Source organism: Vigna angularis, chromosome 4, assembly GCF_016808095.1.
Source record: "Vigna angularis cultivar LongXiaoDou No.4 chromosome 4, ASM1680809v1, whole genome shotgun sequence".
Taxonomy (NCBI): domain Eukaryota; kingdom Viridiplantae; phylum Streptophyta; class Magnoliopsida; order Fabales; family Fabaceae; genus Vigna; species Vigna angularis.
This window is the reverse complement of record NC_068973.1, coordinates 37070601-37142689: the sequence shown is the minus strand read 5'-3', so window position 1 is coordinate 37142689 and position 72089 is coordinate 37070601. Positions and strand designations below refer to the sequence as shown.

The following is a 72089-nucleotide window of genomic DNA, read 5'->3' as shown; positions in this document are numbered from 1 at the left end:
ATGTCCCCCACCATTCCAAAATTTACGGGTCTTACAAAAATCCTACTGCACTTTTTAATATATTTATTGAACATAAGAATAACAATGAAGTATGTATATAATAAAATATTGTGTGTTTGTATTTATAAGAATGGAAAAATGTGAATATTGATATGGAGAGATGAGACATTTGCTTAATCAAGGGGACTTCTCGTTTGTCTTCACATCAGTTGCTTAATTAACGGGAGATTAAGACGCCACTTGTAGTATTCAAAATAAGTGAAATGAAAAGAAAGAAATTGATAAAAGGAAGCAAATGAGGTTATTAAGTGACCCGAAAATGATGCATTATAATTAGTTAGTTATCGCTTTAAATTAGCGTAACCCATTCATTAAGACGTTTCACCGTATTACTACATTTAATCTCTTTCTCTTATCATTACACCATACAAAACACTCAATGCATGTATTAACAAACCATAACAATTATTATGCATCTATAACCGTCAACATAACAACCTGCCACTTCTCAACCTTTTTTATACAAAAAAATTATCTGTTTTCTGAGGATTAGATCTATATAAATTTAAAAGCATTTTTAAAATTGAATCATATTATTATATTAATATATGCATAATATAAATTTTTAGATTTTTTAATCAATAATAATAATAGGTACTCAGACACACCTCAATGATATTCTCACACACCCTCGAGGAGTGTTTTTACTCTCACCTCACGCTTCAATTATGACCATTTTATTAATGACTAATCAAAATGCTTAACACTCACCCAATATAATAGTTTTGCTACCTAATAATTGTATTTGTTATCTAATAATTCTATTATAAATGCTTAAACACTCGTTAAATATAATACATAGCATTGAAATGTTTTACAAATTATTGAAGAAACCAGCTGAAAGAGGACTGATGATAATAGGAAAAGTTGATACTCAACTTTATTTTAGGATTCTTATATCTTACATGATGATTAGTTTATAATTGTAGATGAAAGGAGTTACATAATTAAAAAGGCAATTAATTACTTCCTGCACTCCATTAGTTTCTTCCTGTACCCCATTATTTATGGAATTTATTTTCCAGAACACAATAATCAATTTTGAATTTTTTTCTGAAAGTCAAACATCTCCCTTTTTTTTAAAGTATTTTTCAGAAGCAGCTTTTGATGAAGTTGGAGAAGAAATTTGATATGGTGGAGGAAGCAATTGCCACTGCTTCTCACAAAATACCAAATTTGATTTTTTTTGTAGTTGGGTCACAGATTAAGGCTTGCTTTGAGAAAAAAAATAAAATAAAAATTATAGCATTTGGGCCTTGGCCCATATTGTTAGCATGTTATATTTTTATTTCACTCTTTAAATATAAATTAATTTATTTTTTAAATTAAAACAATTATTTTATTATTTTAGCTTTCTTAATCATTATCTATTTTTGTTTAATTATATTAATTATCTACAATAAGAATGACATATTAGAATAATAATAACTTGAGATTTCAACCAACTTATTTTTTCATTCGCATCTTAAAAGTATAATAACGTTTATAAACATTATTTTGAATAAAGTAAAAGTTAATTCAATTATACGAAGACTGTTGAATGATATATTATTTAAAATATTTTATTTAATATTTTCATCCTTATATATAGTTTATATATTTTCTAGCTCTTTTTGTAAAATGATTTATTAGGGTGTTTTGTATCTTATCTTCTACTTGTTAAATTTGTAAAATGATTTATTAGGGTGTTTTGTATCTTATCTTCTACTTGTTAAAGAGAGAGAAATCGCTAATCATTAATTATTTTAGTGTACGTGTATTTTTAGTTAATCATAGAAAGGTAAATCAGTGATATAAAATTATAAATACTCGGTACTGGCCTTTTTGTCCTACGTTTTTAATAAACTTTCATTGAGATTTTTTTTATTGATGCTATGATGATTAAGTATGGTAGACTGTATTTAATTAAACTAACTTATCCTGGGGTTGTTTGTGAAGTTTCTTCCCTGATAAGAGATACGATAGAATTATTCTATGCTCGTTTTTTTTTTCTTCTTTCAATAAAGCAGTGTTTATCTATTTAAGTTACAACTTCAATGTTTCAAATAACTTTTTTTAGCTATTATTTGAATAGAAAGTTTATTGAAAATTCAATTCAATTTGATCCATTTAATTAAAATTCAATCCAATTCATCTATTAACAAATTTTATTAATGTATACTTAGTATATTTATAAAAATATATTTCTATAAAAAAACTATTTCTGTATATAAAAGTTAGATTTCCTATATTTTTATCAACTTAATTTTGCCAGGCCAATGACGTTGAGAACAAATCTAAATAAATTTGTCCAATAAAATCAAATACGTTTAGTGATTCTTTGGATTTTAATAGAATAATTTTATTTGTATTTCTCTAATCATTCAAACAAACATTTTGGGAGTCATTTTTATAAGATTTGTTTAATGTTGCTTAAAGCTATCTAATTCTCTCATGGTGTATTTACTTTGAAGAAAGGATTGGGAAAAGAGTGAGTGGATCAATTTGAGAAGATTTGAGGATGAATTAATTGTTGTTTATTTGAGTGGATTTGAATGTAAATGAAAGTAGATTTGGAAGTAAAATTTGAAAGAATTAGTCTAAGATTTGATTAATGTAATAGATAAAAAAAATTGTTTAATTAGTAAAGATTGAAGATTACAAAAATGTCTCTAGTCATTAAAGTAATATAAAATTGTAATTATTAATGTTATATTTAATAGTAAAAATGTTGATAAAGAGTAAAAAATTAACATTAATTATTTAAATTAATTTTAAAAATATACAAAAATTGTAATTTAGTAAAATGAATTTATTTTTAAATGTAATATAATATTTTTAAAATGTAAAATATAGTATTTAAGTAAAGTAAAATAATCATTTTTAAGATATAATATTTTTTGAAATAAAAGAATTTTCTACATAAAATATTTTTAACTGATAGGCAACACCTTAATTTCTTGGTGTGATCTATAATATAGGCCAACAACTGGAGCTTCTTTGACGTTGATTTTTCACTACAAACTATAGTTCTGGATGGTGTACCCACATTTATTTTGTTTCGGATTGAGTTATTATCCATGTTAACGAAATTGTATCTCAACTTATATACTGCATAAACACCATTTCACATAGGTAAAGTTTAATTTTGGAAGCTCACAAAAAGATTGTTAAGATGTGCCAAATATTCTATTAAGGGATATTAGACAATCAAATATTGTGTTAGTTATAATTTAGAATTATTATAATTTGTCCAGATTTGTACACCTATCATTCCTTTGATAAATGAAGAATCATAGGATCCTTGTATGTATGTACTCTTTGAAATAATACATCAGAATTATTCTTTAAACCTTTTATTATGGTATCAAGAGCCAAACACTAATATCCTCTACAATATAGCAATCAATGCTTCTTTTTTTCATTGAATATTTCTGATGGTTTCTTCCGATAAAATTTAATCGGAGAAACATGATTTTGAAACTTCCGCGGCTTCCAAGAGTTATATTTTTACTGCTGCCGAATTTGTGACCAAGTCAAGTATATCTAACTCTACCCTTAATCTTTCTGTTGTTACTAAGGGTAGTAATTGGATAATTGATTCAGGTGTGATAACCCATTGAACTTTGGTAAGACATTTAACAGGTGAGGTCTCAACTCCCACTCCTCATTAGGGTATTCAATGTTACTTCGAATAACTGTATTCGTTGTAGTATAGTGGTAAGTATTTCTGCCTGTCACGCGGACGACCCGGGTTCAATCTCCGGCAACGGCACCAAATTTGATATGTTGTCGTTGAAGCTATCAAATTAATACTACTTTTCAAGGCAATTTCAGTATTGTCAAGTAGTATTCAAGAAAGTAGATAGAGCTAAAGTAACCCTGAGTCGTCTCCCAACGAACACAAAATTGCTCTTATGAATGCAATGCAACGTTCAAAAATAAAAATGATATTTGGAGAAGGTTTAAAGAACAAATAAGAAACTTAAAAACGATTATAATGAAATAGGCTAAATAATAATTGTTCAATTGATTATTATTTAAGTTTCAAATTAATTAAAGTACATTCTTAATTAATTTGAGGGCGATCATGCACTTAACCAAAGTAAATTCTCAATCAAATGCAAAACATTTCTAGATTATTCACAATGAATTCCACCAAAGTACATTCTCAATCAAATCCTATTGTGTTTAATCATGTCTATTCTTAAATCGCCTAACCAAATTAAAAACTAATCAATCAAAGTAAATTCTCAATTGATTATAATTGAAACTATTACTACCAATCAAAGTACATTCTCAATTGATAGTAAAAACCATTTAATCATATGAAAGTTCCTAAATTAAATCAAAGTAGATTCTCAATTAAACCTAGAAACCCTAGAACTCATATAATCAATATGCATGTAGATTCAAACACATTATGATGCAAAAATCTTTGCTTTTAATTTGATAGAGAGATTAAAGACACAGAGAGAGAATAACTTAAATCAATAATCAAAATAAACAATTGCATTAACTCAATCTAACCTCAGAATCAATAATGAAATTACAACAAAATAGCCCTAGATGCTTAGCTCTCCATGAATGGAGTTGAATACCAGATGAAAGAAAAGTGAGAGAAGTGGTGAATGAATGAAGTGAAGTCCCTTTTCTGCCTCCCCTGGATCTTTTTATATAGGGCTTGATTGGGCTTGGACTCTGAATATTTAGTTAACAAAATCTTTTATCTTATATCTTCCAAATAACTAAAAGATTTAGATAATTATAACATTATTTGGAAGATATTTTCTGTTGATATTCCCAAATTAAATTAATTCAACAACTGAATTTTATCTTTTAGCTTTTCTGACTTTCTAAAATTACACAAATGCCCTAAAATTTTCTCTATCTGTACTTTAGCCCCAACTGAATTTCCCAAAATTGCAACTGAACCCTTGTTTGACCAACCTTGACCAGATTCAAATTTGTTGACCATTTTTGACCAGAGAGGGTGTGGCCAATGAGAGCTTGCCACGTGGCAACCCTCTTCCTCACCAAATTAGGGTTTCAGAAGGGGGAATGGCTCTACACTGCTTCGCGAAGTAGGTTGCGCCGCTTCCCCTACTCCTGCGCCGCAAGGTTTTTTGGGTTCCTTGCTGTTCGACACTGGAGAAGATGAAGGTGTGATTGGTTGCGCGACGGTGAAGGGACTCACCCAGTAGTGGTTCTGTTGTGGATGGATGGTGGCGATCGTGGCTGGGAGATGTCGCTTTTAGGGTTTCGCCCTCACGATGAAGACGCGAGGAAGAAGAATGATGCGCAGACTGGGGTTCCTGAAATTGGATGTGCAGACCTGGGTTTGGGTTTTGCGTTTGTTGTTTTTTCCTTGCAGGTTGTGAATGGAGAAGACGGCCATGCGAGGAGGAAGAATGATGGCACGATTCTGTGGTGGCTGATTGGCGGTGTTGTTGTGCGATGGCGACTGTGCGTGAGGGACTTGCGATGGTGGCAGTGGTCTTGCAGTTGCGGCACGGCAAGGTTGATAGTCGGTGACTAGCGGGAACTTGCGAGAAAGAAGAAGAAGTTGGCCGGCGGTGAGGATGGTACGACGGTGGCTAACGGTAGAGCGCTAGGGTTTATGTGGAGAAGATAATGCTCATGTGTTAAGGCTAAGGTGGCATGTTCTGATTGGTTTACTAGTGAGTGAAAGGATCAGTGATGTGACATCATCTGGGTGGTTCAATTTGTTAATGGTGGAATGCTACGTGGCATGATCTGGTGAAGTCTGACTAGTTAGTGGTAGGAGAGGTATGGGTAAGAAAATTTAGGGGTGTAGGAGAAAAGGTTTAAGTGTTTGAGCTTGGTTGTTGGCCTGTTTCAGAAATAGGAGTGTATGTAGAGATTTTAGGAGGTGCAAGGATAAAGGCTATCTGTTTGGCCCATCTGTACATTATTTATCAAATAAAATCTGATTTTGGGTCTTAATTTGTAATTTGGACCAATAAACTTGTAATTTCAGCTACACAAATAAATATTAGAACATCTAAGAATAATTTATGCGCTAAAACTTACCTTTTATGTCTCTTTAATTCACAAACCCACTAATTTCAATTGTCACAAATTCACTCTAAATCAATCATTTATGCACAATTATCTAATAAAAAATTTGAATTTTAAAGCATAAATGTGAGCATAAATATGCACTCATCAAGGTGTTACTGATCATATGACTTGTGATCCTCATATATTTACTAATTTTTCCTCTAATTGTTCTAAAAATGTTATTAATGTCAATAAAGTCTCATCTCCTATTGAAGTTGTAGGTAGTGTATCCCTTTCACCCTCCTTATCAATTTCTAATGTTTTATTTGTTCCTACATTAAATTGTAATCTTATCTTCATCAGCAAGTTAACCAAATCACATTCTTGTGTTGCCTTGTTTTACCTAACCCATTGTCTTTTTCAGAACATTCATTCTAAGGAGAAGATTGCCAATGGTAGAGAGAGTGAATGACTGTATTATTTTGAAAATGTCTCACCACAAACCCATAAATGAGGGTTGGCTTGTCTTGCGAATGATCACATACAAGATAAAAACAAAAAGGAAACTTGGTTATAGCATAAATGGTTGGGACATCTCTCTTTTGGTTATTTAAAAAAATTATTTCCATCACTATTTTATAAATGCAATATTTTTGATTTTTTTTTGTGAAACATGTGTTATGACAAAAAATCACCGTGTTGTATTTCTTTTAAGCAATAACAAAATTGATTTTCCTTTTTCATTAATTCACGCAGATGTTTGTTGAGGATTGTACTCGGGTAACTTGGGTATATTTGTTTAAACATAAAAGTGATGTGTGTGATGTGGTTCGTTCCTTCTATCATCTGATTGTTACACAATTTAACACATCTATTAAGGTTATTCGATCAGACAATGGAGAGGAATATTTTAAGACTGAATTAATAGAGTTCATGAACTCTAAAGGCATCTTGCATCAAACTACATGTCCTTATTCACCACAACAAAATGGAGTGGTTTAGAGGAAAAATAGACATATATTAGAGGTGACAAGATCACTTTTGATAGATGGTAATGTTCCATCTCATTTATCGGGTGAGGTTGTGAGCTCTGCCGTTTATTTAATTAATCAAACCCCTTCTAGTGTGCTTAACTTTCGAAGGCCTTTTGATGTGTTGTCTGATCATTGTATCCTTCCTCCCATAGTTTATTTACCACCTCATATTTTTGGATGTGTTATATATGTTCACTTACACCCACATCAACGTACAAAGTTTGAAGAATGAGCGATCAAATGTGTTTTTGTTGGGTATGGATCAACTCAAAAAGGTTATCGTGCTTTCCATCCACCATCAAAGAAATTTTATATTTCTATGGATGTGACGTTTAATGAACATGAATTTTTTATGTTGATTCTCCACTTTAGGGAGACAATGAAAGTGAAGTGCATAATCATGATGTTAGTATGTTTGATATCTCAGATATCAAATTATCGTGTGAGGATCATTCTACAGGAAGTGAGCCAATCCTAAATATGGACACTTCTCCTTTAGACAATACAATATCTTCTGATCATAACCAATTGGCTCAATCTTCTTCACAGGTTCAACTTGACTCTTCAAAGGTACCTTCTGATCCTATCTCTGATAACACTAATTTAGATTAAATTGATCATGGAATTAATTCTTGTCTGCGTGAGACCACCAGCACACCAAACACTGAGTCTACTATTGTTCAATATATTCTTCCACCTCATTCTAACCGTGGTCAAACTCCAGCCAAATATGAATCATACCTCCAAGCCAAAGTTAAATATCCCATTAGTAAATATGTGTCATCTCACAGGTTATCTCAGTCATATCTATCATTTGCATCTCAATTATCTTCAAATTCTATTCCTAGTAATATACAGGAAGCTTTAGCATATCCTAGATGGACCAAAGCAATGGTTGAAGAGATGACAACTTTAGAAAAAAACAACACTTGGGATCTTGTGTCCTTACCAAGTGGGAAGAAAACTGTGGGTTGCAAATGGGTCTTTACAATTAAGCATAAAGTTGACGAAACTATTGAGAGGTATAAAGCAAGATTTGTGCACCTGTCATTCTTTTTATAGATGAAGAATTATAAGATCCTTGTATGTATGTATATATATATATATATATATATATATATATATATATATATATGGTACTCTACTCTTTGAAATAATACATCAAAATTATTCTTTAAACATTTTATTAAAGATAAAGTACATATCAAATCAACTTAAGATATGGTATGGTGGTTCTCTCGAAGCTTGGTGCAGGACGCACTGCAAACATGACCAAATCGAAACAAGGGAACCGAATACATCAAATAAAATCAAACAAAATATTGTTTTTTATTAAATGGTCTGTGTTAGAACGGTAGAGAGAGAAAAAAGGTTTAAACCTAGTGCACCGAATCGAACGGTTTGAGAACGCCTACACTAGATGCTAGTGAATGTCTGCACCAGCCACCTGAGAACGTATAGCAGAGCACTGTCGCACCGAACGGTCAAGTACCGTTGCACCAAACGGTCAATGAAGTGACAAGAGAAAAAAAGAACAAAACTCAAAATGCGCTGAAAAAGCTGTATATTATTCACTAACTCACATACTTTTTTTCCCCAAAAATAGGTACAGGTGTTCAGTTTTTATAATAGAAAAATACAACTGCCAAAGATAGTTAAACAACAGTTGTCTAGGCTTACAAACTAACAAACTTGGCTTACACGCTAACACGACCCTCTAAGCCAAGCACCTAGGGAGGTAGCACCCATCCTCTTATTCGAGAAATGCCAGCCTACCTCGCGCAGCGTTGGGACCAAACGGTGTGTGACCGAACGGTGTGTTCGGTGACACGTAGAACTGCACTTGCAAGTCCGCTAAGCAATTGTCCCTGTCAATCACGTGGCGGAGGCAGATGCCAATTTGAGCGGGCTGTTCGACCGAGACCGAACGATGCGATAAAGCAACCACTTAACGTGACCGAACGGCGTAAGTGCATGAACTAAGTGCGTGGATGCTAGTTTGGCGCTCTTGTGCAACGTCCTATGTGGTTAAATGAATGTTGTGGTTGGGAGCTGTGGTGTTCACCGCCATGTCTAAGTTCCCCTGTGACTCCCCATGCCTCTTTGGCAGCACTCCCTTCAACGCTTTTCTTCCCAACTGGAAGATCAATTAACTTCCAAGTTCCATTCTTCCCAATGGAATCAACTTCTTCTTTCATTGCATCCCTCCACATAGATTTCTTCAAGGCTTTTGCTCCACCGATCGGTTCTGCACCTGCAAACATAACTATGTGCACCAAATCTTCCTAATCACCAGTTTGTGTATCAGTATACATCTCACATTCACAAAATCTTTGTGGCAACTTATGTCTCCTTTGTGGTCTAGTAGCTTCAGAGTGATGCTCACTGTTTTGCACACCTCTACTGCTTCCAGATTGCACACCCTTACTGCTTCATGAGTTTAATTTTGATTCTGTTGTATTGCCAGATTCTCCACACATTGTAGACTTCACTAAGCTGATTTGAAATGTTCTACTCTTCGAGATCTTGCTTCTCAAGATCAGGTTTTTGTTTTTATCAAACAACTCAACCTTATTGAAGCCTCCCATTAATACTGTAAAACTCTTTTGAATCAGTTGGCCAGTACTCAGAAGATTGCATCTCATTGTAGGCACAAACAACACATTAATTATAATGGCACACGAGTCATTCTTCCTTCTGATAACAACATCACCAATTCCCTCTACCTTCGAAGTGTTGTCACCAGGAAATTTCACCCTACTCTTCTTGGTTTCATCAAAATTCACCAACCATTCTTTGTGGCAAGTCATATGATTCGAACATCCCGAATCCAAATACCACATTTGATCTTGAGAGTGTGAGCTTATTGTAGAGGTAGTTGCCATCAATGTGAGGGGTTCTGAATCAGACTCTTCTTAAGCTATGTAGGCCTCCTTTCCTTGAGCCTTCTTCTGCTCTTCCTGTTCAGCATGACACTCATAAGAGTAGTGCCCGTACTTATGACAATTGAAACATTCAACATTCCTCTTATCTTTCTTGTGAAAGTTCTTATCTGGTTTGCCTTCCTCCTCTGTTGAAGACTCATCTTGATCATCTTTGGTCCTGTCATTTCTCCACTTCCCTTTACCATGTTTCCCTTTCCATTTCTTGAATGTTTTCTTCTCTTCATTCTTGGAATGATGCACCTTTAATGCATGCTCATCAATCCTAATTGGATTTCTTTCAAACAATCTCATCTCATGTGCTTCCAAGGAGCTTTGCAATTCTTCTATCTTCATCTTATTCAGCTCTTTTGACTCTTCTATAGCCATAACTATGTAATCGAATTTCTGAGACAAAGACCTCATGATCTTTTCAATGACCATTAAGTTCGTGATGACTTCTCTGCATCCCTTCATTTGATTGGTGATGGCAATCACTTTGTCAAAGTACTCTCTAACTCTGTCACCTTGCATCATCTTCATCAACTCATATTGCCTCCTTAGCGTCTGCAACTTGACCTTCTTTATCTTTTCACCTTCAGTATGACACCTAATCAAGATACTCCAAGCTTCCCTCGTAGTCTCCACATGCTGGATTTTCTCAAAGTGAGCATCGTCTACACATTGGTGAATAATGAACAACGCTTTATTGTCTTTCTTTCTCTCCTCGGCCTTCTGATCATCAGCTACACCCGCAGGAAATTCTTGATGATCGTCTTCAACCACTTCAAGCACATCTTGGTATTTGAATAGGACCCACATTTGTGTACTCCATCTACTCCAATTTTTCTCCATGAGAATTAGTAGATTAGCGGACGACATATCACTTCTAGTCATTCTTTGCACCTTCGATCTTTCACCAAGAAACCAATGTAAGTAATAAATAAAATTCATGAATTAGAGAGTTGAGAATAGAAAAATAACTTATATTTAGTATTGAAGAAGTAAATTTGTTGAAGCAGAATAGAGAAAGAAAAGAGGAAATGGGTGAGACAGTATTAATTAATAGCAAAAGAGTGGAAACTTAATTGTTATCCATTAACATCCGTACTCAAGGAGGAAGAAAGGAGGTTACAACTTGCAAACCCATGTGCATACAGACCACTTTGCTTGCCTCATATGTTTATTACTTTTTTTCTTTCCATATCTCTTCCTGTCAAAACTTTTGTATTCTAATTTAATCTCATTTTTAAACCATCATAATAAAATCTTAATATAAAAACATTACTACTTTAATAATAAGATAGATTTATAATATATATATATATATATAAATATGCAAGTATTATCTTATAAAAAGGTTTGAGATTGGTTGTTTGTTAGATTTATTATGTGATTAGTATCGAACTATCGTTAATATTTAGTCATATGTTCTTAATATATATGTTTAGAAGTGTGTTAAGTCTAATTTAATGGATAGAAAATTTCAACGAACAATGAACTACCAAAAATGGATAGAAAATGAATTATCATCTAGTATTTTAATTAGATTTAAAATGATTTATAATTTGGTTTTCTTATTTTCGAAAGTAATAGATTAAATTTTATCTAATCTGATATACAAGTTTTGTTGTGACATATACATTATTTACACGTACCTAGTTAATTTTAAACAAATGTGGCAATGGAATTGGTTGTGTCCCAAGGAAAACTACATTATCATGCATTAGTTGAGACATTAACACAGTCAACCTAGGCCCACCATAACAAGCATACTTCGTATCAGGACCATCATATAGACTGACAGGAATTCCCCTTTAGGTTTGCTTATGATTTTCATTCCTACTTTTGTTTTCTGTTTTCACCTTTTCATTCATAACAAAATCAAGTCATGATTCAATGAATGCAAAAAAGCTTGCTTACTTCAGTATGACAATGTACGCATCAATGTGAAATATCCATCAATAAAATTTGGCAGATTCGTCTCTAAGGATATTTAAACTCAGTACAGCAATAAAAAAACAGCTTAATTTGGTAGCCATATTCATATAAGGCAGAATGTTTGTGGAGTTTAAAAATACCAAAAAGTGGGAAACGTAATGTAATGCGGTGATATGCATGTATTCACTGACTAAAATGTGGAACGCTCGAACATACAAATTGAAACCAAATAAACCGTACAAACATTAGCTTCCACCACATCATTTATGCTGTACGTGTTGTCTCAACAAAACAAAACAACACCACAACCACAACCACAGCTCAGCACCGAGCAATGCAAAGAACGTTAATTAGATAGGTGGTAAGCAGTCAACCGTCAGTATCAGGTAGTGTGCCAAAGCATTCTTTTAAATGAAGGTTGCTAGGTAAATATTTTCAAGTGTTGACTTAAAAATAACATCCTCTAGTCTAGAAATAAATGTAAAAGTGATTAAGGATACTAGCTCATACTACAACTAAACTAGCCTAGCTAATTAACATGAGAAAATAATACTTACCAACAACGAGATTGATTACCACAAAATGAACAGCTAACCTGATACAGTTAAGGAATAAACAGTGAGAATAAATTCCCACTTCTATGTTCTTTGATGCTTCTTTCCCCTCTTCAACTAACTTCCTTGTGCCTTTGACGATCTTTAAGTCATGCCCTTGAAACTTTCAACTTTGATCAAGCATCTGAGTTTTCATCCTCCGCATATTTTCTCTTCATTAAACCAGATTTCACTTTACCAGTACCATTAATTAACATCACTCTTTCCACCACCTTTACGAGGTTTTCCTTTAGAAATGGCAGACTTCAAGGTTTCTTGCTTGGATTTCCCACCTTTTGGAGTTTCTTGCTTAGACTTGGCAGCAGATTTTGGCTTGCTAGTGTCATCATCCTTTGATTCGTTAGCCTTAGAAGTATCAGAGCTTTTGGATTTATTACTCATTTTCTTAACAGCAGCTGCAACAATTTTACTGCTACCACTTTTAGGAGTATCGTCCTTAGATTTTCTACTAACTCGGTCTTCAGATTTGCTAATAGTCTTGGAATCTTTGGATTTGTTTCCATCTTTGGACTTTTGGCTAGACTTCACGGATGCACCCTTTGATCTACTGGATGCTGCAGCTCCACTGCTACAAATTTAAGTAAAAAATTTAGTTGTAAAAAAGGTGGAAATGGAATATATTATTTGATATTCACAAACCTTTTGGAAGAACCATCCACCTTTCCTTGCTTGGTTGATTCACCAGCACTGGTTTTCCCTTGCTTGGTTGATTCACCAGCACTGGTTGATTCATACAATTGATCACTTTAGTGAAATAAAAGGATACAAACACTATTTTTTAAAATATCTCTTTTAGCACTCAACACAACTTAAAGGCCAGATAAAATTGGAACATCAAATATACAACACACAAAAATGACCATCCTGAATCGACAAGGAGTAGGGGGGACAAGTTCCGAATTATGCTATGGGGGTCAAATCATATCAAAAGATCGCTAATCATCATTCACAAAAATACATATTTGCAAAAAGTGTACACTCAGTTTTTCACGTTACATATACCATGGTAGCTTTCTTTGAAACAATATATCCATCAAATCAATAATAAGCACACAGCACCAACTAAACCAAGAGCATACATGCACAGAATTTCTGAAGAAGGGCAACATCACAATATATGCACACCCCATAAAAACATGCATAAGAAATATAGGATAATACAAATAAAATATGTATCTACAAAAAATGACATTAACCATAGAACATACATATCGGTGGAAGCATCAAGACTTTTCCGTTCACTTTGTCCTTCCTGTCAAGAGAAATAATTGTCATTAATTTATGTGCAGAAAAAATTTGGTGTATAAAGAAATGCCGTAGACCAACTTCATCTGCACTTCAATTAACTTCCACTTTTCTTTCCCGAGATTTAATGTTTCTTCATCACCATCATCGTACAAGACCTAAAATAAAGAACATATGTTAGAAGATAAAACAGTAGGGACAAGTTCCGAATTCCATCATGGAACGGGGGAGGATAGAGAGATGACTTGATAAACTGTCAAATCACCTTGCGCTTCTTTTTGCCAGAATAAGAAAAATGAATAACACCTTTGTAAAACCTGTAACAAATGACGTATCTGTGAAAATTTGTAGCAAATATTTCTATTATATAAAAATGAACAGGCAATCTAATCATAAACCTAATGTGCATGATATGGCCTGGTTTTATAAAAACACATTCCCTCCTTATTTCACATCAAACGTAAACCCTGGTTTAATTATTACAAAAAAGTTTCACATACAAACAGATAAAGAAAATCTAGAACACAAACCATCAAGACCACAATAACTTCAACAGAATGGTTTACAAAACGATGCATGTAATAAATGTGACTGTGATACAAGTAATGCAAACATCATGAACTCAAAGCAACATTACTCCAGATTAAGATGTGTAAAAACAAATGTTCCCCAGCTAAGACAACCATAAAAGAACTAGAGATTATAATTTGAAAGTAAATGCCAAATAACAAGAAGCACTTCCTGACCCCTTATTAACTGAAATTTCCAGCAACAGCAAGTCAAAATGGAAGTCTTGCTAAGTACTTACTCACAATCCTCAAGGTTTTCACCATAGTCCTTCACATCAGACTCCTGGTACAGGAAAAAGATAATTATCAACCAAAGCAAGAACACAATGAAACTTTTTAAATTAGCAAGACCAACATAAAGGATTTTCCCAAAACAAAGGTTCCCTTACAAATATATCAAGGAAGTTCCAGTATCATAATTTAAAAATTCAGAGGGAAAAGGATATACATTTTCTTTTCCTGAACTGTGTTTCCTTTTCAAATTTGTCTTGGGAGTCTCCTCTGAACTTTCATCTTTAGTTGATTTTGTACCAGGCCTTGGAGAAGAAACCACTTCCTAAATAATTAAAATTGATTTGTTTAATGCTTTACTTGAAAAAAAAAACAAAGCAGAATAAAACATGCAGCAATAATGATAATATACAGAAGCGAACACCTATAAAGTGTGAAAAATACCCTGTCCACATCCGTAGCAGTTGATTTTGCCAGATCTGTTTCAGGGTTAGCTTTCGTCTTCCCTCCCTTTTTCTTGTCCCCAATCTGCTTTGAAGAGGACCCGCCACTACCCTTTTTGTTTTCATCTAATTTCTTCGCTGAATGCTTCTTAGCATCTGCATCAGTTGCTTCCCCACTTCCTTTTTTAACTGAAACTACAACACTAGTGTTTCTCACAGAGTTCTGACCAAGTGCCTTTTTCATTGACCGCCTCGTAGGTTTGGCTTCTCAATCACTAGCTCCTCCCCCAGAAACCTTAGAAACATCTTCTCCAGCCACATCTTTTACAGGCCCATCTTTCGTTTTTGTTCGTCCAAGTTTCTTCGATCGATTTTCACCATGGAGGTTCTTACTTAGTGGAGAAGCAACTTCAGATTCATTGTTGTATACCGTTGGTGATAAAGTCTTAGCATCAACCTCTTTGTCATTCTCTGAAGGTCCTGCTGCTTCAACTAAATGGTCCTCGTGAGGGGAACTGGACACTTTCTTGCTGTTGTTTTTGAGCTTTTTCTCAGTTTCCTTATCATTACTGTTGTCAACTTTTTCAGAGTCTAAATCATTACGCACCTCATGACCAGATATATTTAAACCTTCAGAGTGATTAGAGCATTCAGCATCCTCTTGCTTTTTAATGGACTTGGAATTAGTTAAAGCGCATGCAACACCATTGTTCATGACCGACTTTGGAGATATATTCACATCCGGATTTTCTTGTTGAGAGGGACTACTAACTTCCCTTGGATCCTTTTCGACTACCTGATAGAAGCACAATCAACATGTTCCGGTGTTCAATTCCGGATGACAACTTCAGAGCCACAAGATATATAAAAGACAAAAAACATTAAAGTGGGGCCATACATGTGCTGACTTCTCACGTGGTCGTTTTGCCAACTCATTCTTAAAATTAAAATTGATTTGTTTAATGCTTTACTTGAAAAAAAACAAAGCAGAATAAAACATGCAGCAATAATGATAATATACAGAAGCAAACACGTATAAAGTGTGAAAAATACCCTGTCCAAATCGGTAGCAGTTGATTTTGCTAGATCTGTTTCAGGGTTAGCTTTCGTCCTTCCTCCCTTTTTCTTGTCCCCAATCTGTTCTGAAGAGGACCCGCCACTACCGTTTTCTTGTTTCAAGGTTAACTCTTGGATTGGATTAACATTTTCTTGTGGTTCAACCATCACATCAATCGCTCTGTTATTTATATAAAAAAAATAAACCAAAGCTAAGGAGAAATTGTGGATTAAGCATATCAAATGTATTCCTGGACACGGTTTGTCTATTATATCTCTGAAACCCTCTTCTGTATTTTGTTCAAGTGCACCGAAAAATGATGTTGTGAAAAAGTTCTTAGGATTTAAATATATATATATATATATATACATATATATCAATTGAGACGCTGCAAATAAAAGTGAACAACTGGTATAAGATCTAGCAGAGTTGGAAGATTCTACATTCAGAAAATTCTAATGTTAACATGTGCATTCGTAGATAAGTACCAAATAACATATGCCCTGTTAACAAGTTCAAGAAACTATCCCATCAATCCATCTCTCACAATTTTGGGAAGAAACTTGACAAAAAGCCTTCAAGACAATGTGCGATTTACAAATGAATAAAAGAGCTGTTTTCAGAGTGTTAAAAACTTACTGAATAATTCACAATGTAGTGTATCCGCCTTCGAAACCGTTTTATCCAGCGCAGAATAACAAAAGCTTAAAAGATTGAATCACAAAACCAAGCCAAAGGCAAAATAAAAAATTAAAAGAACAGAAGAAACACATCACTGTCATACTAATAATAACTCACTGTCAACAAAACAAGAAATTGAGTGCTCACTTGTCATGCCAAAAAATTAGGATCTAACTTTAGAAAAGGTCAGCGCCGACCCAGGGGCTTAGATTAGAATGACAGGTCTATCTGGAATTAAAAAATACACTGGTACAACACCTAACTCTCAAGGGAGCACTCTTCCTCTGCGGGAACAACTTCCTATCTACACACAAAGAATATCCAAAAGATATCCTGCCACCAGAACCCCTACCTTCTTATAAAGGCAACCCAATCAACTAACCAACTTTTAACTAATTCCTAAATTGTTTCCTTCTATCTTGCACCCATTATATTACATCCTATCAGTTACTACATTTTACATGTATTGTTGTATTTTTGCTTTGTATAGTTTGTTTGTGTTCCAATTGTTGAGTTTTTCTAAGGTAACTATGTTGGTATGTGAGTGAATATATGATTTTGCATATGAGTATTATTTGTTAACATTCTTTTATGTTTATGTTTAATTAGTGACAGATCATGGGATGCGTTTTTAGCTTTCTACATGGCCCTTATTACTCTTTTGAGTTTGGATTTATGGGTACACCACCACGTTCCCTTTCTATCACTGACACAGTGGTGAATGATTTCTTTGTCATTAGCATTGTTCTCCGGTTTTTCGTTACTTACATGGATAAAAAGACTCGTATACTCCGGTATCGCGCATGTTTTCTTATTGATATGATTTGCACTCTCTCCTGTAATTATCTTGTATGTGTGGCCGAAGATATATAAGTATGCCAATCTGTTACGTCTTTGACATATTCGAAGACGTAACAAATTAACATAATTATATATCTTCAACCACACATACAGGATAATTACAAGAGAAAGTGCAAATCATATCAATAAAAAAACATGCGCGATTCCGGAGTATACGAGTCTCTTTATTCATGTAAACAACGAAAAACGGGACAACAATGTCAATGACAAAAAAACCATTCACCACTGTGTCGGCAAAAAAAAGGGAACGCGGTGGTGTACCCATAAACCCAAACTCAAAAAGAATAATAAGGGCAATGTAGAAAGCTAAAAATGTATCCCATAATCTATCACTTATTAAACATAAAAGAATGTTAAAAATAATACTCATGCAAAATCATATATTCACTCACGTACCAACCAAGTTACCTTAGAAAAACTCAACAATTGGAACACTCTCCCTCTACGGGAATACCTTCCTATCTACACACAAAGAATATCCAAAAGATCTTCTACCACCAGAACCCCTACCTTCTTATAAAGGCAACCCAATCAGCTAACCAACTTTTAACTAATTCCTAAATTGTTTCCTTTTATCTTGCACCCATTATATATCAGTTACTACATTTTACATGTATTGTTGTATTTTTTCTTTGTATAGTTTGTTTGTGTTCCAATTGTTGGGTTTTTCTAAGGTAACTATGTTAGTATGTGAGTGAATATATGATTTTGCATATGAGTATTATTTGTTAACATTCTTTTATGTTTATGTTTAATTAGTGACAGATCATGGGATGCGTTTTTAGCTTTCTACATGGCCCTTATTACTCTTTTGAGTTTGGATTTATGGGTACACCACCACGTTCCCTTTCTATCACTGACACAGTGGTGAATGATTTCTTTGTCATTAGCATTGTTCTCCGGTTTTTCGTTACTTACATGGATAAAAAGACTCGTATACTCCGGTATCGCGCATGTTTTCTTATTGATATGATTTGCACTCTCTCCTGTAATTATCTTGTATGTGTGGCCGAAGATATATAAGTATGTCAATCTGTTACGTCTTTGACATATTCGAAGACGTAACAAATTAACATAATTATATATCTTCAACCACACATACAGGATAATTACAAGAGAAAGTGCAAATCATATCAATAAAATAACATGCGCGATTCCGAAATATACAAGTCTCTTTATTCATGTAAATAACGAAAAACGGGACAACAATGGCAATGACAAAAAAACCATTGACCACTGTGTCTGTAAAAGAAAGGGAACGCGATGGTGTACCCATAAACCCAAACTAAAAAAGAGTAATAAGGGCAATGTAGAAAGCTAAAAACGTATCACATAATCTATCACTGATTAAACATAAAAGAATGTTAACAAATAATACTCATATGCAAATTCACTCACGTACCAACCAAGTTACCTTAGAAAAACTCAACAATTAGAACACTCTCCCTCAACGGGAATACCTTCCTATACACACAAAGAATATCCAAAAGATCTTCTACCACAAGAACCCCTACCTTCTTATAAAGGCAACCCAATCAGCTAACCAACTTTTAACTAATTCCTAAACTGTTTCCTTCTATCTTGCACCCATTATATTATATCCTATCAGTTACTACATTTTACATGTATTGTTGTATTTTTGCTTTGTATAGTTTGTTTGTGTTCCAATTGTTCTGCAGTTGGCCAGGTACTTTTCTTTTTCTCGTGTCTGGACCTTCTTAGTTGGTTCCACCTACCTATAATTTCTCTAATATTACATGTTTATCAATCTTTGAGATAACTACAGAGTTTGTGGAGGTCGTAGCATTCAAGTAAGTTATAAGATAATAATATATAGTATGTTAGTAACATTAGGTATATTAGATATTTTATTTAAACTAACTAAATTAATAATTTATATTAGTAGCATTACAGAGTTTCAGACACTTTCTCTGATTTATATAGTTTTAGACCAATAGATAGCGCTTTTTTAAATAAGCGCTATCTATTGCTCTCAGACAGTAGATAGCAATTGGGTCGTTGCTATTACGGGTTGGATGTCTAATTGTCCAGGCGGTAATGATAGTATCTTGTACCTGAACCGGTGGCTAACTTTTTCTAAGTAATGGGAAAGAGGACTGCAACATGCCATTGAAAGACTCTACTGAGACAAAGACGGGCTGTCAAGAACGTAGAGGAGGTAGGATGGGCAGTTGGTCAGATCTAGTATGGATCGTACATGGACGGTAGTTGGAGTCGGTGGCTCTCCTAGGGTTTCCTCATTTGGGATCATCCTGGGGAAGAGGATCAGGCTGGCCCTTGCGAACAACTTGATGCACTATCTCCCTTCAACCCTTTGAGCGAAATGTGCCAAAAGAAAAAAGAATCCATGGACCGACCCCATCATCTCCACCCCGTAGGAACTACGAGATCACCCCAAGGATGCCTTCGGCATCCAGGGGTCGCGGACCGATCATAGAACCCTGTTCAAAAAGCGGAACGCATTAGCTATCCGCTCTCAGGTTGGACAGTAAGGGGCGAAGAAGGACAATCACTCATTCTTAAAAACCAGTATTCTTAAGAGCAAAGAGTCAGGCGAAAAAAAAGAGGGCGTGGGAAGCTCTCCGTTCCCGGTTCTCCTGTAGTTGGATCCTCCGGAACCACAACAATCCTTAGTTAGAATGGGATTCCAACTCAGCACCTTTTGATATTTTGAGAAGAGTTGCTCTTTGGAGAGCACAGTACGATGAAAGTTGTGAGCTGTGTTCGGGGGAGAGTTATTGTCTATCGTTGGCCTCTATGGTAGAATCAGTCGGGGCCTGAGACGCAGTGGTTTACCCTGTGGCGGATGTCAACGGTTCGAGTCCGCTTATCTCCAAGCGCTATCTATTGTTAGACACTAATAGATAGCGCTTTTTATAGAAGCGCTATCGATTAGATAGCGCTTTTTATAGAAGCGCTATCGATTAGATAGCGCTTTTTATAGAAGCGCTATCTATTAGATAGCGCTTAAAAAGCGTTATCTATGCACCTTATTGTAGAAGTGAAAATAGAGGATTCTGATTTTGTCCCTGCTGAAAAAGTAGCTGTCTGGAGGATCTGCAGCAACCTGAAGAATGTTGGTGGCTCGAGAGGCGTGGACATTTCTGCAAGGTTTAGTTTGTTGCCCAACAGAAAATAACAAAATTTACAAAAAGCGGACACATAGTACACCAGTACAACATTACATACGCGAACAAATGGAAAACCTTCTATACGGACGCACAGAGGCGAAAATGAAGACAAAACAATCAACGACTGTGAAACCAACAAAAAGAGACACCCATAGTTATGAAATCAGTACAGCTGTTTTTTTGTTCTTTCTCGACTATAGGTGTCTCTCTTTCTTGTTTCACAGTCGTTGATTGTTTTGTCTTCATTTTCGCCTCTGTGCGTCTGTATAGAAGGTTTTCCATTTGTTCGCGTACATAATGTTGTTGTACTGGTGTACTATGTGTCTGCTTTTTGTAAATTTTGTTATTCTCTGTTGGACAACAAACCGAACCTTGCAGAAATGTCCACGCCTCTCGAGCCACCAACGTTTTTCAGGTTGCTGCAGATCCTCTAGACAACTCCTTTTTCAACAACCCTCGGGACAAAATCAGAATCCCTCTATTTTCACTACTAAATTAATAATTTATATTAGTAGCATTAGAGTTTCAAACACTTTCTCTGATTTATATAGTTTTAGACCAATAGATAGCGCTTTTTATAGAAGGGCTATCTATTAATAGATAGCATTGTCATAGATAACGCTTTAAGCGTTATCTATGCACCTTTTTGTAGTATGCAAACATTAAAAAAATTTATAAGAAATAAAGAGCAGGGTGCATGAAGCAAACGAAACTGGGGTATAAAAAATAAAAAAGATGGGTGCACGAAGTAAGCTAAATAGAAGCAGAAACTGAAGGAGAATGGAGGTGTATAGAAAAAACCGTGGTGGGGAAGAAGCTTGCTTGGCCAGGCCCAAAAACCCGAAACTGGGGTATAAAAAATAAAAAACATGGGTGCACGAAGTAAGCTAAATAGAAGCAGAAACTGAAGGAGAATGGAGGTGTATAGAAAAAACCGTGGTGGCGAAGAAGCTTGCTTGGCCAGGCCCAAAAACCCTTTTTCAGCTAGCACTTAGGGTTTTCTTCTTCTTTCGCTTAGAACCAAAGGAGGCTTAAGGGCTTCTTTATCGTCCACGACAGCTCCATGCCTCCAGACCAGCGGCCAAGTGTCACCGTCGGTATTGTCGCCTACGTCAGAAACGTCGCCGTCGTTCATGGCGGTCCAACCTTCATTTTCTGTAAAACCTGTTGACCTTTACTAGATTTGATGGTTTATAGCCGAAATTATAAATGTTTAATATCGATAGCAAAAGCCTTTGCCCATAAGGCGAGATCCATAATCCATTCATGGCTCAAATTAAAAGAAAGTTCCAAAAGATATATAAAATGTGACTAGTAGAGCATACAAAACACATTAAAAGTGAACCTGATGGGGCAGTTCATTTTTTCGTCTTTTACTTCGTAGCTCAGCCACAAACTGGAATGAGGGCACACTCCAACCCAATCACCGTTTAGGAAGACTTTGTCTTTGTTTCCCACAATCCAACAATGTAGGCAGTATAGATTCAGATGCATTAGATACATCAGTGCTTACTAGTCCCGTGACAGCCATATTTTTTACTAGTCCACAATTTTCACCATCTGGGGTAGAGAGAAAACAAACCTTGCCCCAGTGAGAAGGATGCCTGCAACCACAAACTTGTGCTATAATAAATTAAAACAAGAAAAAAGAGAGGAAAAGAATAAGCCATAACTTTGTGCAACAAACAGAATAAATGAAGAAAGGAAATAATAATAACAGCTTGAAGTTACTTACGGATATCTAGCATCCCCAACTTTTCCCATGTACTGAACTTGCTGGCTTGCTCTTCTTAGCTCAGCCATGGTTTGTAAGGGATTAGTGCCCAACAGTTGCAACCACACCAGAGATCCTTTCCATCCTCTTGTACGGATGTGACCATGCTCCGGTTGAAAATGCCCTTTGCAAACCATTTGTAATTATTGACGCATCAACATAATACTCAATGGGGCGTACATCTCTATCTCCATAGAGATCCCTTTGCAGTGCCTTGGACATTCTCTTTCGAACATGTGCTATATGCACTTTCAACTCACGCTCAAGAAGTTCATTGGCCAATTCAAGCCTCTTATTACGGAAATCATCCCTGTTGTCGCATTTTCTGCGGCCAGCCAGCAAGAGACCCTTCACCATATATGCAAGGAAACGTGCCTTTCTGTTTAAGCCGCTGATTCCAGGAAAGACATAAATTTCAAGGCACTCCTCAATAGACTCAGGAGGTGGAAATTGGACACCCTTCATACACTTCTCTAAATATTGAACTGCATTCCTACCACTCCGAAATGCGCCACATTTCTTATCAGCATCACAATCAGACGCAAGGAGAATATTCTGAATTCTAACATCATCATTGTCACAGCCAATGAGATCTACAACATCTTTATCAGATCCGACACCAAGTGCGAAAAATAGTACCCACACAGGAACCTCAACAGATAAAAAATACACAGTAAGAAACATGTCTCCATTCTCCCCTCCTTCATTCCTAGAATTGCCTACCAGTTTAATAACCATCCTATTTCTCTTCATCTGTGACTTGTAGGCAATCATCCAACCTGGACTGTTTATAACCCAAAACCTCTTTAAATACAGTTGCTCCTGTGCAATAAAAGTCTGCGACGATTTTTCACAGGAAACAAATTCATATCACTAAACATACCCTAAACATTAAAGAAATGCATCGAAAACACGCAATGACGATCAAGAGAAAAATTTCCATTCAGTCAGAAAATTTGCTAAATATGATTTTAAAAGTAGTTATTGTAAAACTCAACAAAAATAAAGGCCAACAAAATCAAAACAAGAAATTAAAGTCAACCTAAAAATCGTTAAAAATTAAGTACAAACCAACCTTCTCGGCACCCTTTATGAGAAAATAACCTCCATGGTCAAATTCACAATCATCCTTTTCACCTTTCATCCAACATAAATCCGACTTGACCATGACAGGCAATTTGCCAATGATGATCTCGCTCTCGTCTTCCGTCAGAATCTCCTTATCAAGGAACTCTTCCTTCCCAGTCTTGAACTTATCACTCCGAATCTTCTTCGGAACATACACCTACAATTCCACACAAACACACATCATAAATTGCTATAACAAAGGTAACAAATCTACATTACCCACACACGATAAAACAACACCAGCACTCTATTTTCCCTACCTGAACTTTAACTAAGATTTTCATTTTCGACGCGTAGGTCATCCTCTGAAGCCGCGCGTGTCGCGGAAGCATCTTCAACTCCTGGTTGTTTAACTCACCGCCCCAGACCATGGGCTTGTCGAGCTTGACCTTGCCGAACTTGATGGAGGCGTAGCGGTAGTGCTCGTTATCTCCCTTCTTGGAAGGGTCGAAGCCGGGCGTTACGACCAAGTCACCGAAGCCGTCGAAAGTTCTCTGGAGGCCGACGTTGACGTAGTGGTTGTAGGAGTTTATTTGGTGGCTGATCAGACCGTACTCCTCAAAGAACAGCATCGAGAACTTCTTGCAGTGGTACCGGAATGCGTCCTCTCCGCCGAATTCTTCAAGGATTTCGGCGTTGGTCGGGTCGAGGTCATCGTCGCCGCTGTCACCGTCGATATCCATCATCGCGGTGGCCATCCCTGCCTTTGTGCCATCCTTGCTGGAACCGATGTGACCCATTCCAATCAATGCGTTTCCTGGAACGAGAATAAAGCTAGGGTTTCTGGGTTTTCTACACTCACTCTACTCTATAGTGTGAGTGGGAGTGTGAACTCTGAACAACAGGTACAATTTGCAGGAATTGAAATGAAATGCTTGCTACGTGATGGAGAGGGTATAAATAGAAAATCACTATTTAAGATGGTGTTCGATAACAATGGACATTATTATAGAAAACAGAGACGATGGTGATTAAATACGCGACCGGGATGAAATATGGTTATGCATCGATGGAGAATGGAGAAAATAATATATATTTCTTTTGGAATATTCATACAATAATATAATACAACAGAGCAGAAATGTGTTCCAATAGCAAGTGAAAAAATGAGGTATAAAATGCAGTAAGCTAACTCACACACATGACACAGGTGTGCAAGGCGTTGCTTACCTCACTATTGTGCGCCCCGTGCCTCAGATGGTTTCCCCTTTCTTGTGGCTGACTTTTAGTTGAACAATATCCCGTAACAGAATGATGGTTGGTGTTGGAAGTGAGGGAGTCAAGAGTTTTTTGGTCAGGCTGTGGTAAAGAAAAAAAATGAGATCCATTACCGTCAAAACTTGATTGTGATGAAGCAAACTAAAGCTTAAAAAAACGCTCTCCACTGGAAGATCAGGGCATATATTCTGACTTAGGATTTCCTCCTGTCTTTTTCCTTTTTCATGTTTGCTCCCTGGGTAGACATGCTGCATGCATTGTCATTGTTGTGGCGTGTAAGCATTGTTGTGGCGTGGAAGCGTGACATAAACCGAATCATGTTTATCTAGACTGAATCGACGGAAGGCAAAGTTTATCATACCCAAAAGGCTTAGTTGTCAGACCTGCATTTTTCTTTTTCCCTTTTTTATTTTCTTTTTTTTTTCTCTTTTTTCAAAAATATTCGACTATCTTATAAATATCTATTTCAGAACATTTCTTTCTCTTTTTTAGCGCAAAAAAAATTAAGAAAAAAGGGCATAAAATAAAATGGAATTCAAAAAAATAGAAATAACAAAAATAAATAACAATATAAATAAAAAATAAACATAAAAATGTAAAATAAAAGAAAAGAAAATTAAGACAAAAAGACTTTTTTCTTATTTAGGTACCCTGGACAAAATTTAGTATGCACAATGCTAACAAAAAAAATCATTGAACAAATATTTTTGCCGTTGGCCACCGAAACTCCGGTCATATGAGCTCAGTCACGGGAGTCCGTGCTCACAAATCTGGTGTAGTAATGGAAAATAATTTTAATTCACTTCAATTTCTATTCTACTATTGGTAATTCTCAAACCTATTTAAAACGATTCTCCAAACCATTATTATTAACTGTAGAGTGCTAAACCAAAATTTTGAAGACAAAAGAGAGACGTATATACATATAACAGTGGGTGATTAAATTGTACTATTCAACAATATTATGGTTGCTTAAGTGACTGCACACTGATACAAATGATACGTCATAACTTGCTCCCATAGGTTTCATTGTTGTTTCACCAAAACTTGAACTACGGCTGCTTTTTGAACTACAGTCCTTAACAGTAACCTGCAAATTCCTCTTTTCAGCCATTCTCTAATATATAATATAACCAATGACTCATAACTGCAAGTATTTACAACCAGCAAAAAAGGACAAGCACACAAAAATTTGCAGCTCATAACTCCAAAACTATTATAAATTTCATTTGTTTCTTCGACCAAGAGAAGCCTCCTTATCTAGAAGCGGTATTTGGTAGTAAAAGGGCTTTTCAGAGAAGTTTCATCTTGATGTTGCCATTCAACTGATTAAGGAGATTATTCTCAAATTGATATTTGAAAGCTTCGTGTGTCTAACAGGTTGTACTGACCATGTAATAGTTTCCTTTCAATGTGTTGGTTGACACATACCTCAAAGAAACAATAGAAGTAATGACTTTGGGATCTCACTGCAGGAAATTTACTCCCTTCTTGATTAATTATAAATCAATCAAACAAAGTTGTTCAATGTCAACATCAGGAAAGGTAATTAGAAGGAAGCAAACTATGAAACAATCTACCTTGACTCCCTCGCGCTCTGGATCTTCGAATTCAGCTTGTCCATCCAAATACAGCTGTAACTCAATTTCAAATTCTGCCTGTAGATCATTTATTTCTTCTGCACATTCACCTTTTTCACTTATGTTATATTCTAGAAAATTATTGGGAACCATATTTCGTTTTGACTCTTGTCGAATATACTGTGTTTGTGAATTAATAGAAATGTGACTATCAAAACATCAACAGCGTCGTATAGTTAATGATGTAGGTTCACACTTTCCTCTTCCGAGTTGATGATCATAAGAACAATTTTATGTTTATTTTTATGTCTATTTATTGATTGCAATGCATTATTTGAAGTTAGAATTATGGCCACGGCCAGATTCCATTCAAACCATTTTTTCAGAATCATTGATGACATGTGAAACAAACTGTATCAACTTAATAATTGACATCATATTCAACTCGTTCTTGAAATCATCATAACTAAAGGTATCGCACATTCCTAGTAATAATAAGGTTTAATTGCTTCCTTTGTCCCCAGTTTGGTTGAATTGTGTCAAATTCATCCTCATTTTTAAAAAAGTTTCATTGTCGTCCTCACGTGGTGTAAAAGTTTCATTGTCGTCCTCACGTGGTGTAAAAGTGTCAATTGAATCCAAACATAGAAAAAATTTGTGTCAAAGTAGTCATTTTTCCTATATCTCTGTGTCTTCCTTTCATACAATCAAGTACAGATATTCATTTTACCTTATCCAATTTAAGGCTTTTCATAGCTCCAGAGAAGTGACATATGAAAGGAAGACACAGAGATATAGGAAAAATGACTACTTTGACACAAATTTTTTCTATGTTTGGATTCAATTGACACTTTTATACCACGTGAGGACGACAATGAAATTTTTTTAAAAATGAGGATGAATTTGACACAATTCAACCAAACTGGGGACAAAGGAAGCAATTAAACCTAATAATAATGATTGTTTTACTTTTCTTAATTAACATTCTTATTATTCCTCCTTCTTATTTATTTCATTCACTATTAATATAACAACCTAAATGCTTGCATAAAAAACGTGATTACTCTAAAACAACTCTAGGCTTTAGATGGAAGTAACACACCATTTGTTGAAAGATTTGGCGACGAAAATAGAAAGTATAATGAAAAGCACACAGAGAAAAATGAAGTCCTTCAATGCGACCAAATGAAAACTATTTCGAGACTAGGAGATAAATTTGACCAACTTATCCGCGTCTCCGGTGATCAAGCTTCCTATGATTTCACATGTTTGTTTTCACTAGTCACACATTATTTTCGTTCATAGGTAACGGTTCCTAAACAGAGGCATATACAGACAAGACAAAAATGAATAGGATTTTGTCTCAGTAAGTAGTAGGATTTTTCCTTTTTTACTTTTTTTTCGAATAACTTTTCACCTCAGTTCCTTCTGAACCGAGACAGTAGAGTGTTTTTTATTTTTATTTTTTGCTTTCTAACGATCATAGTCGTAGGTGTGGCGACGCAGTCAGGAAACCCAACCTCCATCATCAATCTCGCACAACCATGGCAGCCATTGATGCCACCGCTAGCACCCCTCTCAACAACAAGGTTGTCAGCTAGTATTCTACGCTTCTCGCGTCTCTTGTCGTCGACGTCGTTCTCTCCGTCGTTGATTTCACCAGGCCAGACATGGCATATTTCTTATTCACAAAGGATGTTCTCATGAGCAAAGAGACCCCCAAATTCAGAAAATCCTAAATTGATATTCTAGAAGAAGAGGAGGATTATGCATGAATTGAAACCTGTAGAACAGAGAAACCCAAAACCCCCCAAACCTACTACCTTACCTATGTCGCTGACGAGTATTGCCATCAGCGTCACAACTCCTGACTGAAACTGTCGCCAAGGATGTTGCTAAAGGTGGCCACGTCAATGAAGCATATCGCCTGCGCGGGCGCTGATAACACCGGAGTTCCCCGCTGGCGACCTTAGAGATAGTGTATGGCAGTGGGAAACTCGTCGCCCAATCTCACCGGAGAGAATCACAGCTCCTCGATCTCCTATATTCAGAGCCACTGCCCCGTGTTTCATAGTCGCTTCCTCCTTCACGCCCTGCCAGTAAGTCGATGTCTTTGACAACGACGGCTGGTGGGTGGGCGAGATCTCCATGGCCACCGTCGGGGTCAATAGGAGCGCCATCATCGAAAACACCGAAACCCCAAGGCACTACCTTCACCACGCCCAATGTCGTCAGACAACATGTCACCACCACGTAACTGCTAAAGTCAGAAACTTTTATTTAAATAAACCAATATGCAGTGAAGAGGGGGAACCTTGACTTTTTTTGTGTTTGTGGAAGGGTCCCAAGCTCTTCAGTTCCACCCACACCCATCTCCTCCAATGCTTATAACACGCTTTGGGTCCCCAGGAGGCAGGAGGCTGAAAGTGAGGGTTGAAAAGGAATTTTTTTAGGATGTTAGACATCAGTTAAAATTTTAACCTAGGTCATATGGTTTGTATGTCTCGGGTTCCCAGTCAACCGAGGCAATAGATTCGGCTGTCAGGCCAAAAGTCAAATCTACAGAAAATTTTCAAGGTGTTCGACATTGGTTGAAATTTGAACTAAGGTCATATGATGTATATGTCTCAGTTCCTTTTGAACCTAGGTAGAAAAGTTTGACTAAACTACGAAAACGTCACTGCGTTTTGATAGGCTTCTATTGTTCCTAAACCGAAGCGTATTGCGCGAGTTTAAATAGTGTTTTCTCAATTACAATAATATATTATTGACATATTTAATTTAAGGTTAACTATGTTTATATTTTTTTTATAAACTTATACGTGAAAAATTATAACTTTTTTCTTTTTTTTAATATATTTCTATTTTTAAACTTTAAAAATAAATAAATAAAATTAATTATTTGACTTATTAAATCATATTTCATGTTGATATTTAAACTAAAATATATCAAAATGATACAAACAATTTAAATATTATTTTAAAATGTATTTAACACGTTAAATATTTAATACGATTAGATTTAAAAAATTATATTTATTAACTTTTAAAATGTAAAATCCAAATTATATTAAAATTTTAAAAATGACAGAATTTTAATTTTTCCTCCATAAGTAATAAAATTTTTCATAAATAAAAATAAACTGATGGAGAACTAGAGTTTTATTTTACAAAATAAAAATCATCTGTGAAATAAAATGTTTGAAAAAGTGATTATCAAGATTAAATTTAATTTATTAAAAGATGATGTAGAGGAAAGAGGAGTGGAGGTGACAGAGGATGTAATGTGTATTGATATTATGTAGAAAGTAAATGGTGCGCGGTAGCGTTGGGTCCCCTCTGTACATTTTGAGGTTTCTGTAGTGATTGAATACTATACTTAGAAATTTGTCGCTCCTTTTATAGGTGTTCGTGTTTAACGAACGATGTTTCGTCTTCTTGTTCTATGTGCTGGTCGACACCAAAATTGTTTCTCTTTTGCATCACATTAAACATAATACATATATATTTCAGGAAAAAGCAGTGTTGGGTGAATCGGATTTGGGTTTGATTTGACTAATTCATTTTATTGAAATTTAACATTTATAAAAATAAAACGTCATGTTAATAATTATTTGTTATAACGGATTATGATTTTATGCTATATATTATTAATTTTTAACAAAAGATCATTTATGCCGAACATAAAATTGATATTTTAAACATATTTTTAATTAAATTTAGAAAAACTTTCAAGACATTTTTATCGTGTTGGGTATTGATGAATGTAAAAGTTAAATCCAAATCTGCTCATTTTTATTTATTTACTTTTAAATCCAAGTTTGCTAACCCAAAACCCAATTAACCATTATTTTTTCCGTAGAAACTTAGCAAGACAAATACTCGAGTATAATTAGATGTACATGCGTGTAATAATATGATATGAGTCCTAAAAGAATATGGAATATTTACCACATAAAATTCGTCCATAAATTAAAATGACCGATAATTTATTGATGGTTGAAAGTTTCTGAGCAAAATATTTATTAATAAATTTTATTGTCGAATAATTGAATTAATTGATAATTTTAGTCAAAATTAGCCGTTTAATACTGATTTTTTTTTCTTTTTTTACTTTTTCAATATCCTATTCCTTGACTATTATAATTATTGCATTTGTCATCATTACCACTTCTACCATCACCTTGTCCTTAACTCTTTCTATTCCTCTTCTTTTTCTTCTTTTATTAATTTTCTTCTTCCTCCTCTAACTGTATTACTTCTGCCTTCATTGTTGTAATCATTGTTTCTATTATTATTGTTTCTTAATACATTTATTTATTTATCTATATATTTTCGGATTTGAAATTTATTTAGATAGACAAATAACATGTATTGGCTATCTACCACCAAAGGACCAATAAGAAATTGAAAGGCTGTTTATGACTTTATTCTCATGTGAAATTTAAAGGAGACGAGTTTATAATATTTAAAATTATCATAATTATAATTTATACATATAGGTAAACTCACAATAAATTTGTCACCTTCTTTAAATTTTCAATTTATTAATGTATTTAAAAATGTTAATTTTGTTTAAAAGTTCATTTGACATTTATATTTTATTTTTTCCACGAAATTGTTTCAACTTTATGGTTATTATTTACATTTGACCAAATATTAGCACATATTTAGCAATAAAAAACCATTATCAAACTATAAAAGCTAAAATTTTAGTTGTGTATTTTAACTAATTATGATTAGTTGAAATAGTTTCAAATTATTTTCTACCAAGTTCATAATTTGTGATTATTAAACGTTAAATTAATCATGAAATAAACATAAATTTAAGATATCTTATTATACATATTTCAAATTATATATATATATATATATATATATATATATATATATATATATATATATATATATTGTAAAATTCAAAACTATAATTAAAACACACAAAAAAATACACTATCCTTTTTTATTAATTACAATTAAAAGTGTAATTTGAATTTATGGAATAGAGGAAGAAAACATGGGATTCGTGCTACAATGGGTTAATGCCAATTTTGTCTTTGACATATTTGTAATCGAAAGTATATGACTGCTAAATTCTTCAGAAAAAAAACTTTACAGAAGGACTTTGAGTGATTCTTCCTACACCTCACTTAGTTCATCCTGCACCTCTAAATTTATCTCTTTGCCCTTCATTTAATAAAAAGTCAAAACGTAATTAATGAATTTAATTTTTTTAACCCCCAACCATTTTCCTAACTCCCAACCACAAAAATATTTGTTGGTTATAAACCCTGAGGTGCCCTGTTCTTCGTTTTGCACTATAGCAAGTTATTTTTTTTCACTTCACTTGTTTACTGTATATTGAATTAGATTGAGTTGTGGTTAAAATTCTCGGGGTGGTGGTAGTGCTGTTGGAAGATTTGGAGATATACTGTGTGACGGCAACGGCAAGAGGAAGAATACACTGTGAGGTCCGGCGAAAGAAGAAGACAGGTACGCAACCGCACTTCGAGGTGCGGAAAGACGCAGCCGCACTTCGAAGTGCGTTTTTTATTTTGAGGCCGCACTTTGAAGTGCGGATAGTATTATTTTTTTTTATTTGCAGCTTATTTTGTTTGATTTTTTTGTTTATTTGATGCATTTTTTTTTATTTAATGATTTTTTTGTGTTTAATTTTTTTTTCTTTATTTTATTTCATGCATGTTTTTTTATTTAATGATTTTGTAGTTAAATTTAAATTCCTGTCATGCTTTTTTTTACATGTTTTTTTATCTTTTTTTTATCTTTTTTTATTATGTTATTATTTTTTATTTAAATTTATTGTTTTATGTTATGATTATTTATTTTAAATTTTTTGTTCATGGATTATGCTTAGTCATTAGGGAGTGTATTATTACTCAAAGAATGAATTGGAAATACCTATTTAATAATATTTAGGTTATATGAATTTTTTATTAGGGAGCGTTTTTGAATTTTAATATTTATTGTAGGTCATATTTTAATATTTTAATATTTGTAATTTAATAAATCTTTAAATTTTAATATTTATTGTAGGTCATATTTAATTATATGAGATGGATAACTATCCATATTTGGATTCTGAAATAAATTCTGATTTTATATCGGAGTTTTCTTATTCTTTAAAAGAAGTGGGTGAGGGTGATTATACAGATCAATTTTCCACTGATAAAATATTCCCAACACGCGCCGATTTAATTCAATGGGTTCGAAAGATTGCATTTGATCTTGGATTTGTTGTCGTCACTATAAGATCTGACACAGCAACTGGTGAAGCTGGTAGAAAGACATTTATTTTGTTAGGCTGTGAAAGAAGCGGGAAGTATAGGAAGTATAAGCCAGATGTTCAACCTAGTTTCTCTGGCACAAGAAAATGTGAGTGTCCGTTTAGGTTGAGGGGTAAACCTAAAGGAGATGGTTGGGTGTTGAAGGTTATGTGCGGCTATCACAACCATGAATTAGCAGAGACTTTGGTCGGTCATCCTTTCGCGGGTTGGTTAAATGCTGCTGAACAATCAATTCTTGTGGACATGACTAATAGTCAAGTAAAGCCGTCAAATAATCTTTTGACTCTGAAAGAACATAATGAAGATAACGTGACAACGATAAAGCAAATATATAATGCGAGGTACACGTACAAACGATCTTTGAGAGGGTCTAGAACAGAAATGCAGTAGTTGATGATATTGTTTGATAGAGACAAATACATCCAGAGAAGTAGATGTTTGGACGATTCTGACGTGGTAAGTGACTTGTTTTGGACACATCCCGATTCAGTGCACTTAGTCAATTCTTTTAATATTGTTTTCTTAATGGATACGACGTACAAGACGAACAAATATCGACTTCCGTTGCTCGAGATTGTGGGAGTCACATCAACTGGTTTGACATTCACAGCCGCCTTTGCATTACTTTCAAGTGAACGCCAAAGTAATTTCACTTGGGCATTGGAAAGGTTCAAAGGATTATTATTGACATCAGAGGGCGGTCCACGCGTTATTATCACTCACAGAGACCTTGCTTTGATAAATGCAATTAATAATGTCTTTCCGGAGACTTATCAGATGTTATGTACATTCCACATTGCGAAAAATGTTAGAGCCAAATGCAAGATGTTAGTGGATAAGGTTGAGTCAGTGGATGTGTTGATGGAAGTGTGGCAGACTCATACTCCTCAACAGACCTACGAGCTACCTGTAGTGTCTCAGTAGTACGTTGATAAGCTACAGTGCCCTCTGTGACATCTCGACAGGTTAACATGCCCTGCAACATCCTGATCACGCGCCTCATACCCCCCTGAAATGAAGATAACCAAAATATATTATTTAAGTAAACAAGAACCAAAATTGATGAAAAAAAATCAAAATCAGTTAGTTTCAAGACATACCAACAATCCTAGCTCAGTCGACCGTCTACGACGAACTGGAGGCACCAACCTCTCATCTGGAATGTATCGCCTCATGCGCGGTGCAAGACTAGGTCGTTCATCGTCGTTGCCTGGAGTGATGTACGGGTGCGACACCCGCCTAAACCACGTTATGTATCCATCAACACACGCATGTGGCTCATCAGCTTCAATGACACTAGTAATGGCATACTCTACATACCGCAACCAATTTAGATCAATAGTAGGAATGTCTGGCATCGGAAGACTATCAGGTGACCGTGGTATGTTCTGGTGAAAACCAAATTGACGCAACAGGCGTTCAGGTAGATGTCGATGAATCATGTCGCCTAATCGGATCCATCCCGAGTACATAATTATGGCAATCAATGGGCATGTACGTATGAGCGAAAGGTATGGATTCCAGATAACTACATCATAAGTGAGGGCATCCAGAAATGTTCGGCCCTCTGTCAAACTCCAACCCACCCTCAGGGATATGTATCGTGAAGCACGTGGATCAAGTTCTGTGTACCTCTCAGACACTTGCCTCCTTCCCATTGTAGGAAAGTGCTCATATATCCAACTCTACAAAAAACATTACTTCAATCGTGGGTTTCATTGTCAAACAATATTAAAATAAACTTAGAAGATGGTAATGTACCTGTAGAAGAGTGGAATATCCAGCTATCTGTCTGACCTCATAGAAGCTAACATCTCCTAGCTGCTCATATGTATGTGCAAGTGTTGCTGCTCCCCAAGCATATCTCGAACAAGCATTCAAGTCTCGCAAGAGAAGGAGATACGATACCCGAATTAGAGTCGCACTCTTATTCGTAAAAATTGTGCATCCAAGCAGATGCAACAAGTAAGCCCGAGCAGCATACTCCCAACGCTCCTGCTGGATGCTCTCCTGGTAGACCTCGCGTAGCCAGCTGAGCCTAACTTTTGGACCACGTGACTGTTTCATCTCAGCTGAAGCTTTAGCGTGGTCCACACCAAGCAGCTCCATGATATGAGATCGAGCCTCATCATACTTTAACTTCTCAACCTCACAAAATTGTCCCATGATGGGTAGGTGGAGCAAATTCATAACGTCATCTAATGTGACAGTCATCTCACCTATCGGTAGGTGGAAAGTATTAGTCTCTATGTGCCACCTCTCCGAAAGGGCAACGATCAATCCATGACCAGCATACTCGTATGAGAGGTTCACTAAACAACCCAACCCCGACATGGAGATATAAGGCTCAATGGCCTCATGATACATTCCAAAATGCTTCAATCTTTTGCCATGGGTGACAACCTTTATCCCCCTTCGATCCTAAATACAAACATAATTATATAAAAAAAATGTAACATTTATTAAACAATTAAAATTTAGGTTGATGACTAACCTGGCCTTGCCATATGGCAAATGCAACATGCTGGGTATAGTGAGTAAGTAAGGAGGTGTCATGTGGACCTCCTGGGAATCCACCATCTTCAGCTTCATCTTCATCTTCACCTTCACCTTCATGTTCTTCTTGACTATAGTCATGCTGCTGCTGAATATCCTCCTCTTCAACGTAATCATCCTGACTATGTCTATGCTGTAATAACTCTTCTTGTTCCTCATCATCATGCTCATCAATAACGTCCACGCGATATTCTTCTACTCGTCTTCTACGAGCAGATGCCGTAGGTCGTCTTCTTTCATCTGATGGCTCACTACGAGAGGATGAAGCCTCACCATGATATCCACCTCTAGTTTTAACCATATCTATTAACCAATTATATTATTAACATATTATATACAAAAGAATAATTAATAATGTAATAAAAAATATTCAAACAAATAAAAAATAATATAAAAATCTAAAAAAATTACATATATAATAATTAAATTATTACAAATAAATCCAAAATAATAATTATTATTTATTTCAATAAACAATTTAATTATTATTTCAATTTAAAAAAAAATTAAAAAAGTTAAATAAAATTAAATACATAATAAATAATATAGTACGAAAATAACAGAGTCATCACATAAATACTTTATACATTTTACATTAGTATCTACTAGTATAGAAAAAAACTAGTTTACATTAGTATCTACTGGGTATAGTGTCAATAAAAAAACACTTCAATAAGAAAACATTTGAAAAGAGATAAACAATTGAAAAAAAAAATCATAAGCAATATATATGCCAACGCAGATCAAAAGATTTCAACCACACATTCAATTCAAATGAAGAAACTAGTGTCAAAGCCTATTATTCTCTATACTGGAGATCACATATATTATTAATAGAGAGATATTTAATTAAAAAAACTAAGTTTCAAAACGCATTTGAAGAAAACGCAGTTTCCTTGCCGCTGCAGATCGAAATGTGGTTCTGTGTATGTGTGCCGCAGATCGAACTGCGGTTTGTGCTTACCGCAGTTCGAACTGCGTTTATCCTTGCCGCATATCGAAATGTGGTTCTGATCCGTTTCCGCACTTCCAACTGCGGACGTGCACCTCCAGCGAGCTCCGAACACGACCCACGAACCGCACCCCCAACGATCTCCGAACACGACCCACGAACCGAACCAAGCACATATTACAACAAACAAATATAATGCAAGCTACTAACCTGGACGCCAGCTCAGATCTGTGAGGAAAACAAAGGTGGAACGCGAGCAGCGTGGGATGGCAGAGACAAGATACACGGAGAGAAAAAGAGGGAGGAAGGAGGGGGTGTAGGTGTAGGGTTTCACTGTGAGATGCGGCAGGGAAAAAGGGATTTTTACTAAACTTTTTAAATATCCACAATATTTTTCTCTCTCCTCGTTGACTGTGACAAGGGTACACTTTGGAATTAAAATTTTTGTTGGAGGTGCAGGACGAGGGTGATGAGGTGCAGGGAGAATGACTCAAGGACTTTTAACCATGACAGCTTTTCAATCGTAACTTTACATAGATATTATAAAAAGTACCTCGTATCAGTAATTAATGTTATGATTAACTAAATATGATTAAAAAATAAAAAGTCGCATTTATAAAAAATAAATAAAACGTACTTTATTAGTGAGAATTAAAAAATACATTTTTTTGTCACCAAACTAAAATAATTAATAGAAACTACAAGAAAAAATAACATTATAAAAATTAAAAAGTCAATATATTCACAACATAGTAAAATAAAAGGTAGTATTTTTACAAAAAATATATTTAAGTGTACTAAAATGAATTGATACGACTTGGACATTTTAAATATGTTTGTAACTTACTCTAATAGTTCATTTGAAAATGATTAAATAATGTATTTTATAAACAAGCTCATATTAAACATAATTGTCATTATGAAATTTTTATTAAATAATGTAATTTCATCATTAACATAATTTATTAGTGTTTTTTTATCTCAACTACGGAAAATTAACTGAATATAACTTTTCTTTTATTTAAATAAATATTTGCAATCATCTCTCTTTATTTGTTTAATGTCTATTTTTAGTTGTATGAGTCCATAAGTAAATTGATGAATTTACTCCCAAAACTCATTAAATATGTTAAATTAAATACAAAAAATTTACTACTAAATTTAAGTGTTCAATTTTATATAGTCATGGACATCCTTATAATATATATGTGAGAAATCACTAATATTCCTTTTAAAATCAACACAATTTACATACTATTTTATTTTAATTTTGTTTTAAAATGTGACGATCTTTCTCATTTGTATATACTCCACACTTATATTTTACCTAAAAAAATATTTTTTTAATAATTTTTTTATAACGTACATGTAAGGCCTGAAAAATATAAAGTAGCCGTTGGGCCTTAAGTGAGGCAGCCAAGCCCATCAGACCAAGGACAACTTGACCTTAGAAAAGACTTCTAAGAAGTCTGATACATTTGTTAGAGTTCTTTCCTCTCTAAATAGAAACATTTTTTCCTAAATAATTGCTTTGTCTTCTCTCTAAAAGTTCAAAACACTGAACCGTTTAAATTTTAATTTGAAGGTGCCTAAACGATCGCGATGGCAAGAGCTTCATTTTGAACCGAACAATTTCCTGTTCCGACCGGTAAGTTCCCTTTTCCCTTTCTCTTTCACTGTTCTAGAACCTAAGGCATGCAACTTTGCTGGGTTCACGTGCCTTGTACGTTTTTCCTTCCATTCTCTGTCTATTCGAGCTCTAAGAGCTGTGTTCTATCACCAATTTGGTGATCTGTAGGTTCTGTCAAGTTCCGCTCTGTGTGGAGGGTACTGTTAGAGCATCTACTGTGAATTGTATTGAGCAACCCAAAAGAAGAAGGTAAGGGGAGCTAGTTATTTTTGTTTGAAATTAATTTATGAGATATATGCATGTTGAATCCTTAATTAGTGTGTTGATTTAAACTGTTATGTACCTATTGAGTATAAATTGGCTTGTGTTATGATGCTGAAAATTGTGCATGGTTGTAAGTTGTTATGATGGAATTGATTGCTGAAATATAAATGGGTTCAGTGAAGATAAGAGGAATGGAGTTTTCTGCATATTTCTTATATAAGTATGGGTACTGTAAGAACTTTTTGTTCGAGAAAAATAAAAAGGAAGAAAAGGGTTTCGTGAGTATGAAAGTAGTGTGTAGCATTGTGACAGAGAAGGAGATTTTGGCTTCTTTTAGTTGGGTATTGCCTTGGTTATAAGACTTGGTAATTTGGCCTTTTTAAGTTCTGAAGCACCTTGTGAGTGGCGCGGGATTGTTAAGTCCAGAAGGTGGGAATTTCCTTACTTCTTTGATTTACTTTTATTTTGCTTAAAATAGGAAATTGGGGAGATTGAGAGTTGTTGGTGTTTGTTTTAAAAAGACCTTGTAGGTCCCACCTTGGACTTGGTGTTAAAAGTATTTCTTTTATTTGGATGTGGTGGAAAGTTAAGGCTGTGTTCGCATGCACCGATTTTCCTATTCATGCGGATTGTAGGGCGACGAATTGAAGAAACCCTCGTGTTTGTATGAGACGATTGGCGAGGAAAAGCGCAGACGGATTTGCGGGATTCATCGAATTTTCATCACCCGCGGATGTGCGAAGATTTGCACTGATTTAGATTGAAATGTCGAGTTTGCCCTGCACCTTTTATTAAATTCCTCATACGTATACGTAAATGGATTCCATTGAGCATGCACCAAATAACCGATTACATCAAAGGGTAACCGATTACAGGGTGAATGGTATATATTAAACAAATCGAAAACACTCCACCACTGTTTGCTTTACACTGTGCATACACGAGAAAGCTTAGGTTGGCGTGGATGCGTGGGCACTGAACAGGAAAGATTCCTGAGCTGAGCTACAGAGAGCTGTTGCTACGGTGCTTCATACACGCATGCATTCAACAGGAAAGATTCCTGCAGCCACACAGTGAAAGTGCATAGTGCCATTGACCCGAGAATTGATATGTGGTTGGTTGTGGGTGGTTCATGTTATTTATTGAGGGGTACGAAGCTTACTACACTGCTTGATACTGCTGTTTAGTTGTGTGCGAAGAGATACTGGAACGCTGTGTTAGCTCAGGCGAGGAAGAGAAGAACGATTTGCAGAGACGAAGAAGAGACAGTGGTTAGGTTAGTAACATACCAAAATCCATTATGACATGCGTAGGGTTTATGGTTTTGATTTGCAGGGCTGTAAGGAGAAGGAAGAAGGACGTTGTGCGTGGATGGGCGTGTCTGAGAAGATGATGAACAGTAGCCGTAACCGGTTACGGGGTTGGGCTTTGCGGTTACGGTGCACTGAAGGAATGTGTACATCTCTGTAATCGGTTACGTGAAGTGGTAACCGATTACAGAGCTTGGTCTCCACGCGTTTTTTGGAAGCTCTGGATATGCGTTTTTTGGAAGCTCTGGACATTGAATGTTGAAGACCTGTCTAGAGAGGCGTCGTTGTGGATGGGTTATCAGTTCCCAAGCTATGGGGATGTTGTGAGGTGGATGTTGTGAGGTGGTCTTAGATCTGGGGTTCAGGGGCATTTCATAGAGGGTTAGGCAGTTTCTAGCCAGCAAATACGTAGATATTGAGGACTTCATCCCTGTGTGGATGCACTGACAGATGATAAAGTAGTGTATGGAAGTGATTAATGGGCACCGGACCTGCTGCAATGCATGGAAGAGTGTTGAATGAACGTATTCGGTTGTTGCGCGAAGAAGAAGATAGACGTAAGTGCATGGTGGGTGAAAGACTATGAAATCTAACGATGTGTTTTTGATGCAGGTGTTGACTGTGGTTGGACGTTGTGATCGTGGTGGAGGCGTGAAGTTTGTGGATATTGGGTAAGCTAAATATATGAAATGTTAGTTGACTTCAGTTATGTGCAATCAAATTTCAAATGGGGCCGTTAACTAAACCCTTAACTAATATAGGAATTATATTTGTAGGTTTGAATTGGAAGGTAGTGAAATTGGTTGTCTGATTTCAGCTTGTGGCACTCCTTTCTCTGGAAATCTCTAGCTCAAACCATAGGTCAAACCATATTCAAGTGTGCAGCTCCTTTCTCTGGAAATCTCAAGCTCAAACCATTTTGAAGTGTGCACCTCCTTTCTCTGGAAATCTGTAGCTCAAAACCATATTGAAGTGTGCACCTTTCTCTGGAAATCTGTACCTCAAACCATATTGAAGCGTGCATTGACGTGTTGGTGGTCTTCAAGAGGTTAGTGTTTTACATGATTTTGGTTGTAATATATATATGTGAATGATTGAATCAGTGGTGCTTGTGCTTATGTGTACATTTACTTGAATGTATTAATGAAATATATTATGCACATTTATATTTGAATGTTATTTAGTATATGAATGTGTTAATTTTTGAAACCTGGATATCATTTGATATATGTATATGTATTTATTAAAAATATTGTATGATAAGTTGATGTTGTGTGATGGTATTTTTTGTTGTTTATTTATAATGATTAGTTGAATGTATTAATGTATATATCAAATATGTTTAATCATCTATTGTAATGCATGATTTTGATTGTAGTATGTGTAATTGTGTAAGTAAAAATAGATGGAAGAACATATAGATTTATCATATCTGGACTGCGAAGATGTAGATGATGATGTGGTTGGTGTAGACTTCAAGATTATAGGAATGATACGTCAACACTTACAAATAACCACATCACTAGCGGCAATCACAATGTTATGCATTGTTGGACACGCATTGAGTATCTTGAATATGTACTCCACTGATTCCAGTAGTGTAAGCAATTACCTACCCGATAGAGACCGTCGTAGGGAGCAGTTAATGTCATATCTTGTGCATACTCATCGGTGCCGCGACATTATTAGGATGGGTCCAGAGGCATTTATTAATCTTTGTGAGAGAGTAAGATCAACTGGGTTAGTCAAGGACGCAATTCGGTCGACCGTGGAGGAACAAGTTGCTGAATTTCTTCATATAATTGGTCATAATGTTAAGAATCGTAGTGTGGCCTTTTTCTTTCATCGATCAGGTTCGACGGTTAGCAAACACTTTCACAATGTGTTGGACGCTATCATAAGTTTAGAATCAGAATTTCTAATACAACCATCAGGAAATGAGGTTCATCCACATGTGTTGAACAACAATCGATATTATTCGTACTTTAAGGTAGTGATTTCATTACATTTGTTAATGTTATTTGAACAAGGATGATAACAAATTATGAGACATATGATGAGTTAATATTTTTATGTTTAGGATTGTTTGGGGGCCATAGACGGTACTCATGTTAGGGTAAGGGTTCAATGTTCTGAAGCTCCGAGATTTCGAGGAAGAAAAGATTGGCCAACACAAAATGTCTTTGCGGCGTGTGATTTTGACATGAAATTCACCTACGTTCTTGCTGGATGGGAAGGCACTGCATCCGATTCAAGAATATTAAAAAATGCTCTTGATCGAGATGATCCGTTGGTTATCCCCCAAGGTTAGTGTGTAAACAATCGATGTCCATGAAGTTATTTAGTAATGACTAATTACCTTTGTATGTGGAAAATTGTAGGAAAATACTACCTGGGTGATGCAGGTTTCATGTTGAAAAGCACAATTTTGACTCCATATAGAGGCGTAAGATATCACTTAAAAGAATATACACGCAGAGGACCACAAAATGCACGGGAGTTGTTTAATCATCGGCACTCGTCGTTGAGAAACGTAATTGAAAGAACTTTTGGTGTGTTGAAAAAAAGATTCCCTATCATTGGAAGTGGCACTGAACCACACTATGGATTAGAGACGATGACTAATATCATACTAGCTTGTTGTATATTACACAACTTCCTTCGGGGCGTGGATAACGATGACCGCTTACTCGATGAAGTTGATAACGAGTTGAATGAAAGGGAAGAACATGATGGGACTTCATCTCAAGTTAGAGAAGAGGACCATAGAATTGGTAGTAGTATTAGGGATTGTATAGCTGATCAAATGTGGCGTGATTACCAAGCATCGTAGTTATTCTATTTGATTGTATTGTATTTTAATTTATTTTTATCTGTATGAGAAGAACATATTATTAACGATGTTTTATGTTAACTTCAAAAAATTTCTTGACTCTTTAGGTATAAAATGAATAGGGGTAAGGCAGCCGCCATTCCGTCCTCTGGTCCTACTAAAGAGTTCATGAAGTGGACAGAGGACATGGACGCACGTCTACTACACTGCATGATCGAGGAATCAAGAATGGGTAATAGGGTTGACGGAAGCTGGACAACCCAAGCATATACTAACATAGTTGATAATCTTCATAGCGCTGGGTATGTCGCAGTTACCAAAAATAATGTCAAAAATCGTCAGAAAGTGTTAAAGGATAAATGGCGTGAGGTGCATGACTTGTTTTCTGGATTGAGTGGATTTGCGTGGAATCCAGTAAGTATGACATTTCATGCTGAGGACGAATTCTGGCTTGACCTGATTCAGGTATTTATAAAAATACATATTTTTTAAGTGGGTCCTTAATATACATAATATGAAGCAGTGTGTTTATTGTCTTTGTTATTGCAGTCGCGGCCAGCTGCGGCGAAGTGGAGAGTTAACAGTATAAAACACTACGATCTAATGGTCGAGTTATGGGCAACTGATCGAGCTACTGGGAGTGGTGTTCGGACTGCTCGTCAAGCTCGAAGACAACGAGTTGGTCCTCATGTCAGTGTTGATTTGAATCAAAACATTGAGTACATTCCAGAACAGTCTCAGTGGACAGGGTACAGAGACCCAACTCCACCATCGCCTCCTCCATCTGTCGATGAATATAGTCCGGGACAGACTCAATCTGTGCCTTCTGTCCCATCTGGTGGAACTTCTTCCTCACGAGGCTCGAAAAGGAAGGCACCTATGGTGGATTCTATTGATACCCAATTTGATAAGTTGACGACTAGTTTGGATGGGTTTGCGAATGTCTTAAATTCATCAAATGTACATTTTGGTGTAATTTCTGATGCCGCCGTGCGTCAAGTATCAGTGATGGAGGACAGAAATGAAATACTACGTTCCCAAACCGAGATTCTTCGTCGCACCCCCAATTACACATATACTGAGGCGGACATTTATGAAATGTTGACTGCTATGAACATCAGTGATGAAAATTTGCTAGAGCAGTGCTATGATTTCTTATGTCGAAACCCCACATGTACGAAGAGGTTGATGGGACTGCCACCACATAAGCGGTGGAACAAATTATGGAAAATGATATCGGGCGGTGATTGTTAAAAATTTCCATTTATGACTCACTAGTATTAGTATAAGGTTGCAATTCTGAATTAGTGACTTAATTATGACTTATTATATTTCTATGGTGGATGTAATATTTGACTTCTATTATGTTAACGATGTAATGATTTGGTGTTATATGTATCCTTTGTTGATTGTATCGTTATATATAAGTAATGTGTTATGATATCCTTTGTTGTTGTTTTAATAAATAGCTTGTTCTGAAACAAATTCTCAGATGGCATCATCATCAACAAGAAGGTCAAAAAGAACCTGTAAGGGAAAAGAAACTGTCAATGAGGCAGAAGATGCACCCCATGTTAGACCATCTGTAGAGGAACAATTAGATCAGCGGCGTTTTTTCACTCACAGTCATCAAATGGAGAACTATGCAGCTGATTTCTATACAAGAAGTGTAATTCCTCCAAAGATATTGAATTTTGATTCATTCACCGGTTCAGGGTTATTTTTCCAACAACAACTTCTTTTTCAAGGGTTGAGCCAATTTCTGACATTAGAGGGACCCTACTATCCGGATTTAATCAAAGTATTTTATTCAAATCTTAAGATATCTGGAAATGGATATTTGCTCACTGAGGTCAACAGGAGAAAAATTAGATTCAAACCTGCTGATTGGTTGACTGTAGCTAACTTGAAGTACGACGGTAAGAAATTATGTTACTCAAATATCCCAGACGATTTTCCATATGACCGCGACATGACATTGGCTACTATGGTTATACCAGATTTGGAGGGTGGTCAAGGTGTTTTAACCGTTGGTTGTTTGAATATCAATGATCGGCTTCTCCATTATATTATTGTGCATATGTTGACTCCACGACCAGGGAATTTTGCCAGGTTATTGCACGAAGATATTTTTATGATATGGGTGCTGAAAAATAATATACCTATCAATTGGCCTCATCACATAATGCAGCATATGCTTAAATGCAAGGTCAGTGACACAGCCCTCCCATACGGTGTCCTTATCACACACATCATGCAATATTGTGGAGTTGACGTCTCAACTGATCCCAGCACTCAAATAGGGTCCCGACATCACTTTTCTATCAATTCTTTGAAGAGGATGAAAATTGTTTATGTCAACGGTGCTTGGCAACACGATCTGGATGATGATGAAGAAGAAGACCAACCACACCCTCATCAAAACCCTGTGCAGCCTCCTCCAGCTCTATCAAATGCTAACATGATAACTCAAATGTGGGAAGGAGTACAAGACTTGAGACATAGGATGCAGGGTATGGAACAAATGCAGGTGCGGGTACAACGTATTGAAGATAATTTGGCAAACCTTTCCCTAGACATGAACTGCCAATTTGCTAACCTGAATCAAAATGTCAACTCCATTCTTCACCATTTAGATGATTAAGTGCAAACACTTTCCGATAATATATTTCATGACTTCAATGTCTTTATTTTGGTTTGTATGTGACTTTGAGATCTTAAATTATGTTCAAATTTCCCTAAACATTTTAAAATATATTTATTTTACTACATTATAACTTTTATAATTTTTAAACAATATTTTTAACAATTATTAATAATTTTTTTTCTCTTTATAAACTTTTTTACAATTAAATATAACATTACAAAATAACATTTTATAATTCTTTTATAAGAAGGGCAATTTGGTAATCTATATTTTCTACCAATTAAACTAATTTTTAAAATCAATCACATCAATCAAATCCTACACTAATTTTCACAAACTTTCCTTCTAAATCCACTCTCAATTAACCTCAAATCCACTCAAAAAAACAACAAAAAAATTACCCTCAAATCCACTCAAATCATCTCCCCCAAATCATCTCCCTTAAATCCCTTAAAAAGAAGACAACCTAAGGGCCGAGGGGAGTAGTTCATGATAAATCATTGTAAAGTAGAAAGAGAAAAGGGCTTAGAGGATTTGTTGGTGCGTTTTTGTATTAAAGAATGGTGGGTCCCGCAAGATTTTATGAAGGAAAATTAATATTAAATAAAGATAAGGTGGCCTTTATTAAGAAGTTCATGTGCAGGCTAGAAATAGAAAAGAAAGGTTTTTTTTTCTTTTTATGGTTTCGGTGGCAGGGATTTATGTACCTATATTATTATATTATATTAATAAAGTATGAATTTACTTATAGGTTTAATAAAATGGAACGTACTGTGACATTGTCTTTAATAATTTTTATTATATTTTAGTTGTAATTTAAATGTTTTTTTTAAAAGAGAAAATACTAAATGAAGTATGTGTGTTGTGTTATAAAATAAAAGTTACAGTCTGATTACTCGGGTATGTCGGTAAGTATTAGTGAGTTACTTGGTTTGAGAAGTATGATTGGAGTGTATGTTTCTATGAAGAGATAGGTTAATTGTGGCTGTATAAGTATGTGATTATTGAGTAACGGAAACATGTTTCAAAGTACTAAATTTCTCGGTGAGATTTTTAGTGATTTAGAATGAAAGTAGGAGCTCAGTCTTTGGGGTCTTCTTGGCGCTCCAATGGTCTTTCTTCTCACGTAGAGAGGATTGAACCATGTGGTGAGGAGTAGCAGGAGGTCTTAGTCTCAGAGGCTTCCAGTATGCTCCAAGGCGTGGAACGGACTAACCTCGTGAGTGTGGCAGGGTGGGGAACCCAAGTTTCATAAGCCACCACGAGTGCATGACCTGTCATAGCTCGACTCTCATTCTAAAGTCCGGACGAGTCAAGTCTAGTGTTCAACATGTTAGGATACCTGTCTTAATCTGTTTTGATTTGAGAATAACTCTTGTAGATTCTATGCTTGACATGATGCATGCTTTTTATATAATTAGCTCACCCTTGCTTGCTTGTGTTTGTGCATGTTGTATGTGTTTTCTTTTGCGATGATCATCCACTTGAGTGGGAGCAGATGACGAGGAGGATACTTCGGAAACACCTCTTGATGGGGACGGCAGTGCTACAGCTTAGATTTGCTAGCTTTTATTTCCATGAACTCATATCATTTTGAAGAACTTTAGTGCATTTAAAGTTTTAAATTCTCTGTAATTTTCAGGGAGAAACTCTAATACTCTAGTTTCAATTCCACATTATTCTAAGGATGATTGTAATCATAATTACTCTTGACTGTTTTCCTATATTATGCATGATGACGTCTTTATTATATGTATTATATCTTTTTTATATATTTTGGGACGTCAGAGTACATGTGATATTTTATGATTGATTTGTTTCAAATATTTTTTTAAAAATAAATTCAAACAAACTATTAAAATAATTACATATAACTGTTGTAAAAAAGAAATTGTTATGAAAAAGTTAACATATCAAAATCCACTGTCTTTTTACATAATAGGTTTTTCTTTATGATCATAATGTCTTTTATCGTTCATTCTCTAACCAAAGGTTTTTACTAAAAATAAGTAAATGAATCATTATCATAGATAATAATCACAAAATTCAACACAGAATTTTGATATCAATGTAAGAGAAATAGTGGTAAATATTTTTACTAACAACAGAAAATAACAAAAAATTTCTGCAAAGAACACTTGAATCTTAGAAAATCTATAGGATATGGGTAATATTCTTCTTCTTTTTTTCTTTCTATTTTCTTTTGTTTATTTTTCTTTTCATGTTTTTTTTACTTTTTTCTTGATGTAAGAACAAAAAGTACTAATAAAACAAAAATTAAGCAAAAAATTAAATAGGTATTAAAACCAAAACATCCTACATATTATGGAAATTAAAACCTTAATAAAGTCTTTGAAAAAAAAACTATACAAACCCATTAGTTTCTTCTTTTTTTCAATCTATTTACTACCTTCAGTAAATCAAACTTAAAATTATCCATCTAACGATTCCAATACAGTCTATTTAGTTTATTACTTAAATATTTCTTTCTGCCAAAATGCTTTTATCATAATTTTTGCAGTAAAAAAAATGTAAATCGTTACTATTCTTTTTACATGATTTGAGTTTTGCACGTACACTTGTGCAAACTTTGTTTCAAGTCAGTATATATTTAGTATAATAATTTAACACTCGTGCTGACATATTTCCTTTTTTATTTAAAAAAATATCAGATCAATATTACAGAAGCAACTAAGAAATAACTTGTACGTTCTTACACACTTTTGACGTAAAAATGGTACACACACGTTAAAGACTTGAAACCAGATGCACGAGCACAAGTAAAATTTAACTGGAATTTCATGCACTTTTTTTTATTAGTAATAACAAATTTAATTAAAAAAAAAACAATTGGGTTACTAAGCACCATTCTCATAATACTTCCATTTTACATTCGTGTTACTGAAAAAAAAAAGACAAAATATGGAGATGTCTTCTTCTATTAACTACTTGATTAATATTGTTCATTGGTCCAATAATTTTTCAATTCAACTACAAATTCAAACACATTGATTTGTTCTGTTTTTTCATTTAAATGTGACATATACGTATCATGCTAATTGTATTATATTGTGTTTTTAACCACATATGTATGTCATTGACAGAAATTTCATGCGCATTGTGATAGAATTTTAAATTTAAAACAATCTTACAAAATTAATTTATAATCAAGATTTATATATGTTTTTGTATTATTATTTAAATGAAATTTTTAATAATTTTACAATAATAAGATATTATCCATTCTATACCAAATTTTTATAAATTTATTTTTAGTAACATTATAAAAGGTTTCTTATAATAATATATAAACTCAAATTCATCTCTAATATTATTTAATATACGACTTTTGGTTTGGACCTAACACAGCATAAATCCTATAACTATAAACAGGTAGGAAATGAAGATATCCCTTCCTAGAATTAAACAAATTGAGAAGAAAACATATGCACTTAGTAGCGTCCGTCAAATTTAGCTGCCAATTCATGCATGGTCCCAGGATGTCACTTCTAAGCTGCATGCAACTGTTCCATTTCATCGATATTGCATTTCACACGCTTTTTACTTGGTCTCACACCACTCCTTTTGTAAAATAGTGCAAGACCAAAACACATGCAAAAGAAAAGTTGCATTGCCTTATGCCAGTTTATATGCTTAGTGCTTTCTTCTAAACTAACTAAAAGTTTTAACACGTTCTTTATAGAAAAAACAAAAAGTAGATTCCAAAACCATAAAAAACAACTCACTTTTTCCTAAGTGGTGCTGTTAGAAAAAGCTTCATTTTTCAATCTCATCTCAAACCGTTGAATAAACTGATAAAGTATCTTTCAGTGTTATATTCTTTGAAATGAGTTATTCTTAACGTTAGTGGCTAAATCAACTTACGATTGTTAAATTCTTACGGTATTGCCAAATTCAAACAATTTAGATTTTTACAACGCGCTTATGTAGTTTCTCAATAAATTTAAAGTATTGGTCATCATGATTGTATAGTTAATTAAGGCAAAGTTTTGTTTATATGGAAAAAAATCATTAAATATATAAGTAATGATTATTGATTGAACATTTATATTATATATATGTATAATTTTGTTGAACTTACTTTTCATATCATACTATTATATATTATTCTCATATTTCTCTCTCTCTAACTATTGTCTGATATTGGCTTTTAGTGGTTGACCGACCAAGACCTGCTTTGGTTGTGATTGCCTTTGATGATTAATATTTTCTTTGGATGAATAGACAGAGAAGAAATGAGAACTGAAATAAAGCGTAAACACGTTAAAAAAATATTATTTGAAGAATTTAAAGATAAGAAATCAATTTGAGAAAAGAAAATCACCACAGATGACAAAATGGAGAGAATATCATCAAATAGTTTAAACACTAAATAATTATTAATAATTTAAAAATTATAATTTTTTTAGTCAAATCTATTTGATATTTTTTTTATCAATGTTTACCAGATGTTTTTTGACATACAATGATGAAGAATTGAAAAACCAAATTGATTGATGATTGAAATTGTTTTTAATTGATTTCTACCGCAATTATCAACATTAACATTAATTGAAGTCGATTTTTCTATATCATAGGGTCGTTATTTTTCTCTTCTAGTTCTCAATTAATGTAAATTGGATTTCTCCACGTAACATTTATAAAACAAATCCTAGCTTGTCCAAAACATTTTCCAATCAATATTAAAAAAAATCATAATGAAATATTTGTTAAAAATAATATTAATGTAATTGATAAAAAAATAACCATAAACATTAAAAAAAAAAAAACCGCATTAGATTAAGATCATAACACTTAAACTTCGACTAAATCAATAATTTCTCAGATTCAATCAAACTAACGATCGATATCTTACCATCTCAACAAAAATAGAACAGAAAGATGCATTAAAAGAAGAAAAAAAACAAGTTAAAAATATAAAAAAATTAAATTCCTACTTTTTTTACATGAAATTTAAAACTATTTAATTTTACGCAATCTAGTTATTTTAATAAAATTCTAAAATTTTAATTTCTTTTAAAATTTCTTACATAAACAGCATAATAAAACATTTTTCAATTCTGTGTATAATGAATCTTTATCTTCAAATTCTCAATGTATTGAATAAAAGTCATACGTATTAGATACGTTTAAAATAATTTAGCAAAGCATGATCTTAATTATAATTTTTCTATAAGTTATTAATTGGACTCCTCATCGACCCTTGTGTTTTAAATTTCTCTAGTTTGGATGGAATATATGTGAAGGTGAGTGGGAATGTAATTTGTCAAGGGAATGTCAGATTTATTATATTATGTTGAAAATTCTCAAACGACTTCGAAATCAAGAATAGTAGCAATTCATAATATGTTCTTCCTTTTAAATACGAAACAATTTTTAAAGATAGGACTACAATGAAAATATAAAGTTTTAAAATAAAAAATACCTTGAACTCGGTAATTTACTTTACCATGTTATTTTGTCAGTCTTCTGAAGTTAAAATTATGAAAAATATTTTTTGACACACCTAATTTTTTATCTTCGTTTGATATTATTTTTTTTTACTTTTTATTTTTTTCTTCTTAAAAAATATATTTTTATAATATTTTATCTTTATACTAAGTGTGAAATAAACGTAAAAGTGTATCGTAATATCGTTATTTTAAAATTATAATAAAAAAAAAAAAGCAAAGTTAATCACGTGATCCGTATTTGGAATATTATTATAAACTTAATATAAATCTAACTAGATAGATTATGATAATATCATGTTAAGATTAAATTTTAAATTTAATTAATCTTAAAGAAATTGATTTATAAAATAAAATTTACACACTAATATATTTTAGATTTAAATTTATTCTTATATACGGTAAGACTTCCAACATTTTCCATTTACTTTCAATAACAAATAAAAGAAATAGCATACCTTTAAATAAAGAAGTATCTTCCTGCAACAAAGAAAATCTGCATAGCAGAACCTTCCTGTAATAGGAAAGAAGCTGCGTATCAGTAAAGGACAAAAAATAAAGTTTTAAATAGAGAAGGAAACAGAGGGCAAAACCTCCCACATGCATCTAGCAGACCCATCTCAGTCATAAATCAAATTTTGCAGTCATAACTTTGCTGAACCAGAAAAGAAAAAAAAAAAAACATAAAAAGACGTGTGAGATGGTCCTCATATTCACATGCAACTCTGATCAGGTTTTCAAATTTTCTTGGATATTTTTCTGGTTTACCTGCCGAACAACTTTAGCCAGCATTTACACGAAGCAAAGTGGTGTAATACAGTTGTGTTCTGATATAGTGCAATTTGTGCTCCAACTTGTCAATCTGGTATGGTCATGATCTTTCGGTTTGGTGGCTGTGCCCTGTCATATTTATGCAGCCGAGTTACTCTCCGGACTTATGCTAAACTTTAGCATGTCTTGAGTTTAAACTCTCTCTTTTTTTATTGGTTTAGAAAATTTTGTACCTAAATCATCTTTATATTTTTTTGATGGGTCACAGTTTGGTTTGAGCATTCAAAAATTTTAACCTTAAATGCCAATTAACTTAAAATAATGTCACTCAATTTGTTAGAAATGCAAACATAGTACATATGTGAATTCTAAGTTTCACAAGAGATGAGAAAAATTGTGATATCTATAAAGAAAATATACAAATAAAATGTTTTCGTAGTAAAAGAATGTGAGAAGTCCCACATTGTTAACTAGAAATAAAATTAATTTTTAGCATATAAACGGATGCAAACCTCATTTTATAATCTAATTTTGTGAAATTGAGTTAGGCTTAAGTTCAGTTCTTAACACATAGTTAAGTTATGACTTTCTAATAATCTTATTAAAATTATACATATAATTTATTTAGTTAAAGATGTACTATATTTATATAATTTATTTAAAATAAAATTATTTTTATATTAAACAGTTTAATTTAATATAAATCTATAATAAAAAAGCTGATTAAATAAACTTATAACAAAAACAATCTGAAACCAATTAATCTAATAAATTAATGGATCAAATATAAATTTTAAAATATTAAATTCAAGTTATACTTAATTAATAAGGTTGGATTCAAATATGATCCAATGACTAATGCTCAACCCTAATGTCATGGTAATAATTTCAATTAATGTGACATTATGTCAAATCACATCTAAAAACATATGCAACCAATAACCATTTAATCTAACTTCGGACACCAAGTGCTCCATCTTGTGCTAACTCCCCTAACATACCATCAACGACTTAAAAAACCAAATTTAGTATAATTGTGTTAAAGAGATAAGTCTATTGTTTTCTAAACAAACAAGAATCAAAGTTAATTGAATGAATTTGGTTTTGCAGGATCTATAAGTTAATTGAATGAATTTTGAATATTAGAAATTTAAATGAGTTAAAACTTAACCTTTAATAAAAATAAAAAAATAAAAAATAAACATACTTTAAGATGTATCATAGCTTTTTTATATAAGCAATTAATATCAAGTTAATTTTCAGTTTCTATCAATGTAATTGAATTTAAAATTTACATGGTAATGCATTGGAAGACATAATTGCACGATAATATAAAACCTCTTTAGACAGGCTCCATATATATTGATTGTTCTATAAAAATAACCACCATGATATGAACATCCATATTTTACAACTGTTTTATATAGTATGGTATCCTATATTAGTCTAAAAATTTTGCACAGTGATTAATTATTCATTTATTTAGTTAGTTATTGTATATTTTTAATATACACTACATCATCGAATAATGTGTACATAAGTGTCTTTTAGACCTTGATAACACAGTCCGCAATTGGAGATATTCACAATCTACTCACAACACAAAGTGAACTAATATAAAGGTAGTGTCTTTCTTGCTTTATATTCTTCCATACATTGTTCAACATATTTTTTTATATATCTTACTTTTATTAAAGAATTTTCACAAAAAAAAAATCTAGATAAATATATTATGATGTTAGTATCTTGATTAATTTTATAAAAGAAAAAATATATCTTGAAAAGTATATAAATATTTGTTGAAAAAAAATGATGGGCAATATAGTTTATATAGAAGGATCGATGCTCCATGTAATAGATAATAATAAAAATAACAAATTAAAAGCAATATGTTTAGTTGAAATACATGCACTGAATTAATTCAACGTTTTGGCGTAGAAGTATGATGTAGATTTCCCGAGATGGCAGAAGCAAGTGCTGCAGTGAAATTAGGATCTCTGGTCAAAGATGTAGCCATTTGTTGAACTAAAAACTGCTGGACCAATGACTTTTGCCCATTCATGTCAACCACTCTTGACTGGACCAATTCTAGCGCTTCCCCACTTTCACTTTTCCCTGAATTCCCCGATGTCTCCGTTTGATGTTCACCATGGTTGTGTTCTCCTTCGTACGTTGTCACCAACACACTTCGATCCTCCACGCTTCTCTGCACCTAATTAACAAACATCTTCATCATCGGTTACAGAAAACAAATCAACATTCATCACTGTACTCGTCTACTGATTTACCTTCTTCTTCACTGGACAGCCCGGAGCATAGGAACACTTGAAGTAAGCCCTAGGAGAAGGGTTATCTCTGGTCACTTTTTGACCATATTTTCTCCACTGATATCCGTCCCTCACATACTTCAACACCCAAAAACATATTAAGCATCTTTTGTTAGTTCTTAGAACCTCCAAATACCTATTCATAAAATAAAATAGCCTATTTGATATTGATCATGTAAAGGAACCAAGTAATTTAACTCATCAAAATTTGTGATTTCATACATATACGCAAGGATATTTTCATAATTACTCAAACAGTAACAGTAGCAGATGAATCTTAAAAGATGGAACTTACCAAGCTGGTATCAGATGCATCTGTCCGTACAAAAACTTTGTGAACCTTTGGGGTGGTACTTTGCTTAGGCTTTTTGAACGTCTCTTCCTCACTGCTGCACTCTGTGAGGGCGTTGACGCAAAACAGATTCGCGCAATTCTCACTGTCAACCTTTCTTTTCAGCGATGCTGTTTCTTCTTTGTCAAAATTTGCTTTCTTCAGTCTGTTAAACTCACTCAAATGTTTCTGCAAAGCAAGACAGTTCTCGTATACGTGGTTCAGCGTCGCAGTTAGCATCTTGTTCTCACAGTTTAAACGCCGCAACTCTTCAACCAAAAATTCTCCCTGGTCACAAAATTTCCAACGCAATTAGATCATCGCGAAAAAAGGTTCATTTCATATGATGGTTGCTGTTACAGTGTGCATGTGTGTGTTTGTATATACATATACTAACCGCGATGTCCGTGTGTGAAGAGGGAATAACGTTAAGGTTGAGAGAAGTGTCGACACAAGTTGGTTCCATGGAAGAAAGATTTGCTTCGGAATCAAGGGACATAGGGAATGAGAGAAGCTACAATGGTTTGGTTGACGCAAAACGAGCGATGAGATAGATTAGTTTAATTGGATATAAGAGAATGAGACACGGAACTTATATATATATATATAGAGAGAGAGAGAGACAGACAGACAGAGACAGAGAATGAAAATAATATATGAGAGCGAGTTGAAGACTTTTATTATTATTTGTTGCGACGAAAGTGGCACGAAAGTGAGGACGAGAAAACAGTCTCGTACAGTTCCTTCATTTCATGCTGTCCGTAATTAAAACCCCGGACGCGCATTCCGCAGCTAAAAAGAAGCTTCTTGTATTTCTTAAAAAAAAAAATATATAATAATAAGAAGAATTAGTGTACTCACAGTGTAGAAGCTTTTTATAATAAGTGTCTGATTAAACAGTTGTTTTTTTACTTTAATTATTTTTATATATCGTATTATTACTTTTTCTTAAGATGTTTGCATGGAATGTAAGAGAAGAGGGTTAAGAGAAATAAAGTTTATTTTGTTTTTTAACAATTTTATTAATTTAATATTTTTTTATATAAATTGTGGTTGGACAGATGAATTTTTTGAAAAAGAAGAAAGAAATGTTGATATAGTAAGAAGAATCTGTTGATGGAATGGTCAATCTGAAAGTTTTGCATTGATTGACCGTAAAATTATCTCGTTGACTAGAATATATGGAATGCAAAAGAAACAAAAATATGCATAGAGATTGGAGTAGATTCTTGTTAGTTTTCTTCGGTGTTGACCGTCCTTTAGCACTTTCTTGGTTATTACATGTGAACTCGAGCACCAAGTCTATGGCTTCAATTCCACTTTTTCTGATTCCTTTTTCTTGTTCCACTCTACTACGTCTTAAGCATCTTTCCCATTCTTGCTATTTCTCCATTTCTAGTACTTTAATTCAACACCCCATATTTAATATCTATTTCAAACGTAAACATTCAGATGCATTTCTTTCCAAACTACTTCATGCATTTAATGTCCTAACAATTCAAGACAGGGAACTATGTCACATATTCTCATAACTTGTGAGTTAGGAATCAAATATTGATAGAAAATAATACCAATAGTCATAGTAGGAAAACATCAATTATCAATAAATATTCACAAAATCAAATATAAATATAAACAAATATAAACAAATATTTACAACAAGTCATTACATCAAAGCAATGTTATTTTTAAATTTAAACGGTAAAAAAAAACATGGAACACACACATACATACTAACAAATGATAAAAGAAAGAATCATGTGTGGTGCAAACATTTCAACCTGAACAAAATAAAAATCGTAATTTTACTACAGTTTATAATGAATATATCAATCAATTTTTGTTATTTTTTAAAGACGGACAATTTTACATACTTTTATTTAAATTAAAGATCCCTTTTCATATGAGCTAAATAAGACAATAAATTTGACTAGTTTAGATGCAATTTGTTCATTTTTACAACAATTATCACGTAGTCTTAGTGCATAAATGACTTGTAGTGGATTGATAGCGTAAGAACTTCTATGTTGAATAAATAGGTGGATCATTTGAAAAAAAAATACTCTTAATTACTTGAGAGAACTTAAAAGAAAAAAGAAAAAAGAAAAAAAAAGAGAGAGAAGGGACCACTGCAAGATTTTAAATTATTAAAAGGAAAAAAAACATATTCTAGCTCTCGAACCGAGTAAAGGGTTTTTTAGATTTATAAAATCAGGAATCAAACTACATGAACGATTTTTAGTTTTTGTCTCTACTGGATGAAATATAGTGAAAATAACAAATTTAAGAGATTGAAATATAACCAGAAGACATACACCAATGAGAGGTAAATGAACTATCTTAATTTTCTTTTTGAATCATATTTGGTAATATTAAAAATAATAAACAATGTATATTAAAGAAAAATTCTTTTTTAAAAATATATAATTTACTTATTTATTATAACTATTTTCTTTATGCATCCAAACTAATGGAAACAAATTTCTGCTTCAATTTTTTTAATTCTTCCAAATTAATCTGTTCGAGCAAAATTTAGATTCATTATTCCAATCATTTCTATATTTTTTTATCAACACTATTCCTCATTCCAAAAGAAAAAAACAACAATTTAATAATACAATTAAACAAAATTATCATACTGTCATTTTTTAATTAGCAAGATAAGAATATTCTGTATTCTCGTATGGGATGTTCTCTCTAATTTTATTTGGCTCATTAAATAGAGGATACACTAGTAATAAATCAGGATTCTAATGCGGGTAATGTGTTTTGGTTGCAGTGACAGTTTTGTAATTATAACGATTTTATAGGCCTCGATTCAAGGAGAACCGAGTCAGAAAAGCGTTTATTACCTTGGTTGCTATAAGATCGAAGCATAAAAGCCTGCAAATATCACGTGACCCCTACACGCATTAAATTAGACATCGCTTAACCAAATAATTGAGTTAGTATGGCTTGACATTTTCCGAACTCTTTCTTTTTTCTCTCTCTCCTTCAACAATGCATTCACTCCACTCTTTCCTCTTCTTGGTCTTCTTTTTTCACCATTCTCACCCTTACACACTTGTCAACGTTAGTCCCTCGAACAACACTCTTCAACGTCTCCAACATCCTCGCCGCCGACCTCCACCGCATCTCCGGCCTCCGTACTTTGCCTCAATCTCCGCTCACCTCCGACGCTGCCATGAGCTTCGGGAAGTGCTTTGCGGACCCCCGCATCGGATCCTCGCCGCAGCGCCTCCTCGGTGCCTCCAACGACTATGTCGCTGCCTTTAACGACTGCACCGGTGCATCTCGCTGCTGCTCTTTGTCGCCCTCTGCCGCTGCGTCCAACGACGTTGCTTCCTCCTTTGCTGCCTCCAACCACTTCAGACAATGCCTCCATTTAATCGCGTTGAGGGTGGTGCATCTCATTGCCTCCAACGACCTCGGTGCTCTCTCCATCGCTGCTCCCACCACTGCCTCCAACGACCACGGTGCCTTCAATTTTGTCACAGTGAGGGTTGTGTATCTTGCTGCCTCCAACGATGTTTTTGCGTTTCTGCTCCCTCCGTCGCCTCCTCCCTCCGCCACTCCTCCCTCGTGGCACATCATCTCCTCGATCGAGCAGAAGGAAGAGAGCCGCGGCAACGAGGATCACGTCAGCGTCATCCGCGACTATCGATCCAAGATCGAGTCCGAGCTCTCCAACATCTGTGACGATATTCTCAAGCCCCTCAACTCTCGCCTTATTCCCTCGGCTTCCTCCGGCGATTCTAAGGTCTTCTACTTCAAGATGAAGGGCGATTACCATAGGTACCTCGTCGAGAGCACTCTCACTGCATACAAATCGGCTCAGGTTCGCCCTTTTTTTCCCTTTCCATTTCTTTTTTTTTACTGATTTCTTGATTCAGATCTATTCGATTTATTATCCAAACTTGCGTTTATGGCTTGTAATTTTACAATTTTTGTTAACCTGTTTGTGAAATTTGCACAATTTAGTCAGTGCGATTTTTGTTAACCTGTTTGTGAAACAGGTTAGATTTAGAGAATATTTTGGCCTTTGTACCTGACCTGAGTACCATGGACTATATTATTTTTAGTCTCTGTTATGAAAGTTTTTTGAAACCAGTTGCAAGAGCACAACTTTACTGTAAGATGTTCTGTTTTGATGGCATATTTCAAACTAATGCTAGAATCTTTATCCTTTTGATATGCACTAGGCTTTTGATGAAGCGATTGCTGAATTGGATACACTGGGAGAGGAATCATACAAGGATAACACTTTGATCATGCAACTGCTTCGTGATAACCTCACCCTTTGGACCTCGAACAAGCAGGTATTTTAGTTTGCCTAAGTTCCTCCTTCGCGTTTTTTTTTGTATTCTTATCAACAACTTATTGATGAAATTTCATGTGCTTTCAGGATGATGGAGCAGATGAAATTAAAGAAGCAACACCGACACAATATGATCAGTAGAGATGTTTTACTGCTAATTAGAATTGAACTTCTCCTCTGTATCTTTTTGAAGGGAGGTGTTTTTTGCTTATATCTTTGGTGCTGGAATTTTAGGCATTCATGTCTGTTATGAATTGTGGATGTGCATACCTCATTTAAAAAAAAGGACTCTACTGCCTCGGTTCAAGCTACAACCGAGGCATAAAGTCCTATGAAAAAAAAATTTAAAAATCAAAAACTCTATTGCTTCGGTTAAGGCTGAACCGAGGCCAAATCCCCTCCTTTTATGCCTCGGTTTGCACTCGAAGTAAAAAGTAATTGACTTTTTGCCTCGCCTGGATATGCCTCGGTTCGGAAACCGCTGCTTATAGACAAAAATAATCGTTGTCGTTTTCTCTTACTGTACTAGTGTTACATTAAAAATGCCATTTCAAATTTACTAACATGTGAAAACTGATTAATTTATACACAAATTACACTTATGCATCAATTAATTAGGTAATATTCAGGGGGTGACTAGTGTTCAACTTGTAATATATATATTAATTGCTTCCAAATTCATGCCTTTTTTTACATTATTTATATGCCATCTATCATCATACTAAATTTGAAAATGGTAAACTCAACTTCTCCCTATTTTTTAATTTTTTTTAGAGAACTATATTTACTTCGTGGATGTATATTATTGGATAATTTTCCCATTTAACTTTATTTATGAATAAATAAGTAAACTTTATTTATGTTCCTCTAACCAATTATATACTCAACCTCCATTTACTAAGACAATTTTGATGAGTTAATTAAAGGTTTAATGTCTCGACAGGTCCCTATTTTCGGCGTGAATCTCAAATAGGTTCCTTTTCTTTTTGGTGTCTCAATTGGATCCTTATTTTTGTAAAATTGGAGCAATTAGGGGTCTGCCGTCAAATTGAACAAACGTCGTTAAGGAGAGTATTACGTGACATGCTGACAGTGTAGTTTTAATTTACATGGCAATAAAAACGTGTGTCAATTATATTTTTTTTAATTTTTGAATTAAAAAATTAAATGTACATAGTGGAAATATAATTTAAGCAAGGGCAAAGTTGGAAAATCAAAGTGCCGAAAGCCCTATTCTCCTGTGCAATTGCAAAATTGAAATCAAATTGGGGAAGGTGAGTTTCAGGTTCTGGACGTTTGTTTCTTTTGCTTGAATCAAGAATTTCAGCGTTGGAAGCGCTTTCTTTTTCTATTCCTTTGCTTTTGTGGTGGTTTGCGACAACGCATTGGACATTCTTCTTCTTTTTCCCTTTCCCTCTTTTCTTGCGCTGATTCGCGTCGTAAGGGAGGGAGTTTCTTCCGTTTTCTTTTTCTGGTTTAGTTCTGGTTGCAGGGAGGAGGATGCGAAATCGGCGGATCACACGCAACGTTCATCACTCGCGACGGCGATGCCTCTACGGTTACGAGGGTTTCTGCGTTTCGTGGCAAGGGTTTTCATTTGGGGTTTTTGAGTTCTCTGTTTTCGCGTGTGGCCCGCGAATTGGGGGTGGTGGTTTTTGATTCCCTTTCTACAGATTGTAAAATGATTTGGAATTCAACTGTTGCAATTTTGGGGTTAGGTTATGAAATTGGATTTGGAAATTTCTTTGAAGGGCTTGAATTGGGGAATTATTGGGGTTTCTTTTTCTCTCCCACGAACCCTAATTTGGAGTCCAATTTTTTTCCCCAATCTGATTTCGATTTCTCAGTTGCAGTTGCACATAATTTTTTTTCCCAGTTTGTCCTTAAGTTACATGATTTAACATCTGTGCAATCCATTTTTTAATAAAAAAAATCAATTCATACTCGTTTTTTTAATGTCACGTGTGATTAATCAATACAGTCATCATGCCACCAAACCCAAACTTAATGGCCGTTTGTTCAATTTGACGGCAGACCCCTAATTGCTACAATTTTACACAAAAAAGGACTCAATTAAGACGCTGAAAAGAAAAGGAACCTATTTGAGATTCACGCCAAAAATAGGGACCTACCGAGACATTAAACATTAATTAAATATATATGTAATTTTATTTTATTTTTAGAATACTTCACATAATGAGAAGTTTTAAACATACTTAATTTGGAATTAAAGCAGTTATCATTATTTCTTTTATTAAAAAAAGGTGGAACTTAATTTATAACAACAAATTTTGCTACTCCAAAACGTGTTGTAAAAAATTCAAAAAACTTCCTACACGGAAAGCCCACTAAGTTTCATGCGTAATTACGTTGCATGATATCATCTTGCAAGCAGTACGCACGCTCTTCTAGAAGGTTCTTCCACGATAAATTAATTCGCATTTTCAAAACGTCAAATAATAATTATTAGCAAGTATCCATACATATTATTTCTGAACATGTTTACTTTTTTATTATAATTTATTTATATGAAAAACGTTTTTGTTGTAGATAAAGTTTAATAAAGAAATTACGAAATAATAATTGTTATGGATAATCGATAATTTAAGACTTAAGATTTTAGTAAAGTCACACTCTATTTAGGTATTTTTTTTTTGCATAAATCTACGCATACTTTTTATTACAATTTAAACTTTTAATTAAGTCAATGATTATTTATTAGTTTGTTTTTTAAAATACATCTCATATTCTAAAAAAATAAAATATAAAATCACAATAAATAACTATAAATAATTCAATATGTCAACTTCGGTACCACCCACACGGTAGATGAGTAAATTCACGTCAGATCATTTAGGATTGAAAATACATGTAAATTTCGTGTTTTCAAATAAGCTATAGTGAGAGAATTATTTAAAATAAAGTAATTTGAATGACTCTAGTATTAGATGGTTATAATTTTAATCTTTTGATTTTAATTTTTACATCACACAAATTTAAAACTAATCTTCAGTTCTCGTAATTGAAAAAAAAAACAAATAGGTTGATTTAATTCCTCCCGTTTTAAATGTCATTTAAGATTTTGTTTACATAATATTATATTGTAATTTTTCATGTCATCATATATTTTTTAACTTTTTTCAAAAATATTCATTTTAAGGATGTCGTTAGAGGCAAGAACAATTTTTTTCCACAGATTATACCACTGATGATATCATTTGGAGAAAAAGAAAAAGAACTTATCCACACGTATACAAGAAAAATCGACTTAACAGAGAATTTCGTGTATGATGCTAAAACATGTCGTTTTAGTCAGTGAACGGAATTTATCTGATTATAAATAAATATAAATAAATTTACCAGGAAGTTGAAAGATGTAAAGTGTGTTTGTTTAAGTCTAAATTTTATCATTAAGTTACCTAAAAAATATTTTGTTTCATGTTTCATACTTAAAAAGTTAGCTTCCATATAAAATTAGGATTAATCTCAGAGATTACACTGATTAATCATAAAACTACGTCGGTAAGGACAATATAAGATTTAAAAAAGTATGTAGTTGTCGGCCGTAAAAAAAGCAAAAGAAAAAACATACGCGCAAATTCAAGGAAAGAAAGGTTCTTCTAAAATTCAGATTTGAAGATAAAATTGACCCAGACCTTGACTTGAATCAAATACATTAATGGTAATCTTTTCGGAACTTTCCTTAGAAATAAATTAGCCAATTTGCATGCACAAAAACTCAAACTTTGCGTCTCACCAATTAATGAACACATGAGCCTCAAATTGTCCAACTTTCTTAAGATTGTCACAGACACTACACGCTAGTTTAGGTTTTCGTCTCTATCATTTCGCCTTTTTCTATTTTATCATATTTTCTCTTATTTAATTTACCAACACTTTATACAAGTGTTAAGTTTTTCGTATGTTAAATATTTTACGTCAATTATATATAAAATTACTTTACATATTACAAATTATAAACAAGGAAAATTACAACATAATTTTGTAAAAACATATTAAATTAAATTTATTTTTAATATAATATTTGTTTTTCAAATTGAGTTATTCTTTACGTTATGAAGTCTTTTATTGTTTTATCTTTAAATGGCTTTTCAGTAGGTTGAAGAAACAAAATATATTTAAAATATTGTTTTTGACTTTAATTCGATGTGACACTCTTAAATGGATTAGAATAAGTTTTTAGGTGAGGATCGGGAAAGTTTTTGTTCTCATATACAATACTAATATTTTATAATCTAAATAACATTATTAACATCAATTAAATATTTTCTGTTTTAGAGTATGAAAATTATATTTTAATATGTAACTTTTAATTTTCTTTATTTTAAAAGAGGTTAATCTATATGTAATTGATTGGTTGAAATAAATGTAAATAAAATGTGAATAAATATTGAGGAATTTCACTGTAGACATGTTCGAAGTTGAAACTACTCAACTTGTTTGGTTGTGTACTAAAAAAATCACCATCTCATATTTTAGTAATCTATCACTCACATTCAGAAACATTGACCTTATATTTTGTGAGACAAGATAATTGATATTAAGTTACAAACAATATTGTCATTATAAAATTCACATAACTTGAACTTAATAATTTAATAGTTGGTATCTTATATAGTAATATGCAGTTGTTCATTACATATTGGTCAAAATAACACAACAAAGCATCAATAAGATTTTGATCTGTAATTCTATAAAAACTTTTTAATTCAATTATAATATTAATTAGTTTTATATTCTCCCAAAACTTGTTAAATTGTATGGCTTCAAAATTTAATATATTTTATTCCAGTTGGCCTTGTAGTTTAATATATGAACATTAACATTGAGTATGAAGAGGGGCTTTTGTAGTTATGACTGGCTTGCTTCCACATAATTAACATTGAAGAATAAAGAAGCATTTAGGTATTAAGATTCATGTCATGTTTAAATTCTATGTAAATTCATTCAAATGCACAATACATGTATTGTCTCTCTTCAAATTGTTACTTATCTTGATTGGAGGTCAAGTCAACACGTGTGTGGTTCCACTTCTTAGGTAAGTGTTAGATATTTTGTTTCAACTAGTTTCTTATAATAATGTTTAAGAAAAAAAATACCATATAATGGATTTTTTATCAGTTAAAATTAATTTATATACAAATTAAATAATAAAAAATGGAAATTATATATAAAAAATTTAACATATGAATAATCTGATTTAATGTTTTCCTATAACCTTTTTCATGGTTAAATATAAGACCAAAATCTATCAATTTCCATACCATAAATCGACCAAAGTAAATAATAAAGGAATTAAATATCATTATTAAATAAAATAATAATTAAGAGTTGTTTTAAATTATAATATTATTTGTAAGTGTTATTCTCTTGGAACTTTTATTTAGAAAAATAGTCTTTCGGAACTTGCTTATAAATAACAACTGCAAAATTACTGGAATCAACTGTAACAAAATTTAAAAATTATTAATTTTATTCAATTTATATAATTTTAAAATTAATTTTTAATTAGTAGAGAATTTCTTTTCAATGGCTTGTACAAGTTTCAATAAACGACACTTCATTGAAAAAATTGAATGAACATCTTTGATAATGTATCTAACCATAAGATATTCTAATTTGAACATTTGTTCAAGGTACTGAGACCACTAGAACCAACATTTTTTGTATGTAAATATCTTCTAATTTCATAGTGTTTAATTATTTTAAAATTCAATTATTAAAAATAATTATTGTTATAATATAAAGCTGTTTATAGTAATTTAAAACATAAATTATATGTTGAAGATGTATTATAAATTTCAATTATATTATAATTTATATATATGTCAGAAATATTTATCTATCACATTTTCTGATTTGTATAAATTAAGCATTTATCATCTGTTAGATATTTAGTGTTGTATTTTGTTGAACATTAAAAATACATTCACATTTACATATTATTTTTTTAATATATTTTAAAACATCAAAATTAATATTTATATTTTGAAATCAGAAAAATATCACAGGAAAATTCAGAAAATTCAAATTCAAATGATAGTAACAGCATGCTAAGTCAAGGTCTTTAAATTTAATCATATTACTTACTAAATTAATTGCAATTGCCGACTATACAATCACTAAAGATTGTTCGTGTACATATAAAAGAAACCTTTATTTCAAGTTCACACTAATGGAGAATGATGGGGAAACAATTATTTTTATATATAGTTCAAAATATTTTATAATAAAATGTATTATTTAGATAATAACTTTGTTGAAAAATTGAATGTTTGAATTTGTATAAAATAATTTAATTACTTAAAATTAAAAAAAATACGAGAAGTAAATATATTCCATTATTAAATAACACAGTTGTTTTTTTATTTAAGAGAAAAGATTTGTTTAAAAAAATTACTAAAAGCTTGACATTGATACATGATGACCTTGTTCACATAACCCCATCGTCGCGTCACAAAGCTTGTGTTTTGATCATTTTTCCAAAAGATTCTTTCCATTTGCACCATACAAAATTTTAATTTTCAAACAACTAACTTTTTGTATATTTTCCATTCCACGATGTTTGTTGAACAATGTTGACATCTATTTTAATATAGTTTTTTCGATTAAAACTGTTAGGTTACCTCTGAAATTTGAAATACAGATAGATTTTGATTTATTTCATTATATCCCCTTGTTTTCTGGAAACTTTTGAGTTACTTATTATAAATTGTAAGTTATTTTGTCTTCAAATAAACATTTTAAAATGAAAGATGACATCTGTTTTACATATTCTCAAATTTCATTATGGTTTGTGCTTATTTTTGTATTACTATTTTTGTTGTTATTATATTAAAGAAGATCATATTTTTATTTTTAATCATGTTCGTAAGTAATGAATGGTCTAAATAGGATATATGTATGTATTTAGATTGATTATTAAATCAAGTTAAGATACTTACAAAAATAATTTATTCACATTTTAACTAATTAGAGTTCATTTTGTTATTAAATCACGTTATATTTTTTTCTTTTTTTAAAATAAAATATATAAAGACACAGTAATAATTTTGAAAATTTAGCAAATTTAGTGGTTTTGGTCGGAAAAGAACTAAAGTTATATATATATTTTTACTTCGATTCTCCAGTAATTATGATCCGCAAAAGTTTTTAAAAATTTTATTATTATTTTAATTATTTTATCTAAGCCAAGGGATTTAACTTCCGTTATATAATAATAAAAGTTATACATCGATTTCCTAATAACTAACACTGAATATTGCATGAAAATATTTAAAATTTTAAGGACATTTGATTTTGATTATTATAAGAATCGAAGTTATACATCATATTTTATTTCGATTTTTAAAGAACCAACACCAAAAGTCATGCACAAAAATTTAAAATTTTCTAAAATTTTGTTTTTTTTCTAATTATTTTATCTAAGAAAAAGGATTTGATTTCGGTTTTTACTATAACTAAAACATAATGTGTTGTTTAGGATTATTTTCTTAACAAAGTTTTTACAAAGGCATCAATATTTTCTATTTTCCTCCACTGTTTTGATTCTTTATGATCAATATTTTGCCGCCATCATCAAATGTCACCCTGTTATTGCTTCGTCGTTGTTTCCACTCCTTCATTCTCTTCTATCTCCTTTCCTTCGAGGTGTCTAACTCCATATATTCCATTTTGATTCCATTTTGAAATCACGAAAGAGAAGTTCGCTATATTTTTTTATTATTATTTGAAAGACTAATGAAGCTACTTTTTATTTAGGTTCTTCACACTAGAAGCAATTTATCTCTTGTTACTTCATATATTTGCTAGACTTCCAATTCCAACTTGTTTTATGCTCCGAAGTTCATGAATTTTTTTAATATTTTTTAAATATGTTTTTAATATCCTTTTGTATATTTATGTTAAAGTATGTTTTTTTCTTTATGTTTAATGTTTTTTTATGTTTGATATATATTGTATTTAGCGCATTTACTTGTTATAAGGATATCATATTCTGGTATTTAGATTCTATCTTATTATATGTGTGATAAATATAATGTGTTGTTTTGGTGTTGATTTTGTGATATTTTGTACATGTTTAATATAAAAGAATAAACAAAAACAAAATCATATCTATAAAAAAAATACTGTTAGTAATCATAATTAAAACATAAAGTGGTATTTGATTTCGATTCTAAAAGTTCCGAAACCTAATACTTTTTTGATTGAAAATATTATTTAACTTTAAGGATGATTGATTTTAGTTCTTTTAATAACTTGTTAAAATATCTCTAAAATTAAATATATATTTTTTTTTTTAAATCAGAAAGAGTTTAGACTTATGTTGTTATTCGAATCAAAATTTAATAAATATTTTTTATATTTTTTATTATTTATTTATGGTTTTATATTTATCATAATAAGATATTTCATTTTATCTCACTTAAATATATGTTGATTATAAAATCGATATTATTCAAAATAACTCGTGTCAAAATTCTTTCTATACTAATAAATGAATCAAATTTAAAAAGAAAATAGTAAAAGTTATCTTATTAATTTATTCAATAGTTAATTAATAGTAGAAATATTTAAGTTTGAGAAATGAAAGAAGAGAGAATAATAAGTAAACGGTAGAGGCAATTGCTTCCTATATCCCATTAATTGCTTCCTGAAATAAACAGAGACGATAAAGAAAACAGAGGTAAATTGTGAAGAAGAAGGTGGGTGAAAATTTAGGGTTAAATTAAATAACCCATGAGGTTATTATTGTCATTTCACATTGATGATGGGGTACAAGAAATTGGAGGAGATGCAGGAAGCACTTGCCAACGGGAAATTACAATGTATGGGCTAGAAGCCCGACACAGAACAAAATTAATGTATAGAGCCCATCAATTTAAATAGCAAGCCCTATGGGCCAAGCTCACATGCCCGCTATTACGTACAAATTACTATTAGTTAGAAAATGTCGGAAAGAATCAAAGAGATTTGGAATGCTGCAGAAATTATTTAAATTTTTCTATAAATTAAAAACCTAATTCATTTCTAAATAAACAAAAGAGATATGAAAATTAATCTTTGCATGTAGAAGAACATTTCATATACAACTTTATATCTTAGTTTTACGCTGAATGTTGGAAGTCTCACATCAATTAGAGATAAGACCAAATTACAATATATAAGTGGAGGTGTAAACCTCATCTTACAAGCTGGTTTTGTGAGGTTGATTTGGACTTAAAATCTACTTTCTAATATGGTATCAAAGTCAGGTTATAGTCTATATTAACGATATTTTTTGTTTCTTTGACATTTATATTTCACTCGTTGTCGGACCACTATAGGATCACCCAATTTCTACTATCACACTCGAGATGTTTTGAGTTAGGCTTAAATCCAATTTCTAATATTGAATGCAAAAATAAAGCCAGAATTTCGTACAAATTCAATCTTTAACAACAAAAAAAGAATCCTACAAAATTAATTTCACATTTCTTCGCAATTCATATGCAACTAAAAAAACATACCATTTTTTTTCAACACTCTTTCTCTTATTTTAATCATTTTTAAATAATTATGTACACACAAACAAGAAAAAATGAGAATTAAAGGTATAAAAAATAAAAGGTGAACACCCATCCCAAGCATTTTATATAATTATATATGTATTATGAGAGCAAGAAATAAATATAGGTATGGGTCGATCAACAAAACAATGCCATAAAAAGATATAAATTAATTTGAACCATCGTTTTATTGAATTTTAAAATCATAAACCTATTTATTAGTTGGAATATCAACGTTGTAGCCCACGTAACTTGAATGCAGACCATTTTAGAGTTTTGAGAGTATTTATTTAGCAACCCTTTTGTTCAATTCTGTATGGTTTATTTATATTTTTCCTATTTAACTAGTTTTCCAATTTAACTCGGGTTTAGATTCTCTGGTGCTATTAAAATAATACGACAATGTCATCATATGGATTTTTTCTAATACTTTACTCTCGAGAAGATAAGTCGCATCAACAAACAATGCTGGAAACTAATATAAAATGTTGTAGTCATCCTTATAAACATGACATCTTGTTTTATGCGACTTTCATTGTATGTTAGTGTTACAGCAACAGCATAATTTTAAGTTAAAAATATTACAGTAATCATGAATCTTCTTACAAATAGAAGATAAAGTCAAAGGTTTCTTGTTTGACATAACAGTATAAATAAAGAACACTTTGGTATAGTAACACTGGTGACTTATAAGTTAATCATAGCAAAAAACAAAAGGTCCTTTCGCCTTTTGATCTCTTTAATAATGGTGTATTACTGTACAATCGCTCAAGATATAATACAATAACATAAAAGTGAGTGTTGTTCTACTGCTATTAGTTGCTGAAAAAGAGAGATAGTGATGAGGGGTACGAGATTGTTCCGTTCGCTTTCATGTGCCGTGTTCCACTTTCCTATGCAAATCTTCACTACACACTGCTGTCGTTTTTACGAGAGTTTAAGCAACCTATAGTCAATTATATATGCAACTACCCATGATAGAAAGCATAACATCATCGGCGACAGGGACGATAATTGTAGAGAATAATGAGTGAGTATTTTAAGGATCGAACAATTATGTTAAAACGAAGTGATAAAATAATAGTTGTTAAGTGAAATAATGGAGGTTGGTTGGTGCATTCACCCAACTCAGGAACCTGAGAGCAAGTTTGAAATTTCGAAATACTGTGCAGTGTTTGAATGGTCCTTTCGGTGACCAAATTTCAATAAATTATAAAAGGACAGACATTTATGTTTTGTTGAGGTAACTGTTCCAAACGATTTGGCTTTCATCCTCATCTATTTGAATTCATCAGAAACTTTTGGGTCACTCCTTGCCTGCTTTCAGATTTGTGGGTCCCCTTCTTTCTATAAATTCTTTATCTTGGATGCTTCTGGTTCAACTTGTCATCTTCCCATTTGAAAATGCCTTGAACTTAGCTCATTTTCAGATACCCAATAATATACTAGTATTCTTTTTGTCATATGTAAGAATTGACCTGATCATGATAATTTCTTGTAATTTAAGTTTAAATTACCATCTGGTTACATGTGGCATGTATTTTTTGAACTCTGTATTTGACTAACAGCATGTAAGTGAAGTGACAGAGGGAAAGGGGGAAATTAATTGGAAACTGCACGAAGACTTTGAAGGAGACTCTCGATTTTTTCCTATCTTCTGCTGCATAGATAATATTAGACTTTTATACATTCTGGAAGAAACAAAACTAGAACAATTACACCACTGTCTTTCCTCTCACCTGCAATTTTATAACATGTTCAACATGAATTAGGAGAAAAGGGCGAGACCTCTTGTTAGGAATAAAAGAGGTAAGTAACCTAATACCATTCGACATGAATTAGGAGAAAAGTGCGAGACCTCTTGTTAGGAATAAAAGAGGTAAGTAACCTAATAGCAAACGGTAAGGAAGGGCGAAGTGAAGCCGAATATGAAAGGAGAAGTGATGTCGAACGGTACATGAGAGGAGAAACTGAACGGTAAGGAGGGGAAAGTGAGACCGAACAGAGGGACAGGAAAGCGAGGCCGAACGGTGTGAGAGGAGAAGCCGAACGGTAGAGGCTGACTATTTTACCACTTAAGAAGAGGCGCGAGAATGAGATACTATAAATAGTTTTTCTGTAACTCTATTTAGGAGGTTATTTCTTTTGAATATAGACTGCACATATTTGCCAGTGGAGGAAGATAGGCTTCCTTGGGGGAAATTACACTTGTAATTTTCTATACCTTACAAAATCAATAATACATACATACATACTTTCATTTCTATTGTTTGAGTGTTTGAGTGAGAAGAGAGTATAGAATTTAGGTTACTCGCATAAAGTAACCTAACAATTGGTCCGACCTTCCGAATCTGTGTCGGAGGGAAGAAGAGCGAGCGAGGAAGAAAACCATAGCGAAGAAGAATGGAGAGAAAATTAAATGCACTAGAAGGAAGAATGACGGCGATGGAGTCGTCAATGGAGGAATTGAAGGCGTCGATGCGAGCGACGACTCTTGAGTTTCAACGAGCTTCAGGACGACGAACTAGGAACCAGCATCGGAGCTCCGAAGGAAGTCATGATTTCATCAATGTTGAACGCGAACGACGACCTCCGAAAAACTCGGAGGAGGAATCGGTAGAAGACAAAGGAGAAGTTCGACAAAGTTGGAGGAAGCGCGTTGAACTACCTACATTTAAAGGTACAGATCCCATGAGCTGGATCCCAAAGGCGGAGAAAATCTTCGACCTCTAGAGCGTGACGGAGAAAGAGAAGATGAAGCTCGTCTATACATGCATGGAGGGAGGTTTGGCGAGCTATTGGTTCCGCTTCTGGCGGAAGAAAACCAGGCATTCGACTTGGAAGGTGTTCACCGACGATCTAACACGGAGGTTTGGCAAACTAAATCGGGGCTCCGTTTGTGAGGAGCTGGTAGCGGAGCGACAGGAGGAGAGCTGCGATGAGGACATCCAGGAGTTTGAAATTTTGGTGCCGCAGACATTGGAAAAATCATATCACTCCTCACTTTCTGTCTTTGTCGATCTTGGAGCTAGCGTTATAACTAGTGTTGAGGCTGTGGGGGCTACTGAGCGAAGATTAGATCCTTCCTCGGTGATTGATAATCAGTTGGGCCTTGAGTTAACAGTGTCGAACAGTGATTGCTCTCTTTATGACATAGTGATAGAACAAAACAATTATGCAGATGGACCATTTGATTCCAAAAGGGGCAGTTTTGTGGGAAAAAAGATTGATGAGGAGATTTTGAGCCATCATGAGAGGAGGGTTATGGATTGGAACTTTTGTCATTTGGAGTCTGGTTGTGTTGATGATGCGTATGGGGGTTTTGGGGGAGCTCATTGTATGATTAAAGGGAGTTACAGTTCCGTTGTTGAGTTTTTGGGAGAAGGAATTACAAATCCCTTGAACCACGTTGTAACAAATGTGTCATATGGTAGCAAGGAGGCTGGTCAAAGCTATAAAGTTAAAGTTTCTACAATAAATGGCAAGGAATTCTTTGGTAATGTTGTCCTTGTTACTATTCTACTTGACTGTTTGAAGGCTGAAACTATACACTTCTTCCCACCTTTGCCACAGTGGAAATGTTCTTTTGTTCAGCGTTTTGGTTATGGAGCTCTAAATAAAGTGGCTTTGGAATTTCCTAGTGTATTTTGGGAGGAGTTTGTGGACTGCTTTGGAGCAACAACTGAGGGAAAAAATAGTAGAGGTCATTGTTTTATGTTATGGAATGTCAGGAAAGCAGTTGGGGCTCCTGTCCTTATTGCAGTAGGGGTGGATAAAGTAGTTATAGATGGTCAAAACTGGAGCTCTTCTGATCATGTTAAACATGCATTGAAGGTTCCCCTAAAATTTTTTGAGTAGGATTCAGTTCCAGATATTATTGCCAATGTGGTGACTGATTGGGTAACCTGCCAAGAGCACCCAGATAATGTTGGAGGAGCGATAATGAGTGGACTACGAGAGTCTGCTTGCATCATTGACATAGTAAGCAATGGAAATTATTATATTGCTAAGATGGAGGGATTAGGAATCAGAGATAAACTTTATCTCTTTGAGTTGGGAAGTATGGATGTGATATTAGGAGTTACCTGGTTGGCATTCCGGGGAGAAATGAAAGTATATTGGTGGCAACTAAGCATGAAGATTGAGCAGGCAGGGAAGGAGGTGGAGATCAAGGGGGATCCCACTTTAACAAGAAGAGTTATTACTCCGAAGGCACTCCTAAGGGAAATAGAGATTGAAACCATGACTCTGGCTTGGAGCTTGAGCCAAGCTGAATTTAGGGAGGGGGAGACA

At 33.6% G+C, this 72089-nt stretch overlaps 5 protein-coding genes and 2 pseudogenes across 10 annotated transcripts; 2 read left to right on the top strand and 5 right to left on the bottom strand.

Moving 5' to 3' along the window:
• Window positions 1–10012: 10012 nt before the first annotated feature.
• LOC108330506 (uncharacterized) lies at window positions 10013–10915 on the bottom strand. Its single transcript, XM_017564986.1, has one exon. The coding sequence runs from the start codon at window positions 10913–10915 to the stop codon at window positions 10013–10015; it is 903 nt and encodes a 300-aa protein (XP_017420475.1).
• A 1231-nt stretch (window positions 10916–12146) lies between these two features.
• LOC108330505 (sister chromatid cohesion protein PDS5 homolog C-like) lies at window positions 12147–21899 on the bottom strand. 5 transcript variants are annotated; one of them, XM_052876827.1, is made up of 11 exons: window positions 16758–21899; window positions 16115–16298; window positions 15438–15857; window positions 15063–15128; window positions 14836–14943; window positions 14627–14670; window positions 14084–14135; window positions 13900–13976; window positions 13782–13825; window positions 13213–13293; window positions 12147–13141 (listed from the first exon to the last, which is right to left on the bottom strand). In XM_052876827.1, the coding sequence occupies exons 2-11, from the start codon at window positions 16283–16285 to the stop codon at window positions 13098–13100; spliced, it is 1107 nt and encodes a 368-aa protein (XP_052732787.1). In that variant the 5' UTR covers window positions 16286–16298; window positions 16758–21899; the 3' UTR covers window positions 12147–13097. The 5 variants fall into 5 exon arrangements, 4 of the variants coding, with proteins under 4 accessions (XP_052732787.1, XP_052732788.1, XP_052732785.1 ...); XM_052876828.1 differs by having other exon boundaries at window positions 21748–21899; XM_052876825.1 differs by having other exon boundaries at window positions 16115–21899.
• Window positions 21900–22031: 132 nt separating this feature from the next.
• LOC108331484 (DNA-directed RNA polymerases IV and V subunit 2-like) lies at window positions 22032–25230 on the bottom strand (annotated as a pseudogene).
• A 7356-nt stretch (window positions 25231–32586) lies between these two features.
• Window positions 32587–33207, top strand: LOC128196283 (uncharacterized). Its single transcript, XM_052876538.1, has one exon. It carries the CDS (start codon window positions 32587–32589, stop codon window positions 33205–33207), a length of 621 nt encoding a protein of 206 aa, XP_052732498.1.
• A 418-nt stretch (window positions 33208–33625) lies between these two features.
• Window positions 33626–35674, bottom strand: LOC128196282 (protein MAIN-LIKE 1-like). The gene is made up of 4 exons (XM_052876537.1): window positions 35312–35674; window positions 34579–35238; window positions 33918–34502; window positions 33626–33826 (listed from the first exon to the last, which is right to left on the bottom strand). Exons 1-4 carry the CDS (start codon window positions 35672–35674, stop codon window positions 33626–33628), a joined length of 1809 nt encoding a protein of 602 aa, XP_052732497.1.
• Window positions 35675–53024: 17350 nt separating this feature from the next.
• Window positions 53025–54493, bottom strand: LOC108331075 (probable WRKY transcription factor 40). Of its 2 annotated transcripts, none has more exons than XM_017565693.2 (4): window positions 54307–54493; window positions 53874–54197; window positions 53540–53656; window positions 53025–53457 (listed from the first exon to the last, which is right to left on the bottom strand). In XM_017565693.2, exons 1-4 carry the CDS (start codon window positions 54406–54408, stop codon window positions 53173–53175), a joined length of 828 nt encoding a protein of 275 aa, XP_017421182.1. In that variant the 5' UTR covers window positions 54409–54493; the 3' UTR covers window positions 53025–53172. The 2 variants fall into 2 exon arrangements, with proteins under 2 accessions (XP_017421182.1, XP_017421181.1); XM_017565692.2 differs by having other exon boundaries at window positions 53025–53463; window positions 54307–54492.
• Window positions 54494–57093: 2600 nt separating this feature from the next.
• LOC108330504 (14-3-3-like protein) lies at window positions 57094–58368 on the top strand (annotated as a pseudogene).
• Window positions 58369–72089: the final 13721 nt, after the last annotated feature.

Bases quoted from the DNA above. Each gene is read 5' to 3' on its own strand.
- LOC108330506 (XM_017564986.1), bottom strand. From the start codon at position 10,915: ATGACTAGAAGTGATATGTCGTCCGCTAATCTACTAATTCTCATGGAG.
- LOC108330505 (XM_052876825.1), bottom strand. From the start codon at position 16,489: ATGTATATATATATATATATATATTTAAATCCTAAGAACTTTTTCACA. The intron at 14,671-14,835 runs GTATATCCTTTT...TTCCTGTACCAG, and splicing joins ACAGTTCAGGAAAAGAAAAT to GAGTCTGATGTGAAGGACTA. The intron at 13,294-13,781 runs GTATGTTCTATG...TGAATCAACCAG, and splicing joins CTTGATGCTTCCACCGATAT to TGCTGGTGAATCAACCAAGC.
- LOC128196283 (XM_052876538.1), top strand. From the start codon at position 32,587: ATGGATAACTATCCATATTTGGATTCTGAAATAAATTCTGATTTTATA.
- LOC128196282 (XM_052876537.1), bottom strand. From the start codon at position 35,674: ATGGTTAAAACTAGAGGTGGATATCATGGTGAGGCTTCATCCTCTCGT. The intron at 35,239-35,311 runs GTTAGTCATCAA...GTTTGTATTTAG, and splicing joins TTGCCATATGGCAAGGCCAG to GATCGAAGGGGGATAAAGGT. The intron at 33,827-33,917 runs GTATGTCTTGAA...TCTTCATTTCAG, and splicing joins CGACTGAGCTAGGATTGTTG to GGGGGTATGAGGCGCGTGAT.
- LOC108331075 (XM_017565692.2), bottom strand. From the start codon at position 54,408: ATGTCCCTTGATTCCGAAGCAAATCTTTCTTCCATGGAACCAACTTGT. The intron at 54,198-54,306 runs GTTAGTATATGT...TTTTGTGACCAG, and splicing joins CTTCACACACGGACATCGCG to GGAGAATTTTTGGTTGAAGA. The intron at 53,464-53,539 runs GTAAATCAGTAG...TTTGTTAATTAG, and splicing joins GCTGTCCAGTGAAGAAGAAG to GTGCAGAGAAGCGTGGAGGA.